The sequence below is a fragment of the Camarhynchus parvulus genome, chromosome 2 (genome assembly GCF_901933205.1).
Source record: "Camarhynchus parvulus chromosome 2, STF_HiC, whole genome shotgun sequence".
In the NCBI taxonomy this organism is placed as follows: Eukaryota; Metazoa; Chordata; class Aves; order Passeriformes; family Thraupidae; genus Camarhynchus; species Camarhynchus parvulus.
Genome location: NC_044572.1, coordinates 54,790,413 through 54,862,501, shown reverse-complemented (window position 1 = coordinate 54,862,501; position 72,089 = coordinate 54,790,413). Strand labels below are relative to the sequence as shown.

The 72,089-nt window shown below is 38.3% G+C and overlaps 1 protein-coding gene across 2 annotated transcripts; it reads right to left on the bottom strand.

The window, feature by feature from the left end:
• Positions 1 to 21,275: 21,275 nt before the first annotated feature.
• On the bottom strand, positions 21,276 to 67,831 carry RAMP3 (receptor activity modifying protein 3). 2 transcript variants are annotated; one of them, XM_030943346.1, is made up of 4 exons: positions 67,589 to 67,831; positions 51,144 to 51,173; positions 47,972 to 48,104; positions 21,276 to 27,434 (listed from the first exon to the last, which is right to left on the bottom strand). In XM_030943346.1, the coding sequence occupies exons 1-4, from the start codon at positions 67,638 to 67,640 to the stop codon at positions 27,179 to 27,181; spliced, it is 471 nt and encodes a 156-aa protein (XP_030799206.1). In that variant the 5' UTR covers positions 67,641 to 67,831; the 3' UTR covers positions 21,276 to 27,178. The 2 variants fall into 2 exon arrangements, with proteins under 2 accessions (XP_030799206.1, XP_030799207.1); XM_030943347.1 differs by lacking the exon at positions 51,144 to 51,173.
• Between the last annotated feature and the right edge of the window lie 4,258 nt (positions 67,832 to 72,089).

The following is a 72,089-nucleotide window of genomic DNA, read 5'->3' as shown; positions in this document are numbered from 1 at the left end:
GCTTTTTTCATAACAAGAGTCTTATTTTTGAATGCCACATGTTTATTTGCTGGGGGATGGAGGACAATTTTCAGCATTCACGCTTCAAATCTATGCAAGGTCTATGGATGGAACATCAAGATTATTACAAACTGTGGTTATCATTAACTTATTCTCAGTTGAGAATATGGAATAGAAACCAAAAGTTCAGAAATTAATGGCCAATATTTGCCATCTGAGAACAAGTAATTCTGTGAACTAAGTATCTGATATCCGAAGTAGGAAAACACCATGACTAATGAATGTACCTGATGAAGCTATGTTTAAAGTTATAAACATACCATATGTTTATAGCATAGCATATATAATATGCCACAAATTGGGACTGTCACACTAAGACGACATTAGTCCACATTGAACTGTTGATTCTTCCACTCTAATCCTCTTCTGATTCTAAAAGACATGCAGATGAAAAAGATGGAAGAAAACGAGTTCTTGCTGAAATTCATATGAAGGGCTACACAGAATCCACTAGTGTAGGAGGCAGGTAGGAGATAAGACAAACTGGGAGTGAGGGTCCGTAGTGACACAGGGTCCGTAGTGACACAGAGTCCCCAGGCAGGTGCAAAGGAGAGCTCCTTTATTGCAAAAACCAGGCTTTTGAAGCACTCAGGCCTTTATCGGTTACATAGCTTTAAATCATAACAAACATAATTCAACCAACCACCATACACTACGCTGTGAACATGCAATGGTTATAGAACTTGTTGATCTATCTCTAATTCAGCTGCCTCGCCTTCCCATAGTCCTTTTCTACTGAGACAAAGTAACGGGACTCAGCCGTGGTTTTACAAGGCCTTCCTTTTGTAAGGTATTACCCATATGCAACAGCAAACAATGAACTAAACCATCATAAATAGTAGATTGTTTTATAAAGGAGAAGCTGTGGAGCAGAATAACTGACACAAAACTGCTCAATGTATGAAAAAAATTAATTATCTCTTGGCATTGAGGAATATATCATCAGCAAGGTTTTATTCTTCCCCACAAGAAAAACACAGGAAAACTCTTTTGTAATCATCAGCTACTCATGTATGTGGCATAGCTATAATTTTTCAGGATTTATAATGTCTTAATTTAGTCATTAACCATTTAATAACTTTACTGTTGGTACTTACCAAAAAAAATAGTCATCAGATTTTTATCCTACGGAATTAAAAAACAACCTAATCCCACACTGAACCTATGCTGGCAATCAATAACCATGGTTATCAGCAAGTCTAAATTGCAGAAGTCTTTACCTAGTTACATAAATTTAAAAAATTAAATATAAATTAAATACAAATGCAAGTGTATTAATAACTTGTTCATGCCAAATGCCAACCCTCTCCATCCACTAAAAAAGTAACACAAATATTAGGAAAACTACATATCTGAAGGTTACAAAGTGTCAAAGAGCAGAAGAATTGTACCAAATATTGAAGTCCCAAAACGCAGATTGTACAGACCAGTGTATCACCAATAAATAGTTGTGCATGTAAACAGAGAATGCTATGAGAAAATGTTAATGAGAAAATACTAATGGTAACAAAGAAAGGGTACAATGTATATATGCTGGTTTTGTCAGTTGCTCTACAGGCTTGAAGAAAATGAAACTTAAAGAAATGACCAAAGGGGTAGAAGATTATGTTTCAAGAAATTTGTTACAAAACTGCAACAGCCACAACTTAATTTACTTATAAGAGTTCTGGCACATTTTAGGGGCCACTTACATGAGTGTCGCATGAAAGTAATTTCAAAAACATGGAGCACATTCATCCACAGACAAGATGGCATATGGATTGTATCTTAGAAAAATCTGAAGCCCAGATAGAGGAGCCATGGAATCACAGAATGATTTGGGTTGGAAGGGGCTTAAAGATCATCTCATTCCAACCTCCCTGCCATGGGCAGGGATACCAGGCACTAGACAAGGCTGCTCAGAGTCCCATCCAGCCTGGCCTGGGATGGGTCACCCGCAACTTCTCTGGGCAACCTGTGCCTCACCATCCTCCCACTTACAGTTTTTTCCTAATATCTGATCTCAACCTACTCTCTTTTAGCTTCAAGCCATACCTTTTTGTCCTGTCTACTACATAGTCTTGTAGTCTTTCTACATCTTTCTTGTTGGCTCCCTTTGGGTACTGGAAACTCACAGATTGTTTATCACTTCTGTCCTTTCTTTTCTAAAAGTACTAAATGTCAGAGGTTACCTAGTAGCTCAGTGAATCAGAGAGCAGCACAGAGTACAAACTGTTCTGAAGAGTTACATAATGGATATATTTGGTCTCCGTGTATTCACTTCAGTGATTAAAATATTATGTACCGCAGACAAGAAGAAAAAAAACTATGAGAAATTATAACTCCTGGTAAAGGGATGAACTGATGTACTTTGCATAGGTAATAAAGAGGTACATGCAAATACACTAGCTAAGTCGCCAGCTGTGGAACTTGTTCCTTTCTGTAAGCCTCTAGCAACTTGATTTTATCAGATACGGAAAGTCTCATCACATTGCAAGTCTGGATCAGAGGATCTAGTTTTTCAAATTCTGTTCAGTGGAAAAGGGACAGAGAGAGAGATCATTTCCCTCTTTTGCTATTTCAAAGTCAGTTTACTATATGCATAACTTTGAGTCAATATCATGTAAACACAGTCAGCTGAACAAAGAGAATCCTTCAAATTCCAAGCAGGCAACAAAATGGAAACAGATGAAATAGGAAAGGTGTAACATTGGAAAGGTACAAGACACTTGAGACCCACCAACACCCTCAATCCCTCATCATTAGCAAATTACTCCTTATGAACTTTGCAAACATTCCTGAGACTACATTACAGAGAAGAAAGAAGAGTTCCCATATATGTAAGCAACAGACAGCACAAAACCCCCAGGTTATTAATTTGTTAATCAGTTCAGCACTGATACTGTAATGCAGTGCTATTTCCTTAGCATATTTTCGATACATCCATTATTCACTTTTTAAGTATATAAGGTCCCATGTTAAACTGCTATTCTTTTTATAATAAGAATAATGAACAGTGAAAACTTTTTTGGAAAGGGTGTCCGACATTGATGAGGGAAAGTCTTACTTCTTAACTAACAGATATATAATGTTTCCTCCTCAGCGTGCTCCAAAACAATTCTGAAAAAGGCATCTCTACAAGGAGCAGTAGATATGAGGTAAAACATCATGCTTTGCTTTGGGATTTGCTAGGCTTCATATTTTTGAGCTTTTATTTTTATTGTTGTCTGAGAATTGCTTGGAAGGAAGCATGGATTGCAAGTGTTTTGAGTTACATAAAACCAAATATGTAAATACACAATTCTAATATAGCCTGAAGATTACGAAGATGTTCTCCAGTTTGGTCTCTCTTGTTATGACTGCAATCTCTTATACACCTAATTAACAAAAATTTTGTAAGAATATTTTTTAGCTTTTTATCTATCAAGGTAAAAAAATCTAAGACTTTCAGTGTTAGGTGGAAAAGCCACTATAATCTACTGTAGGCAATTCAGCACGCTCAGACAAAGCACTAGCCAAAACAAGGGGTGTTCAAAAGTCAGCATCACGATTTGGGACAGGTCATCAGCAGCTGTAAATCCTTGTAAATAATTTTAATCAGCTAAGATCTGCATTGGAAACATTGTCAGTTCATGCTTAAAACATTTCCCTCTGTCTTTGAGTTATGAAGCAAAGCACAAACTAAGCAGCAAAGCAAAATTATGATCAGCAAAGTACCTGTTCTTCACTTTATCAGCTACTGATATCAATGGCTTCCATTGGTTTTCATCCAGAAATAAAGCTCAGGATGTGTTCATATAAAACATATCCTCTCATTTGTCAGTCACAATTCCAATGCTCAGGACTACTAGGAATGAAAGGTACACAAGGTACACAGTCTATGGGCAGAAAACTGAGAATTTGCAAACAAGATGCATGTTGAAATTTTCATTTGGACATAGTTGTAGACTTAGAAATAAATTGCACTTTCTGAAAAAAGATTCTCTTCATAAGTTGCTTAATGTCTGTAGAACAATATGAGGTGATAAGACTGCAATTTTTGCAAAAAAATAAAAGCTCTTTCTATTTTCATCATTACTATGAACTTTCCTTCTGAGGCTATTTGTGTCCTTTAACTGTCTTTGTCTCTCACTGGTTTTGCCTACTTAAGATTGTAACATCTTCAAGACAGGAACCAGTACTTAACATTCTGCAGCATCATAGCTTAATACTCTGTGGTCCTAACAGCTACCTAGAATCTCAAAGGTTACAGATATTCTATGATGTCAAGATTAATTCTCCTAGTTTCTGTTTAAAATAGATGCAAACATTATTTTTCAGCTAATATAAAATACTTGCTGGTCTCAATCACAGATACAGAAACAAAATATTTTGCATTAATCTGTAATTGTAAAACAAATTTTATCTGATGAGTATAACTTACATTTGTCTCAGGGCTCATATTCAGGTAAATTGCTATTAAGTACAGCTAGAGAGACAGGTAACTTCTATATATGGTGGGGAAAATCGCAGTGTGGCTCTTCTGCTCATTTTGCCATTTACAAATCTCCAAAAGAATGTGCATATTTAAGAGAACAGGTACTTTGGACTTAAGTGCTTCCTACTCCAAGACAAGTGGTTACTTCTCCGCACCAAATTTTTCTCCCCATAGTAGTGAGAACATTGCATTCAGCTCTTCAGGACATTTGGACAGGTTTCGATTTCAGCTCTGGCCTTTCCCTTATGTGTATCACAGCACCCATGTCCCAGTCTCATAGTAATCCAACAGTCTTTGCTCTGAAATATTTGTCTTTGCTAGCACTGCAGACAAATTTTGGCCAGCCTTGCAACTCCTTAGTTTTCTTCCACTGCAGGGACTATGAGGTGCCTTTGAAATAGGTCTCCCCATCTTGAGGACTTGTTGACCATGACTGAACATGATTTTATGAGGACTCTAACTGTGAATACCTCCTGAAAGCATTAAAATTGAAATAATCTTTCCCTTTCATGTTTTGAAGTTTTACCTTTTGGCAGTTTAAGTATTTGAACCAAGCCAGATGTTAAATATTCTCAAAGGGAAATAACCACATTACCTTTGCATCTGGATTTTCTGAGAGAAAACATTTTACTGGACCAAGAGCATAAAGAGGGAGTTAAAGCTGAACTTCAAACATGAAATATGCAGTACAGATGCAAATGGTCCTCTAATTCTCAGACAGACTTTGTAACTGTATTAATGATTCAGCTGCATTCTTCTAACAAGACTGGTTCTGGGTTTGCAAGGCATATTTCACTCAATTCTAACACTTCCTAGATAAGAGAAAATTACAGAAATTCTGGTCTTTATTAAATTGTTCCTTGAATAACTTACATAGATGTGACTGAGGAGGAAGATATTAGTGAAAGGTCTTCTTACTAGAGGAAAGAAGGTAATTTCTACAAAGTAACAGAAGAGTCAAGCATCTGAAAAAAATTCTCAGATGTACAACATACCTATTTTAGAGGTAGGTAAAGGTATAATGTGACCGCACTACGCATGAACTAGTTTCATAGGTATTCTATACCAACACAAATTTCTTCAATTATATTTAAGAAGTTTAAGTTTTCTTTTCCTAAATAATCCTTCCTTCGTACATTGTTGATGATTTTTCTTTTTTGTAGCTCTATAAACAAAGCCTGAAGAAAGATAAAATTAACCAATTTATTTAATTCCAGATTTTTCCTAAAAAAATCCAATTAGGAGATAGCCACACCATTTTCATATATCTGAATTTAAGTGAAAGCTTACACTTAAAATGAGTAGAAGCAAAAAATCATCACCATGGTTGGAAGGTACCTCTGGATACTCTCTGGTCCAAACTTTTGGTTCAAAACTTGATCAACCCGTTACTGAGGACCAAGTACATAATCAGATTGTTTGATAACTGTTTAGTTGTAGTTACTTGAAAGTCTTGGTTAACAACAGAACAGAATTTACAGCTATAAAGCTGAGCTTTTTTAAAAAGTAAAATCCTGAAATTAAAACATGGACACTGAAAATAGGAATTTGTTTTACTTTTAATAGTCACCATAGCTCTTAAATGGAATACATGAATGTTCAAGAAGTACTAACTGGAAAGCACAAAGTAAATAGTCGAGATTCCTTGCATTTTAAAATTGCATTTCCATATTAAAAACAGCTTTTAATGTGGCTATGATTTTGTTTTACCAAACACATGAGCCAAGCTTCAAGCTGCAAACAGGAGAGAATCTGTATTTATTTTCATTGCCGGATTAGACTCATGCCCGTATATTTGCTGACAATCACAGTAACAGGTAATTCTCACCAGAGAGAATTAAGGCTAAATTAAGGCTAAATTAAGGCATCCATAGGCTAAATCAATCTATTAATTCACAACATATTGCTCTTTAATTGGATCCCATTTATACACATTTTCTATGTCAAAAGAAATGTCAAAAAATGTGTCATTAATACACATTTTCTATGTCAAAAAGAAAAAAACACATTTTATTGTGTTTTGTAACACATATACCCAGGCTATGACAATAGCAGGAGTGCTGTACTTGTGCACAGAGCTTCCAATAAGCACTCTTAATGCACTACTGAAAGAGTAAGCATTACTTACAGCAGCAGTTCAATACAGCCATGGAGGAGCAAGAAGACTGTTTCTAATTTTAAAGACGAAATTTGGAGCTATAAACAATAAATGCAACAAATCTAGCCAACTCCTTGATTAGGAGAGACTATGTAATTTAGACAGAACACACACTTGGATCAGTTGCTACTCAGGAAAAGAGGAGTCATCCTATTCCAATTTATTTCTGTACTAATCTTAAGTAATAACAGCCATCTAAGATCAGGATATATAATCTTCCATTCTCTCCAGTGAACAATGTATGTAGATTCTAAATAATAAGGCCTCAAAATAGCCTTGTTTTGAATGTGCTATATGTTTTGATACAAGGACCTGACACCATATACTGCTAAAAGAAGGCTAATCTGATTTCCAGCACAGCACAAAAGTTCTATCAGGTTGGAGCCACTACAGACTCTAATGATATTCTGGAACCTCCACATTTCCTGTAAAATCTGTTTTCACCTACAGCAAAATAATTTTATGCTGTCACAATTCTATTTGAAAAAGGAAAAAAACCATAAAGGACTGCAAGCGCAGCCATATTAAATCATGCTACTTAGGAAGAAACAGGATGGAAACCTCTAGAGATGTAGCTGGATGTGTAGGAGTTTGTACTGTAAGAAAGTGAATTGAATCTTCTTATACAGCCTGCTCTTCACCTAACTCAGAATAAGTCAGCTTGTTATGAGGGTCTGGACCAAATTATCAAAATGAAATTTGGTCTTTTGTATACTGTTCTTTGATGATCACCTCCTATATATAAAGTGATCAGCACTTTTCCTTCAGTAAAAAGAAAACACCCTCTTGCCTACAAGTATTTTCTTTCACTAGTTCTCCCATTCACATTTCACCTCCTGTTTTGCAAGGAGATTGTGTATTTAGAGAAAAAGAGAGACACATAATACATATGTGTGTGGCATTGCTTTGCTTCCAGCAGTAAAAGCAATAACCATAATTCTCTGTAACACATTACAACAGGAGTGTAGTCATTACATCATTACATTATTCCATATCCAGTGGTGTCTGATAAAGAATGATTTTATACAGTCTATGATTTAAATATTGATTTAGTTCAGAAGAATTTGTTCTTGTTTGCATGCTTGTTTAAACAGAAAAACAGCATGACAATTGTTTATCTTTGCAACATTTGTTCAGAAGAACAATGGTCTTGGAGGTACTGCACCCTCTATCTAACTTGGTTATACTGGAGGGACCACTAAAAAAGAAAGTAGTTGTTTGAGTCTGATGAAGGAGATAACATATTGATATAAAGTTTCTTTTGCTTCCTTACTTCCCTGCTAATTCAATTAGAATGTAAACCTTCCCTAGTAATAAACTAGCATTGGCTCCAGTGCCAACAGCAAGTCTGGCTTTTTGAAGATAGCCGGTTATCAGACATACAGAGGAACTGAGTATTTCAAACAGGGATTCAATCAAACAGGGTGTTGCTATCCTGATCTGTAAAACTAAAGATTCAATTTTGCTGAAGGTTTAATCCCTTTGGAATTAGTTTCATACTGAGATAGGGACCCTATTTCTTTTCTAACTTAGTGCTAAAAGAAAACACATAAGTTTGTTACTCGCCTAAGAAATATTGATTTTCTTCTCTTTTTTGAAAGGTTTCCTTACAACCATAAAGCTGTCCTTTCCATTTTAATAAAACCCATTGGAAATGTTATTGTTGCAATGCTGTTGTACCACTAAACATAAAAATTTTCCTGTGCTAGTGTTCTGCACCTCTGGGATTAATAGGTCAGTTATAAACATTTGTTGTTCAACCCCCACAGTCCCTAAAGTGGCTAAATAACTATAGGATACTGTCTGTTCGTATGCTGGAGCGCAGTGTATTCAGAAAGTCTGGAAGGTTGACAACGGACAAATGTATGAGCATGTCTCCTTTTGGGAACAAAACTAAACAACTCAAATAGACTCAGGTTCAGAGGGATAAGAGATCAACACTCTGTATTTACATAACCGGATCAACATCTTTATTATGCAGTAAATATAAAGTATTTTCATACAATCAAGTTCTTCAGTTATTTAAAAACACTTTTGTCCCTTAGATAAGGGAAATTTAAAGTAGAAACTGTCCTATTCGGGATTATTGTGAGACTTTTGTATAATCTGCCTGCAACCTACTGAGCCAATTCTAATTTTATTGACATTGTAAGCTTCTGTAAATTGCAATACTTCACCTTTCTTCTTTACTATATTGTTCCATTGTTTTTACATTGTTGCCATATGGTCTTATACTTCATAATGTGATGGCATGTACTGTGTCCTTTACTACCTCTATAATCCAATGGGTTTTATTTTGGTTTCTGTAGCTGTTTTTAACTTGGGCTGTTTCCACTGCTCTTCTTATATGGCAGTATTCTTTGAATGTGTATTAACTATGATGATTTCATCACTTATACCTATACATTTGCAATGCAACCAAACATTACCCATTCCTTTTATGTTGCTGAATTGTTTGATTTTGATTAGAAAAATTTATTCTAAAGCAGAGAGACAGGAATTCATGATATGTACATATAGGTATGTATGTCTGTGGCCTCTTCATCTGTTCTGTGGTTCAGGGAACCACAGAGGTAATCAGTTCTAGACTGACCTGCTGAAAGATTAATAGTCATGTAGTAATACAATGAGAAAGGAAAAAGACATTATTCTAGAACACCTAAGTATCACTCAAGTAAAAAAACTCAATTATTTTTATTGACTGATCCAGTCAGATGCATTTTAATCCTGCAATTGCTTGATACTAATGCTTTAGATCTTTTTCCCAACTTTATCCTGTAAAATGCTGTGCTTTAGTAGATGCCAGGTAGTAGAATGTTTTTCTAAAGTCAGATGAAGTTGAGATAACTCATTAGTTTACAGATCTAATCTTTAAGCCAGATCTTACCCTAAATTTATGATTCCTATATTCCACCTTTGACTGTGAATTTTAAAAAATGAAATATTTTCCTGTTTCTGGAAAACCAGGATGTGATTCATAAACAACGAAAGTGCAACATTTCCACTCCCCATGTGATGGCTAAGAGCTGCACTTGGGCTCTCCAGTTTCACATAAAATGAACAGAACCCAAACCCAAACATCATGCTTGGATCCATATACTCAGCAAGCCACTGAAAACCTTTCCAGAATGTAATGTTGTTGCTTGCAGACTCTATGACAAAATTAAAGTTGATCTATATAGCAGTTTTGCTATCCCCATGCAGCAGTTTAAGTACAGGATTTAAAGCTTATTTTACAGCTACTCCTGGCCAGCTATGAACTGAAAAAATAAAACCGCTGTTTTGTAGCATTTTCTAAAAGAGAATGGTTTCCAAAGCAAAGATACTGTAAACTCCCTGAGAACAGTGTGATATAGCCAAATTATATTTGGATCCAGCTTTTCCATTACAAATCCCATAAGAAACTATAGTTTGCAGATGGAAACTAAATGTTTCAATGAGATGTGATCTAAGTGGTCCAGAGAGGGTTTTTTTTATGAAAAGAACAAGTAAAAAAATAACAAAGTTATTATTGATTTTCTCTTCATTCCTGTTTCTCTCTTACACTCATTCAAAATCTTACTCTAATTCACAAAGCAGTCATTACTTTCCAGGGATGTTTTTATTACTATTTTACAAAAGAAATACAGTATTTTTTAATTAATGTGATATCCTTCAGACATACCAAATAATATGTTTCATTTAATAAACCAAAATCCAGATGTGGGATGAATCTTTTTCAAAGATTGCTGTACTGTTGACTTCACAGATTCAGAAAAATTCTATTTTGTTGTTGGAGAATTCATTGCACCAGTTACAGTAGTCAGCCAGGTCATGTGCTAAAATCCCAATTACGTTGTCAAGCACTTACATCAAAAATATATCAGGATTATTGTAAGCAGAAGACCTCAGATCTCTGCAAAGATCTGCTTTATTCAAAGTCCTTTAAATGCTTTTGCTCATGAATATCCAAACTTACTTCAGTTTGGTACCACCAGAGACAAGAGTGGCAATAACAGCTTCACTTTTCTTCACTATTCTCTTCAACTTCATAATTTCTCAAACCATAAGCTCACCTTTAATAAGAAATTGTTGTGATATATCTCCAAAGTTTCCAAACAAGGGCTCTTCTCTGCTAAATCAACATTTCAAGAAATGTATATATCACTGCCCTGTCTTTGTTCGTCACTTAGCTTTTCTTGATTATTGAAGCAATTTCTTGCAGACTAACTATGCACAGGAGAGTTACTGGTTTATTTACTTTGGGGGGCACAGAGCAAGTGCATGTTTTCCCATGCAATTACCCATGGTTATAATTCAAGCACCATCCTAGGTATGTAACAAAGATATTCATGAGCTTTCCAAGGGGAAAAAAAAAGATCAGGCAGATACAGATAAAGAATTAATCTCAGAAAGTGTTAGACATGACATGTCCTTATTATAGGAAGTCTGCTGCCTTGCTTTGGTGCAAGAGGAGGTAAAAACAAGCAATTCTGTAACACGGAGTAACCCATCAGTACACATAATACTATAGTCTCGGTCCCATACCCAGGGTTTATCTGATGCAAGAAAAAGTCACAGTTTGCATCAAGCCAAATAGATTTTTCCAAAGTCCAAATAAATTTTGGATTATATGTCTTTAGTGATGTAGAAGTTGATGATGTCTGTGTCCTTGTTAGGAAAAGGTTTGCAACCCAAAACTCTCCTCCCAGGGAAGACAAAATTCAGTTCTGCTGCAGACTGCAAACTGTGAATATCAGGATTATGCACCAAACACAAGTATAAAATGCCAAAGTATGGGTTTCTCAACAGGTAACTAAAATACTGGAAAGAATTGGAACATGAACAAACTTATAAAAATCTTCAGCATGCAACAGAAGGGGGCATATTGTAGCGTAAAGATTAATACAAGAACAGGATGTATATCCTGTAAGATTTACATTTTTAATTTTTGACACAAGACACTAATATTTTTCTTTGTACAGTTTGCAACATGAATGTGGATGTTATCAGTTCTATGTATAGCAATGGAAAATATCCATTGAATTGTCCATCCAAGTCATCATAACTGTTGTTATCTGTACACACCACTTGTCATTAATTATCTGGCACTATTAGCTTGTCTTAAGTCAGAAGACTACATTGGTGAGGTAAGACATATTACAGGGTTCTTCCTCATATATGCCTATGGCAAAGAAGACAATGTTTTGTTAAAACCATGAACACATTACTTTTTTTTTTTCTTTTAAAAATGTAGCACTGTTTGTTAATAGTCCGAGGGAATTTTTATGTTCCTTACATAACTAAACCCATACAGCTGACTAGTAAAGTACAGCTGTCCTCATTTGGGGGACCACCTCAGTAGAGAGGACTACAAAATGACAGCGTGCTCTTTGGGTAAGCAAAGCAGAAGCCAAAAGAGTGTTTCAGTTATTAGACACATAAAGTCAGCAAGAGTCAATTGTACTAAGTTTATTTGCAAAATAAAATTAGTTTTCCAATTCAAAACTAATTCACAAGAGGAAGCTGAATTAGAACATAAAAAACGCCTGCATCCAAGAGGGAATGAAAGCATTGGAAGTAGTACAACAGGGTAAAAATTTGCAGAGTTGAAAAATTAATTAGCATACACAATGAACAGCCAAGGGGAGATGCTCCAGGGGACAGGGCACTAAAACTAAGTTCAGAGGCTTTAGTCTACCATTAGCCTTAAAGGACACTGGTTTTAGGAAGTACTGAGTGTCCAGACTCTGAGAGGTTGGCCAGTTTAAGGTAGTAGTAAATCACAAACCACATCAGTTGATTCTGGAAGTTTCCTCTTTGCTTATGAGAACAAAGTATACCCAAGATATAGTTCTGAATTTATTAAAGTATAATACCTTCCCTAGCTCTGCTCCATGCACCTCTTTCCCAAGGGATCCTGAAAGATGCAGGAACATCAACAGCAGTACTGCAAAGCAAATCATTAACTGAACCATTCAACCCAACCCTCTACACTCTAATGCTTTTCTTTTAACTGCTGCCAGGTTTGCACCTTCTACATTCACAGAAAGCATGTTTCTCCACATAACAACTCTGTGAAGAGCAAATTTATTTACTATATAATTTTTATATTCAGAAAATTTTTTAAAAACCCAAACATAATTCATCACCACTAATCTTTATGTTGGAGTCGCTCAGTCAAATCAGTGGATTTACTGCATAATAAAACTGGCATATTGTGATGATGAATCAAACTCTTAGCCTTTGATAATTTCGGGTTATTTGTGGCCAGTGAAATGGCAACTGCTTACAAAATCACTGTAGCAATCAATTTTTGACCTTGATTTTCCCTATAATTTGCATCATGATTTAGAAGAAGAATCACAAGGAAATTTAGGCAGGTATTAATCTAATGGGAAATGAGGATCATGTAGATTAGGCTACGTAAGCAAGCCTGTGACCAGACAGCAAAGAAATAATCCTCACAATTCATGACCAAAAAAAAATCAGTTGCCTTACTGAAAAGTTTTGAAAATAGTAAATAAAAAGCTTAAAAGTAAAGTCAATACCTGATCCACAGTCCTACAGGGTTCGCACTCAAAAGTCCTAAGTATGTTACTTTTGTAAACATTGTTTCACATAACAGAGTATCAGCATAAATATCTAGGGGAATTTGGGAGTCTGTTTAAACCATTGCAGTCCAGGAACATAAATACAAAATCATCAAACTACTTGATTCACAAAAAAAAAAAAAACAAAAAAAAAAAAAAACCAAAAAAACAAAAAACAAAAAAATTAAGCCTGAAAAGACATAGAAACATAGAATCACAGGATGGTTTGGGTTGGAAGGGGTCATCAAAGATCATCTAGTCTCATTCCCCTGCCAGGTGAAGGACTATCTCATATCAAATCCAGTTGCTATCAGCCCCATCCAACTAGACATTGAAAACTTCCAATGATGGGGCATGCACACAATTCCTCTGGGCAACCTGTTCCAGGATTCCACCACCCTCACACAAAAAAATCTCTTCCTTATATTCAATCTAAACCAACTTGCCTTACATATAATTTCAAGTCCTCTCAAAGACCAAAACACATTTTGTTTGCAGAGAATGAAGGACATTGCTTAATGCAGAAAGTATTTCACATTTACAGATCTAGCTGAGCAGTAGCTACTGGACACCAGAGCCATCCCATTCCCATTCTAAGATTGCTGGCACATCACATACACTGCAAACATGTAAAATGTTTCTTGAAATTAGCTCACTTGTAGCCTGCTTGTTCTGTAAAAATAAGCATTAAATGTCTGGCAAAGCAGAGTTACCCTAAAATACCTCAGCAAGCTACTTCACAGTCACAAGCCAGACAAGGCTTGGAGTGTCCAGATTTTTTTTTTTTTTTTTTAACTGTCAGTAGCTTTTCTTTTGGAAAAGCAGGGGAATGTTTTAGGATCTATTTGTTAAGAACTCTTTTCCCCTTCCCTAATCCTTCCTTTCACCCTCACAGAAATCTGCTATGGCCAATGAGCTAAAAGAGCCCCTTTAGGGAAAATTTCACATCAGTTTCAGATACTTTTCTCTAGACTTAATGACAGTTTATTACTCTCTTCTCTGAGGTCACACTCAGGAAAGCTAGTACTTCTCCTTCTTAAATACCACCTCAATCTCCAGCAGTCAATATATTTATTTGACTAGGTAAAAGAACCTAAATATATTGTGTATTAAAGAGACCAAATGAAAGTTGAAATTTATACATGAATTACAAGAAGCATTCACACATTTGCTTTGACTTCAAAGTCACTCTCTGCATTATATATTTTTTTTTTTCAATTTTGAGGCAGAAACCTACTTGGACTTCAAAATTGCCAATATCTCCTGTATGCTTTGGTAACATTAATATTCCTGATTTCCATACAGTCAGACAATTTGGTTTTTGCCGCTGCTATCTATCTCGACAAGTTCCTGGGCCAATAAGTTCCACAGTTTAATCATATTTTGTGTGAAGAAGCCCACTGGATTTGAATTTTGTACCTATAAAACCTATTTAATATTTGCAGAGCCTATGTTACGTACCAGGGAAAAGGTGGTTAATCGAAAAAGCTAATTGGAAAACTGAAGACTCCTTGCAGCATCTACTGCATTTCATTCAAAATCTATGCTGTATTCTTTGACACCACTCTGTCATCAGTGGTTTAAAAAAACTTGGGCAGGAACATGAATGGAGATTTTTTTTCTACCAACAATATGAATATACTTCCTTCTAACTGAAAATAACTTCATTTTGAACAAAATCAAGCAAATTATGTGACTAAGTACTGCCAAATCTACTGTGTGCTTTTGATCCATTCAGCTAAGCTTACTGATCTGTGACATCCTCATAACTCATAAAGGCTAATTACCAAAGACTATGACTGTGTAATTCTCATCTTTTGATCAGCAATTAATATTCTCCAGGAAAAAACAAAACAAAACAAAACAAAACAAACAAACAAACAAACAAACAACTCCTCAAAAACAAAAGAAAAAAAAATTTTCTGTGTCTTTGTACTGTACCATGTCTGGTAATATTGCTTATGTATTTGGTAAGTTGCAAGTTACTTCTGTAGACTTTTATTTCAAAATAATTATCATAGGCACACAAATAATTAATTTATTATTTTAGGAGGTTTTGATGCATATTTTCATCCCCTCAGAGCTGTGTTTCATTATTGGATTTTCTTAGTTCATCTCAAAATTCTCCAGTATTCATAACTATGAGATTGTTGCACACACACACATATAGCACAGCAGGACTCTACTACTCTAATTTTTGGCCATGGTATGCAGCTAAATAATAGTAGTTCATGCTTTGCAGTAGCCATGCCAGTTTATACACATGACGTGAAAGCAGGTAAGCATGATTAATGTTCTGTGGCCACTTTTCTTTCCCTTATGTAAGTAATAATTTTGGAAGAGTATATAACCAGAGATACATAAAGTTTATATATATAACTGGTTATATATACAGTATATAACCAGTTATCTTCCCAGAGCATCCAAGAGAAATCTGTGTGGCTCTAATAAGATATGTACAGATGCAGGACTCCCACTGCCCAGACCTATATAAAGCCAATAGAAAAAGGTAGGCTCCTCTACTCTAATCATTTGCAATGGGTTTATAACCTGTGTGCCACCCCTCATGTCCTTGATACTGACTGCATTGACAGAGATCCAAAGCATGGTACCTTACAGAGAAAGGATCAAATCACTCCCCTGAACTCAATAGTTATATTACACACCTTAAAGGAAAATGGTTTTCAGGCACCACAGTGAATATAGGGTCAAGCATATCCACCAAGTTAATCTTCTGTCCGAGTCCACATGGACAAACTGATGCATGGGAAATCTGGAGAGTGCCTGGTTTGCACTCAAATATCATTGCAAAGAATCCACACCAAGGAAAGACACATTAAGTATTAGTGGAGTCTCTTATGCATGATATGGTCAGAGTGAACTTGCCTGGGATTCTTCTTCTTCTTTGGAACCTCCCCCAAAATACAAGCCAATTGAAATAAAATTTTCAATTTTCTTCTGAATTACATTATAAGCCAGCTGCAGTAAAAGTGACCCTATGCCATCATGTAAGCTTCTTATGAACTGCATTTTCCTTGTTAAATGCTTGACATCTTGTCAATCTAACCCCAGTCTCAAAGAAGGACTATAAATAGAGAGCAGTTACTGCACACTTCCAATCCACTGCAGCAGCCAGGAACCCTGCAGTTTCTTAAGAGAGAAACACAAAACACAAAGCTATAAATATTTCTATTTTCTTTTTTTCTCAGGCACTCTTTTCACCCCAGAGAATGGAAATAAAATTGAGGAAGCTGATCATATTACCCTGGGAGAACTGAAATGATTGCTCTGATATGAACAGCCTTTGGTAGGATCCTAAGGAACAGTATGCACTGGTGACATTATCAGCAGTCATTAACTTTTTGTCTTGATCATCAGTCCCAGGAAATCTGTGGCTTGCAACATACCTCATATTTACTGCTGCTGGTCTAATATATGGTTTACCATGACAAGCAATCTTCAGTTCTGGGAGGCCTGTGGTTGTCTCAGAAACATCATGTTTAGTGGGAGAATTTAACAAGAACTTGTATTCAGTTTTCAAAAAAATGGGAAACGTTTGACACAGATTTCTGTGATTTCAGGTGTATTTTCTGTAACATTCTGTAAAGCTGTAAGACAAGATATTGTAAGGGACAATACAGTTTCAGTTAATTTTTTCAGCCCTTTTTTTACTAATACTTTTAAATCTCATGTATTTTTTTCCTTTAAAACCAAAACTTTTTAACAGACTAATGTCTACATAATGACTACCAACACACAAACTAATAATTTCCACAGCAAATGATGACTAATGCAAGAAGAAGATATCTGGTTGAAAGTTCTTCTGTAGCTGGAAATGTTCCCTTGCTTTTTAATTCCCTTCAGTCACCAAAAAGGGCAAAATTTCCTCACAATATTTGGGGCTGAATTTGTGATGGCACTCAAAAGACCAAGTTGGGGTTATTTTGAATCAAAAATTCAACATCAGCCGAAGTCAAACCTTATTTTGTCAATACTCTTTCTCTTCCATCAGTTTCAGAGCTGGATCCAAATTTTGCTCTATACATGTCATAGTTCTGGCATGATCCAGCCAAAGGCAGGTCAGCAGACCAACTCAACAGACTTCACTGGTGCATGAGTAGATTCTGAAGTCATTTAAGACCAAGTCAGGAAAAAACCATGGAAATGTACAAGCTTACAAGCAACTGAATCCATCAAAGACACTAAAATTTGAGCAAAAATAAACAGCTTCCCAGATCAGGGATTATAGTCCACCCTAGGAGTACTGACTGGTGGATTGCATGTAATAGATTGCTCTTTCATGCAAGTTTGCCTTCTGGCTTCTGTTCAATTAAAACACTCCCAGGTTAACCAGGCAATTTAGGTCTACTACTCTTATTACCATTAACTTATAAACATTGTGACATTTGCCCTGGAGACTGCTCTTATGTTACATGCTGCGAATGCATTCTTTCACGCAGATTTGTAGGGGTTTATTTCATGGAATGGAAGGGGACAGAAGCATCTCACTGTTGTTGGTAATCACAAGCTTGTGAGAACGATGTCATGTCCTTTTGGGGCATGAAAGTGTGTACAATAAGTTAATCAGTGTTTCCCTGATGTCCAGATGTCAGGGAGCAAGGGCAAGGCAGTGCACCCTCATCCCTGTGGCACATAACGGGACGTGATGGCAGGGATTCACCAGGCTGCAGGGACATGCCTGGAATGTGACCTGGCTGGCAAACTATGGTGTCAGGGAAAATCTTCTAGAGAAAACTTTGCTCTTAATGTCATACTTGGTTTTTATCAAGGATATATATATTCTCTAGCCTGGCTATCACAGTGAAATGTGATACTTCCCAGAAGTCATACTTTATAAAACGACTTGGAAAACCTAGTGCATGAGTTACAAATGATAACCATCTACCCTAAGAAGCAGATTCATTCTCCATAAAGTGCATTGCACAAGAGCAAAACAGAGCCAACTTTTGTTGGTTGCTCATCACATTGTATTGTCTGGCCATTTTCAAATTCCACCAGACAGGCATCAATTCCCTTGCCTATATCCTTGAACACTGAAATAATGCTTCAAAACAGACACCACGAACTGTATTTTTCTTTTCTTTATTCCAAGACTTTTACTTTGGATAGTACTTTACACAAGGGTAATAAATGGTGCATTCCATTTATAACAAACATTAGGAAGAACAACAGCCACATTTTTCCTTTCAACTATGTATTCCCATGAGCAAGAATAGCATATATTCAAAACAGAGAATGATGCTCTATTTTTGTCTATGAGCTGGGTGGTCCAATTGGTTACTGCATTAGCCTTTCTTCTATGAACACTTTGATTTTAATAATAGCTTTGGGCACAACAGAATATGAGTATGACAAATTCATCCTACGTGTCCTGACTTGTTACAAAACCTCTGTACAATATACAATGTACTTTAATATACTAGAGAAATTTAGAAACAAGGGAAAACTGTCTGTAACTTCTGCATAAATTAATTTTACAAATACAATAAAAATTTAAATGAATAATTACATTGATTACATGATTTTTGACACCACACTTGTTACAGGAACTGTAAAATATATGTCAAGTTTTACATAATCTGGAAACTTTGTCATTTTTCACTCAAGACAATATGTCTGTTTCCTTTTACTTCTCCTTCTATACATCTTTCTAACCTACCTAGAAGCCAAGATAAAGGGGAATAGGTAATATTTTCCATTTGATAACATTTATAAATATCAGCAAGATTTTAAAGGAATCTTCAATGCTGCTTGGTGTATTTCTGAAGGGCAAAAAATTTAAAGACTCTGGAGACTGCACTAAGAATGAAAGAGAATTAAGACATGCAGTGGTGGAGATAATGCTTGACTGACATTTGTTTAAAGCCATTGAGTTAAAATGAAGGTTGACCTTATTAAAGGAGACTGTTAAGACAGGCACATGCTGTGGTCCAAAAGGAAAGTTCTTGTTCTTTGAATTCTCTTATCTTCAAAAGAATTTGAGCCTAACAGAAAGGATGCACTGCTGTACTTCTTACCACACTTCTCCCTGAAACTTCTCATCATGGCAATTGGAGTGATGCTAATTGCACAAAAAAGGACATCTACTGTCTCCAAACAGAGAGCTGACCCTTTTTGTTACTCCTCTGAGAGCAAGGGAATCTAACTCTGATTTACCATAAAGTACATTGGCAGAAAATTAGCATGTTCACAACACTCTATAAATACCATACAATTAGAGAATGTAAAATAGAGTTTGGACCCATAAAATTAACCCATCTCTAAGCAAGTGAAATCAATACTTTTATATTTGCAAGCCTAAAGCGATGAAAAAACTGATGAGCAATGTGGGTTTTTCAAGGTAGAATTGAATGCATTATGGTCTCTGGAATACACACATTACTTAAGTTGCACTGTTTTTTAAATTTTACTTGATTAGCTTTGTTTCTTCTCTTAATGTTCTTAAAACTTCTGGAACCCAGAACAACTAAGCATAGCAATCCATAGCAAAAACATCTGACAGACTCAAATCAAACACTGTTTAAATTTGGGAAACTTTAGTAGCTGACGCAGATCTAGGTCTTTGCTTTTCCAAGCATTCATCTAACTGTATTCCTGCTCATTACTAGGGTTTGGGTTTCATTTTTTAATGAAAGCCTCAACTAACATCATAAACTATTGTATTGGACCCTTCATGTAAGCAAATACTATAATGTTGATTTTTCCTCAGCAAAATCCTCCTGCTTAATTAGTACACTTCTGCAGTATTAGAAATATTTGTGACCTATTGCTGCTCTTGATTTGTATTTCTAAACGGTTGCCCTAGAGTATACATTGACAATACTGCATATTACACAAAACAGCATTTCTTTCAGTCTTATAATCTACCAAAGTATGCAGACAGAGTCAGAAGCATTTTCCTTCACGTTTAAATAAAATCATCTCATAATTATTTCAGATTATATATAGCATGCAGATGGAGAGGATCCAGTGATCAATTACCACATCATAAGTCCTGAAATTATGCTTAATGGTTTCTTTTCTTGAAAGGAACATAAGAAAATCAAAGTGTATGTAGTAGATTTATGAGAGTATTTTGTATTGAGTATTAAGGCTTTAGTTATTAGAAAGGACTACTAGTTCTGCTACTCTGCTAAAGAAAGTACTCCTAAATCATGTTATTTTTGCTAGCAAAACCAAATCATTGAAAGACAGAAAAAAAACCAGGCAGCCTGCAGATATTCTGCCAATGTGATTGTCAAATACTGGTGTTTCTCCAAATGTTTTAAAAAGTAGTTTTAATGCCTAGATTAATTCCTAAAAAGGGTAAAATTTACTGGCAGAGCTCTTCACTTTAAAATAAACTGGGACAAATTAGGCATCCAAGAGAACTGGGATTCACTCCCTGCTGGCAGGAAAATTCATTGCAACCACCTCATAAATGCTATACTCTAAGCAAATATCTCTCCTTAGAGACTGAAACTCATGGGAATGCACTTATTCAAAATCCCAGCATGGGGATCCCAGTGCACAGGTCTCTAAGATGCTGATCCTATAAAGTATCCATAAACTCTAACCTCAATTACTAATAGTTGTCCTTAAAAATTATTCCCTTTATCAAAAGACAGCAAACTCAAGTCTTTCCAAGTGGGGCTTTTCAGTCTGCAGAGTGTCTCCAGATAGCCCCAAGGAGCACTCTACTACAGTGCCCCACTAGGGTTAAGAAGGTTTCCTTTATAATCTGACTTGGCTATTTTCCTTTAGGTCTGCTGGATAAGATGTGACCCTGACAGTATTTTCATCAAAAATAAAACAGAAAGAAAGGCAACAGTTGTCTGTATTAATACCTCAATGTCTTTGAAAAAGTATCCATGCTGACCTTGAAGAAAGTAATGCACTTTTATACAAAGTCAAAATTGCAAACTAAACCAGAGCAATAAAAACAAATAATTTATTTAAATAAATTAGCAAAATTCTTTATACCTCATAAAAATTTTTGGTTATTTTTTTAACTTACTCTTCTCTCTTCATTCAGGTTAAAATTAATGCAAAGGACAGAGACCAACTTAAAAATCAAAGTGCAACTTTGCATGCATTTTATCTATAAGTGAATATTTAGTTTAATTAGCTAAACATTAAGGCTCACTCAAATCCAAGCTTCATTACAGTAATTTGAAATAAGAATGACTGAATGTGCAATTGCTTTCAAATTTAGTTCCTATCCAAGTTCCTAACAAAACAACCTGCTTGTTCAATTCTCATAAAATATGCATCTTTGCTTTTACAACAATTGGCCACTATTGTCTATCAAAATCTGAATATTTTGGTGTTACAGGAATCTGATCAGACACAGGTATGCTCCAAGGCTTATATCAGTTAGTCTCCCCAAGTGTCTTGGTTCTAATGAAGCTTGGCACTGTGCTTATATCTGCCTCCAACGGTTTCTCACGAACATAAACCAGTGGGATCTCCTCTTTACAAGACAGCACCGATATAACATTTTCTGGTTTATAGAGAACTTCTTTATGCATCAAATGTTGAGCAGATACACAACTCACAGTCTCCATAATGTCAACAATATGGTGATTGATCACTGGATCCTCTCCATCTGCATGCTGTGTATAAATATAGCTGGAAAATAGGAGCACATTTCCCTTGCAGTTATGTTACAGTCCTGTTGAAGAGTATGGAGAAATAAGGTACATATTTACATATATAATTAGGTTTTCCCCAGTTGTTTTTGAATTACAAACTAAGGTCGTTTTTATGAGGTGAGCAATAAAATGTATCATAATTTCCTAGGATTTAAAGTGATTTTTGTTAGTGGAATTATCTGTGCTCCCACTCACTCTCTCTGCACCTATGCAGCTCCCTGGTGGGCTCTCCAAGAATAGTTCAGCTAGTTTCCAAGTCACTCAACATATTTCTCTTTTAAGCAGATATGTGCTAAAAAGCTTCCACTGTTGTCATTCTGAATCTTTAATGGTATTGAAACTGTCAGGCAAAAATTGCATTCTCCTGCTGTTCTGAGCAGCAGGAGAATGAAGATGACAGAAGAGCCATGTTAATGTTAATCAGAGATGAGAAATAAAATGGCATTTTTCAGGAACTTAGGGCTCTGCTTTAACAGGCACAGGCTCCTTATTTCCCCCTTCTAGCCCATTAATTTTAAAAAAGAAAAACTACAAATAAAAAATTATAACCAAGAAAAACAATTAGCCAAATTGACTCAATCACGAAAATTCTCCCTGCCTGTATTTCCTAATGGTTTTCTAATTGCTGTCATTTTGAATCATTAGATTGTTGTAAGTAGGTTCTACAACTCAATAATCTTTGAGCAACTTGTGATCATTCACCATCTTATGCTCATAGCATCCTTCAGAAATTATTCCCTACTCAGATGGGGCACTGAAGAACAGAGGTCTAAGGTACCTGGGAGCATGATTAACATCCTCTATAATTTAGATGTCTACCACATTATAGCTGAAGCTACAGTGAAACTGTCACTAGGATCCATTTAATGGTTCATTGAGAGCATTTCTGACCATTAATCTCATGAAAACCAAGAGTCTCCCTTAGAGTATGATGAAAACAAAGTATGAGACCCTGTTGTCATGCAGATATCTACACCCTAGATATAAAAACTAGTAAAGAAAAAATACCCCACCATGAAGGATTTAGACAGAACTCAACTTATATCAGAATGCCAAACCTTATGGAATAATTCCAACTATGCTGCTGCCATCCCTGCAAGTTCCAAAAAAAATCCTAGTACCCTGGAAATCTTGTCTGTATATGCACACTTCCAGGAAACTCTATGAAGGCACATCTTCTATAAACTCATTTGAAGCTGTCTCCACTCCAGCAGCCAGGCCATCACGTTAGGGATGGTTTCTGCATAAGGCAAAGAAGGCACATCCCTCAAAGCCGAGTACAGCACTGCGTTCATGTGTCTCCAGACAATTCCAAGCAGAGTCGGTTCCCACAGCCAGCTATAAGCAGGGCAGCATCTCTGTACTGTCTGTGACCACCTGGCTCTGCCTCCACTGCCTGAGTGCTTTGGCACAGTTGGTGTTGACAGATTATGCCCATTGTTCACTATTATTATTTGTATCCTTTCAAAATGTTCTGCTGAGAGTTCAAAGACAAGGTACTAGCCTCAATGCTCCCCAGATTTCCCACTGTGCAGAAAATTTCCTTTTCTTATCAAATCCACAGAGCTATTTGAGGATCTCAGTTTCTTATTTCAAAATTCTATTAGAATAGCAGAAACACAGACTCTTTAACTAAAATTCAATAGCTTTGTCTATGTCCACTTCTAAGTATTAAGACACCACTGCATGTATTTCTGTCAAAGCACATAGAGAGCTCCATAATTCTTGTATTCAGAAGCAATGACAGTCACTAATTGTCCTTATCCTTCCAAACCACCCATGAGTTAAAAAAAATACAAAGTTTTCTTTTCCTCCTATGGAACTCAGACTTTGGAAATACAGCTCAGGACCTTTCATTTTCTGAAATACCCTCATACTTTTGATGATCAAGGCTTAAGCAAAATAATGTCCAGCACTGCTGCATTACATCTTGCTGCCTTGCTAAATTCATACTTTGCTTCAGCTTCCAAAAGAGCCAATGTATTGGAACAGGTGGACATCAGCTGCCAGGATGCACAAATGACATTTAGGCATGAAGAGATACCACCTACACCAGTCAATAAAGGGGCACACCTGCTGAGCATTCCTGTAAATTCATGTGGAAGCCCAGTCCCTGTAGAAGGGAATTTACAACATATACATTCATTTAATTGTGGGGATGCCAGAAATGAGAGGCTGTTGATTCCCTCCGCATGAACACTGGACAGATGCAGACAGCATGCAGGATTTCCTCACCATTCCATACCAATGCCCCAAGAGACATTTGCTACTAACCTGCATATGGTGAGGTCATATCCTGGAAGAAAATACCACATTTTTTTGTGTACTTGAGCATTTTTGTCCTTGCCCTGAAGGAACTCTGTTCCTCCTTTGGCCTCCTGCTATTTTTCTTGAAAGAGATGACAGCCCTCTCTGCCTTTGCCTTGGTCCTGCTAGTCATCATCTTCTTCTGTTAACTCTTTGCTGAAGCTCTTATACCCCATGGAAATACACACTTCCACAGCTGCTACTAAATGCAAAAAATCCCATAACTCACAGCAATTAGCAATGTCAGCTAGCTGGCACTTCTCTTTTGGCCTAATATTGCCAACCACAGTTCCAGTTCTAGGAAGGATTCTGAACGAGTTATTTCTTTTTAAATATTATTATTCCTGAGACTCTGTTGTGATATCAAATTAATTTGCAATTAATAAATGAGCCATATTCTTGGTACCAGATGTGATTTTCTTGCCAATGGAAATAGGCTTGGGGAAGACATAAAAAGGTCCTAAAATGCACTAACTCTCATCAACACATAGTACAACCTATGTCAAAAGATTCAACAATTATCATTCTGGGTCTCTATTAATGTACACAACTGTTAAGAACTAACTACTGCAGCTGCATTTTTCTTAAAAACGCTATAAACATTTCTCAGATTTAAAACACTGAGACTACACTGAATAATTGGTGTTGTTTCCCATGCACTGTTTCAACTTCCCTGCCCTTCTGCAGCCATATAAAAAGTAATAGAAGATCACACTTGGATAAGGAAGACATACAACAATGATTAAATTTTCACCTCCAAAGCACAGACTAGTGTCAGCATCCTCCACCCCTACTCTACAGCACATGAATTAAAATCTACTATTTCTGTTCCTTTGAATCTTATATTTTAAAAGACTCTTTGAACTAGAGATTTTAAACATGGCATTCTTTTAAAGACCACAGTACACATCTGGTGGTATGAATTCATCGTGCTTTCTTCCTCACTTAGTACCCAGGCCAATCCATTTTATAATTAGGCTTATGAATTAAGCTGACTGATATCTCTCAGCCGACCTGTTCATTAGGTGAACATGATTTTAAATGAGTCAGAAACTGTCCAGAATTTGCCCCAAACATGACAATTAGGTTGAAATTAATGTGGTTTTTTAAAAGTCAAAATTTTTGCTATGTGGTTTCCAAAGCCAAGTTTTGAAACTTGCCTTGAAGCTTGCTGAAGTTTAAGTAAATGTGAATTAAAATGAAACTCCATGCAGAATATAAAATTGCTTGGTTTGGCCACACAAAATGCTAAACCAAACAATATTTTGGATAAAATTAATGGGTTGGGTGTCTTAACTGACCACTAGTTTTGGTGGTCCAATGCATTTTAATACAGAAAATAAAAGCTCAACAGAAAATAAAACAGAATTGCTCAATACATTATTTCATTCTTCTATTTTACAAAGAGCAACTTCTGCTAGCATCTAGAGAATGATGAAGAGTCTTTGGAAAAACACACAGGAAACACTTTCAAAATTGAATCATTCCAATATCAGAGTAATGAATAAACAAGTTGGTGCCTTCAACCCTTGTGAACAGATGTGAAAACAAACCAGTACAGCTTATAAGGGTTATTTATTTATCTGTACACAATGTATGTAGATAAATAATCTAGTAAATTGAGCACTTCTAATTTGATTCAAGCATGGAAATGCTTTTCATAATCACAGACCTAAGTCTCAAACATGGACCCAGAACCTTAAGGAGAAAATCTAACTATAAAATACATAAAACACAATTACTCGGCCATTCAACTGTATTTTATTTGTGTGCATAAGGTATGGAAAAATGAAAAGTCACTTGTCACAGACATTGCACAGTCATAGAAGAGCATTGAACTGAAAGGCATGTTGTGAAAAGAAGGTTTGCAACACAGAGAAGTTCTTTTGTTTTGAGCACATCATCTTTATTTCAACTATTACAAAACTTTATAGAATAAGATTTCTGAGTTGAATTTTTCTCTTTTCTCCTACTACTATTCCAAGTTTTGATGTTCATACTTTAGTTCCCACACTCTTCAGAGGACAAAGAATTATTTACGTACAATACTCTGAAAGGCACCTCAATCAACATGCCATCCTTATATTTATTTGTAGTATAACACTTGCACAAATTGGAGTGAGAGTGGGGACTACACAGTGAACACAAGTCATCAAGAATAATAATTATAAAAGAGGAAAAATAAAATGTCTGGTGTATGAAAAGTCTGGTGTTTCTTCATTACTCCTTACTGTATTTATAATCAACCAATTTCCTTTCACATTTTCCGGCTCTGTAAAGTAGGACTGACATATCCTCCCAAAGCTTGTTTGTATGACATACGATTCCAAGCAGCCATGCTTAAAGGAATTTTCTGAACTATTTGATAACGTGGCAGGATAATTTCCCTGTGCAGATAGTCACTGGACACAGAAGTTATTTCTTTGCCAGAACAATACTTCCCAGTTTTGATAATGATGATTATGACTAGCTTCTATGAAAAGCTGCCACCTTGTTATATCCAGAATCAGTTCCTGTGCCAGGGATCTCTCCAAGCTACAGGTTCACAGATGAAAACCTTGAGTGTTCTGCACGAAACTTCAAGAGATATCACTTCCCCCGCAGTAAGTATTACACACATACAGCTTTGCAAAATTTTACCAGCCACCTTTGCCCACAGGAAAGTAATTTTACTCCTTTTGCAGACAAGGGGTCCATTTGCCTGGAAACCCTGCTGTTTCTGGGAGCTGCCTGTGAATTCCATGCTGATGAGGCTTGATGGAAGTAGAGCTTTCCACCAGCAAATATTCATGGTCAAGACAGAAGCAGTGATGCAGCAGCAGGCAGCTCTTCATTCACAGGAGCATCTCAGTATCTCACTGGTTCTGTTTCAGCAGATCTGAAATCTTTATGCCATGTTCCTCTCTCCGTCCTCCTTTCTTAGTGTTTAGGGAAGAAAGAAATGAAGAAAAAGAAAGCCCAGATGAAGAACTTACACTAAGATATCACTTCTTTTGCTGCACCATACTACCAGTGTTATCATGGCACATGTCAACAAGACCGGGATCAAGATCAATGTTATGAGAATTTCATCCGGTGGATCTTCCCAGTGAACCTTTTCTGACGTACAATTTGAAAAGAATTGTTTATGAATTCCAGTGATAAAGCCTTCTGCAAGGGGGTTTGGCCAAAAGCAACTTGCATTGTTGGCTTCACGTTCTGTGCACTGGGTAAAGTTGTCATAATACCTGGGAGTAGAAGAAAAATAAGAGAAATTGAAATAGAATGTATATGCATATTACACTTCGAGAAAGCTACAGAGGGCAGCATAAGAAATCTCTAAGAGTGTGTCTATCATGTAGATTTTCTGCTGAAGGACCTCCAATGGAAGCTGTACCACTGCGAGGCAGAAGGAGAACTGACTCACATGTACTAATGCAACTGAGAGATTTCATGTGAAGTTCTGAGATCCCAGATGGACAATAATCAAACCCCGACTGCAGCCAGGACCACTTAAGTACAAATAGAACTCCCTCACTAGAGATATCTACAGATTCTTTAAAAAACATGCACACAAATGTGCCAAGAATAGGACATGTTGAACAAAGTACGGATATTTCATGCCTCAACTGCCACTAGACATGATGTTGTCATGAAAATTACGATGTGGTACTAGGACTGAACCACAACATGCAGTGGTGTAAAAATTTTGGTTCTGTTGCACGCTGATGTAAGAAAATAATAGGAAAATAAACACACAAAGTTAGCTTTTGACAAAATTCCTCTTCTTTTCAACTCCAGCAAATGCCCAGCAGGGAATAAATAAAGAAATAAATTCTAATTACATGTTTGCTTAAGAAAGGCTGGGAATTCCTTGTAATACCTAACATGTGATTTCAATGCTGCATGTGCTAAAATTTACCAGTCCAGGAATAACTTATATTTATGAGAATTGGCTACCCCTCAGGAAAAAAAAGGCAAAAATAAGCCTAAATGAGTTTTGTGGTGTTATTATAGGCCAAAGAAATTCAGGAAGTGAATGGATATGGGGGAGGAGATCGGAAATTATGAACAGTGTCTGGTCAGTGCATGAATAGGGCAAGAAATAAGGAAGCTGAATTATTGTCTGTTGCATTTATTTTAGTCCTGTGTGACTCAATAAACTAATTTCAAAGGGGAAGTAGAAATAGAAAGGAGAGAGCAAAAACCCACATGACACCTCCAGGGACAGCATCCTATTATAGCATCTGAAGACCCTACTCTCCCTTATGTCCATATAAATATGGACTCCTGATGATTGACTTGTTCTGACATTAAGTCCTATAGGAGACTCATGTTGACTCAATGCTTTGCTGTAAACTAAAGGAGAAGAGACATTCAGCGTTTGGGCCAAGACTGAAGTCTACTGTCTACTGTATGTCTGTCAGAGGAAATGTCTGCCTGCTGTGCTACAGCCACACAGGTAGGGAACACAGTCTGCTGAACATCTAAATTCTCAGGGCTGTGTTCACAGAAGAGGAAAAAGCATCACAGAAAGAGCCTTCTGCAACTTCCTTGTAGTTCTCATTCTCATGGAGATTGAGCCAATATTGCTTCAATCATAAGCAATGATTGAACACTGGACAATCTAACACCAAGCTCCGGCATGAAGATGCATATATGCACAATGTACGTGTATTTTAAGCAAAGTGACTAGAAAGGAAGCTTTTGTGACATCACCAACCACAGGAAAACAACAGGAAATAAGCTAAAAATAAAATACAAATATCAGCTGTTTGCTATTTTAATAGTGTCATTTTTCTGTGTGACCTGGTAGCATCCATTCTTTACATCCTTGGACTAAATTAGGAGCTGGAGATGTCTAGTTGAATGTGGGAGATGCAGTCCCAGAGGACCTGAAGAGCAACAGGTCTGAAGGCAAGGCTACAAGGTTCAGCAGGGTACAATGCAGAGATGGAGGAGCATCCATCTGCCCAGACAGGTCAGTGCTCCACCTGGCACGGACACTCCAGAATGCTGGATTCTGCTCCAGCCTGCTCTGGGCCATGCTCTCATGGGCACCTTTGTGCCATCAATGGCTGCTGTTACAGCCACCTCAATAAGAAAATCAACAATAAATCCAGGTGACTTCAGCATAGAAGTACCCTAAGCTCAAAGATGTGTTGATGTAATTTTTTTTCCTCCATGTGTAAAATCCTATAGAAAATTCAGTGTTCTACAAAGAATTCTGTAGATTTTTTTCTTAAATGTTAGATGGTGTAAACAAAAATAGTTCCACTGATTTTTGATTGTAAATACAACATAGCTAGAAAAAGTTGGTTAAGTGTTGCCAAAAGGCCAGATAAAAATAACTTGGGAGATAAATTGTATTCAAAATACTGAATCCCTAAAGGCCAAGGTAGAATAAAATGTTATTGTAATAGTTGGAATACCTTACAATTTTTCCTTAAAACCTTCTCGCATGAATAAAAAAGGGGGGAAAAAAAACTACCTGCACTATAACTCTTAGTTCACACAACTATGAGAATGTAGATAAAGGAAAATCTCAGCTACTGGGAAATTGCCTGTCTGCCAGTAAAGCTGAAATCACTTAAATATTTATGTAGTTTTGTAATTTAGAGTTTATGCACTGCAACAGAAAGTTCATACAAAAAAAAAAAAAAATCCTCTCTGCATAGCTCTGCATAGCACTGTGGAACAGCTGCCTCAGAAGGGAGCACCTGCATCCTCATTACTACAGCATGGATGTTTTCATAGTTGATCAATTGGTTTGCAAGTTGGGATTTTTTAAGAGGGAGATGGGGGTTAATAGATATTTAATTTCAGTTCAACTCTCCTATGCCTAATCCTTTCATGTCTTACGTAATTCTCTGCATTCAAATTGTAAAGGCTGGAATAGGAAACCTTTCCATTCTGTAAAATAAAATGGCTATGACAAAACATGTCCTGGCCTCTGGAGATACTTCAAGGAGAAGTACATTAAAGGTCCACAACTTGTGAAAGGAAGGAACAAGAAATTATAGTTTCTACTTATTCCCCAAAGAAATAACTGGAGAGCATACTGGAGCTCAAGCTCCTTCACTTTTCAGATTATAAGAGGGTGTGGGAACATTCTTTGTGCTGAGACACATTTTCATCTCTTTCAGGCTAGCTACAAGGGACCTAGGTAGTACTCAGGAAAGGAATATTCACAGGGAGCCAGGTCACAAGTTTTGTGACAAATGAGCCAAAAAATTATATGACTTTCAACTCAGCTAAGTAGTCCAATACAAAAACCCCAAAATCTAAGCACAGTCTGAGCAGCAAAATTCACATAAAGATGTGCTTTGCCCTCATATGCTCAGGACAACTGTAGGTTCTGTTGAGGAACCAACTCCTTCGTCAATCTGCACATTATTGAAAATACTTTCAGAGAACACAAAAAATAATTCCTTTCAGAGCAATCTCTGAACTATAACACATTTGTCATGAAAGATAATTTTCAATATTCTAAAACAATACCTCATTTCAGAGCACAGAAACTTTTTCTCCTGTTCCTTAGGTTTTCACTAAACCAGATACTAACAACCGTGTCACTGAGGTTTTTTTGTTTAAACTGTGCAGTACTTTATTTTGTACTTTATCCATGAGAAAATATAATTTTACATATTACCTATAACTAAGAACCTGGACAGGAGGAAGTTATTATGAGGAATGGTAGTGGACACATTTACCTTAATGGGACAGTGTTTCATGGAGTGTTCACTGAAACTATTTAAACAGAGAGCTAGGTTTATTACATCTCATCAATCTTAGGGTACACAGTTGCCTCTCACTTAGGGCACTTCTCAGTCTAAGTGGGGCTTGCCTCTCATCTGTAGTTTCCCTCATTTCCAGGGAGGAACGTGGTAAATTCTTGCTCTTTCTTCCTCAATACCCCTGCACAGGAAAACTGCAGAGATGAATGGTTTACAAAAACACAAGTCCCACAATCCCCTCCACATTTTTGTGAGACTAAGAAAACAGATTGTTTAACTAAGAGTTTTAACAAATAAGCATTTTCCAATGGAAAACTGTTATTTCAAAGAATCACAAACAATTATCAAAAAGCTGAATGCAATATATATATTACTTAAGACAAACATTTGAGGGCATTTTCTGGCTGCAGCCAGTAGACCCACTGTCAGTTCCAATAGAAGAATCTTTCTACCTCTCCAGCATTTATGGACAGACCACCACAGAGACACTCAGCACAGTTGCTTAATGAGGAGGGTCAAGGATTAAAAAGCAAAACACCACACTTCCACTACCCCATTTTAAATAACTTCATTTCATCCTTCCTGATATGATTATAGAAGGGTAGTACAAGATATATATAATACATTGTGAGTAATTTTTTGTTATTTTGAGTCCACTAAGTACTCAGAATACAGTGAAAAATCTCTCAGCCATAACTGAGTCTTGATGCAAACCAGGTAACAGATACACCAGGGACACTCACTCCTGCTACTCTACAATCCCAGACAGCAATCTAGAGGCACTGTTCCACAACATTACAAGTTGTGTGGTGCATTTTAATAAAGATGCTTTAAAACTATTTGTGCTCTCCTAGATTATTCAGCCAAAAACTTCTTTATACACAATCACATATTAAATTGAATTATCATCCTTGCAACCTCCACCCAGACTGGAATACAAAATCTGAAATGTAAAAATATTAACAAGAAATATCATGTGATGAGAAAGGCTTTTCTTGCAGCATTTCCAGACGAAGGGGAGGTAGGAAGTAGCAAAAAACCTCATGAAAATAAAAAGTCTATTCTTCTGTGAGACGCAGCCAGACTGTACAGAACTTCAGGGCAGAGCAGCCTGGATGAACTTCAATTAAGGGTCCAAACCTTAAGATGATTATTTCCTGAGGTTTCACCACCATGTTAGAAGGACATCTTTAATTTTATAGAGAGTTTGGAACCTGTAAATATGGTGGAATATTTCCAAGATTTTCTCAATCAACATCTCTCCAAACAATTTGTGTCTGTGTCTCACCATTCCTTTAATCATGTATCTTCTGCCAAGATGAGTATCCCCACAGTCACATTTTTACCTCCCTAATCAGATCAGAGCTACTGTTGTGCAGTTCCAATACAGAATTCAGCCTCAAGAAAATGATGTGCTACAAAAACACAAGGAAGGAAATTAATGGGGGTGGGAAAAAACTGGTTTAATGAAAAAATTATAAAGTACAGTTTACTCTTATGCCACTAAATAATGGGCATTGTGACAGATTTACTCACTTGGGTTGAAAATAATAAACATATTCTGGTATTCTTTGAAGTAATTACAGATCTCCACCCTTAGTTTCACATCAACAGCTGTCTGGAAAATTCAAAATAAACCAAACTAAAACCCCAGAAATGCACAACTATTACTGAATTGTTGTTAATTCCCTAAAGATAAAGCCAGAAAATGTAAAGAGCAACTACAGATGCAAGCAGCTACTTTATACACCTAAAAGCCATTTCTAATGAGCAGCAGTGTCCTGGTTCAGGGCAAATTTTGGAGAGAACCCTCAAAGAGGCTCCTCTAGGAAAACAGATTCAATCAGCCCCTCCCCCTGACCAGTCCAGAAAATATCTCCTTGGAGAAAAGTGGAAAAAAGCTGTTTATTAAACAATAAAACCTAAACAGTATTAAACAATAAAACCCCTTGCTGCTCCAAAAGAGATGACAAACTCAGAAAGTCCCCTCCCTGGGTTGCAGCTGAGCTCACTCAGTCTCTGATCAGTCCGTCCAGCGCTGGAAATGCTGCAGGCCAGGCCTGGCCCGGTGGGCCACAGGTGTGAGCTGCTGGTGCTCCTCTGGTGTTCAGTCCAGAGCAGGTTTCAAGAGGTCCAAAGAAAAAGAAAAACACCACAGTACACGGAACTTCTTTGCCTCAGCTAGCTAAAACTAACTAAAAGTAAAAGAGAGCTCTGTCCCACTGTCTGTCCATCCACAGACAACACAGTCAGGAGCAGGAATGTGTAGGAGGAGTGCAGTGTATGAAAAAAACCTGCTGCTTCTTCTCTCCTCCCTTTCACTCTCTGGAACATGTCTTAAAAGTGCAAAACTTATTCTTCAATATAAACAGAACAAGACGATTGAGGATAAAAGCATCATATAGTCAACCTAGGACAAGCAGAAACTACTATATTAAGCAAATGTAGAACAAGGAGGTAAATGTGGCCTGATATATGGTACTGCATTATTCAGATCAAATATTTAGTAGCACCAGAATTTTACCAAGCCAAAAACTTCAACTGGCAAGCAGGCTTTACTTTCCACCACTCCTGACTAGATTTTAATGATTACTTAATTGTACACTCAGTCCATTTTTGGAGAACACCCAGTAAGAGGAGAAGTAGTCTCTGAAGCCATCACTTTATCATGTCTTCAGAAGCCAATCCCATAACTCCCTTGAGTTAGACAAAAATCAAAAGAGTAAGTGAAGGGAAATCCTAGTCTCACAAACACTCAAACATACATATCCAACTTCTTATAAGCACAGTATCTCATAAGTAGGCATCATTGGTGATATGTGGAAGATGTCCTTAATAGCATGAATATAATCATTACATATCTACTCCTTACAGTCAAACACATCAGGCTTGTGATTCTGTCAGGGAAATGCAAATTTTAAAACCTCTTATTTATGGATCAAGTTTCAAAGTTTTTGTTAAGTTGGTCAACGAGTGAAAGCCTTCATTTTTTGGGGGCTTCTCACCAAAGGAGACAGCATGTTTCTGGGGGCAAGCACTGTTTTGTGTACATCAATATTTACAGTTAAAATTTTAAACCTTGTACTAGAACATGTGAATGGAAGCAGAAAGCATTCCAAAGTTCAGATCCAAATTATAAAACCATCTTCTGATCTCCAGTAAACACTCCTCAGCACTGAAAATGGCAGATGCACAATCTCTGCTACCTCATCTGCTTTCTTTCTATTATAGTCCGTTTTTTCTCTATTTAATTCAAATTACTTCACAATGACAGGGCAAAGGCAATACCTGACTAAGATCGGGATTTTTTCTTTCCTATCAACTATGCATCTCCCCTCAGTGTCATTAGGAAAACCATTAGCATTTTCTGGCACATATCCTCATTCAAAGGCCAAGCATGACAGAGATGAGAGCCCTGAAAAGCCAATAACACAATTTGAAGGCACATTCCATATTGTATATGTACAATAGTAGGAATGTCATGTACAATTTCAAATCAAACTTCTGCATACTTCAAAACTATGTTGCCTTTACAGTCGGTCAAAGACTGGAATAATTGTAGGGCATGATGCACAATACAGCTTCTTTGAAGCTTCCCCTGCCAAGGAAGGGAGCCCAGGACAACTAGTACTTTGGACAGATGAGTCCCACACCTGTTGTGTCTAGCAAAAAAAAAGCCTCACTAAAAATAAAAAGCATCTACTAGAGAATTACACTCAAATCTGCCACTGTAGTGATGGAGAGACATGCAAGCAGCGTGCTATCTTTGTATCCATCTTGCTCAACTCCTTCCCAAAAGCATTTCCACCTGAGTCACCACAGATTGGCACAATCCTCATTCCAGTCAGCGTGAATGCAAGTGCTCCCGGTGCAAGCAGGTGTTTGGGTCAGCCGCTGACACAGCCACATCCTGAGGTGCTTCTGCTTTCTCCCAAATACATCAGTCACTTTGTTCATTCACGTTGGAAAGTTTGCTGCAATTAACAACTTATTTGTCTCCACTCTTCTCAGAATGTTCCAACTGCATGATAAAACCATCATTCCAGCACTGCTTCCAAAATTATATGCTCAGCCAGCTTCAATGCAATCATCCAACACCTGGGGAGGAGCCAGAGTCAGGAGGGAAGTTGCTAGCCCAAAACCTCTCTGAGCTCATGCCACATTTCAGGAGCTCAAGGCTCTTCTTTCCATCTAGATGAACCAAAGTGACAGTGAGCAGAGAAAATGTGGCTTGAATTCAGACTTGTGCTCCACAGTTGAGCGTCCAGACAGCCACTCAAAACAAGCAACCATGAAGATAATTTTTCTGACCAACAGACAAAAACTCACAGAGAAAGAAATAACAGAAGGGCCCTTCTTTTTCATTCCAGCTTATATCTACAAACAACTGCTTCATATTCCATTTTTATGAGGATATTAAAAAGTATTAAAGTGTCACCTGCTGAGTGGAAGCTGTTATTAGATTCCACTTAGTCCAAAGTAGCACAAGCCTTTTGTAATACCACAGCACTATTTTTTCCAGTGGAAAGAGGGGAGAGAAATATCTGGTAATATGCAGCTGTGAAACAGAAATCATCAGTCAATCAGGCTTACATTTTGAGGAACACCAACTGTACGATCTCCACAGATGAAAATTTTCTTTTTAATTAAAAAAAAAAACCAACAAATAATCTGTTGCTAAGTTGAACTTTTCATCATCATTTTCACAGCCCGCCTCACATAATTTTTATGAGCATGTAAAGAATGTACACTTCTCCTGATTATTTATGGAAAATGGGTTTTATATAAACTTTTAAAAATTCCTGTAATGAAAAAGCCACTTGCTTTGGGAGGAGAGTGACTGTTGTGTTCTGCTCCAAGCAGAGCACAAATAATGGGAGTTAGAAATCAGTCGACTAATTACAGATCTTAAGCTTCAGATTATGTCAGCTACTGGACTAGTTAAAGAATAAATCCTTTTTGCAGTCTTACATAATAAATGAATTATGTGAAATTGCAATCTAGGCATGAACAACTCACAAACGAGACCAAAACTGATGTAAAAGTAACCATAAAATCAGAGGAATGGTAAGAACATTAGAAAGTGATTTAAAATTAAGCATAAAGACTGTTAGGGAAGAAGCCTAATATAGAAAGTTCTGCTTATCTACTATTCAAATACATCATTATGTTTTAGCATGACTTTGACAGCACAGCATGTTCACCATTGAATGTGGGTTTTTTCCATTCTTATGTCCTCCCCTCTTACTTGTGGTGGAAAAGACACTCTCCTTATGTAACTACTTCTTGTGCCTTGTGGCTTCCCAAGACTGTTCCAACATCTCATATACACAACAGAAGCAAATGGTGGACCCAAAGGGCCTTACTCCTTATCCACAACTGGGTATGAAAGATTTGAGTGTTGCAACATTCCCTGGAGCTGCTTAAGGGTAAGCCAGCAACCTCCTAAGCAGCTGCAAAAAACATTATGTCAGAGGATTTTGGACAATGTCCACCCAGACTGTTGGTAGATTAGAAGCAGAGGCGCCCAGCATCTCGAGACTGTCACCTGGGAAAGGTAGCCGTTTTGTAGCTCCTGGATCTGCTAAGTTTATTTAACTTCATCTTGGGCCCAGCTAACTCTACTTCAGTTTGAGGAAGAACAATGTAACATGGCACACATCACCAGTGAAATGTTACAAACCCTTGAGGTAAGAAAGCTGTTATGGGGTCTGAAAATATTTAAGCACTGTGAGCAACCAAGTAGTAGGGTATTTTCTGAGGCTTTATCCAATTCCTCTTAGGCTGATGAAAACAATGACTTATTTTTATAGTGATGGTTAAAAACCAATCTGTTTTCCTGCACAGAAACAGCCAACACCAGAAAGAACCTTTCATTTTTGCACCTACTTTTTATAAGTAGTAATACTAATACCTTACCCCTGCACACTATGAATCAGCCTAGATATATATCAGATATACTCCCCAGTAACAGGAAGCAAAAGTCCATTATAGATTACAGTGCAACATGGTAAGTTATACATAATATAGAACCAACTTAAGATCATTGTGCTTCTTAAGCCATCTTCCTGCAGATAAAAATTGGACTCAGGACCTCACTGATAACTCTCAGTCCCACAAGCAGACATAGAACCCACTTCCAGATGCCAGAACTCTCATTTGAATATTTCTATGTTTATTTTATAATGACACCTTAATATGAAATGGTACATTTTAGCAGTGAAATGTATGAAAGATATTTGTATATTTGAGAGAAATGCAAAACATCAATTTTTTGAGAGCTGCAAAGAGCTGTGCTCATAGTTGTTCATCAATTCACTATTGCCTTGAAAACCTTTGATTTCCACTCCTTCTATACTCAGCACATATCTTAGAGAAAAATTTTAATTTTACAAAGCTGCCATATCTCTATTATTTTTATAAGCACCACAGGCATCTCATACATTGCCTTCAAGTTTGTCAATGCAGCCAGCAACATATGTCTGCCTTTTGTAGATTACACTACAGGCTGAAGAAAGTGACTTAATCTTTTTAAGAGTGCACAAGACTGCACTTCATGTCTTGAAACTACTTTCCAATACATAATTACTACTATTCTGTACAGATAAATAGAAATGCCAGAGTGTTGGCAATTAACCATGTAAAATACATTTTTTAAAGTATTGTTACATAATAAACTTCTGTAACTGAAACAAGACTCTGAATAAAAAACATAGTAGTATAAATTCATTCCTATTGTGTTGTCAACAGTTAACCACATGACTAATACCACATGTAGCCTGGAGCAAGAAAATATATTTCTTTTGTCTCTTTGTCTCTGCTGAGTTAATCTCCATTATTGTATTTTCATCGTTGATGCATTTAGAAAACAAGAATGTTGAAATTGTTTTGTAAATCAGAAGTACCAGAAAAGTTTGCATTAACTTTTCCTTTTCATAATATATTTATATATTCATTTTAACTGCCTCTAAAAATATACTGTCCAATATATTTTCTCTAAAAATATGCTGTGCATAATACAAAATACTCAGTCTATCAAGTTATACCATACTATTTTACCACCAAGCAATTTTACACAGAAATCTTATGCAATGTTTTTTATTAAATACAGCCCTTAATAATAAGCTCCATGAAGACTGGTTTTGATTACTGAATTTACCACAATAAAATTCAAAAGGTCATGAAAGGTATTGAAAGGCATATCAGCTGACAGTCCTGAGATTTAACAGCAGAACTGCTTTCTAACATCACCTCTAAGTTACTTACATTATTTTTTCCAAGTGACTTAGAATTATTATATTCTCATATCTTGAACTATTTATCAGTTGACTTGGAAATATCAGCAGTGACATGCTGATGCCACCTTGTGAGTGTAAGCTACCACCATTAGTACAAGGCATCTGCTGAAATACACATCAATTTGACCCACAGCACCCTTGCTAAAATATTGTTACTGGGGTCTTCAGGTGACATTGACTTCAATGTTGAAAACTCTTTCAGAACTTCAAGAAAATACTGATATTTATATCACTGACCTCTTGGAAAATGCTAGATTTCACTCCCTTGTTGAAAAAAAATACTCAGGACAAATAAATGTAACAGGTGTTAAAACTTGCTGAAAAAAGCTCTTGAAAAACTGAAATCTGACATTAAAAACTGAAAAGTTTTCAGCTCTTGATAATGCTTCCTACTTAGCAGCAGGCTTAGAAGATCCTTCTCTTTTTTCATACCAACAGAACTTCCACAAAGATTTGCAAAATTATTGATAAATTGAAGAACAGAAAGATTTGAGCCCTTAAAAACCTTGAAAATATGGATAATGTGCTGAAAAAGCACATTATTCTGGCATGATACGGTCATTATATGTTTTTTAATGGAAGACCCAATGTCTCCCGTGGTTTAACAAAGAAAGAAACAGTTATCCCTGATGAATAAGAAATTCCAGTTGTTTTCTCTCCTCCCCATTCCATTCCACTGGTATCCTTGAATGGTGGCTTTTGTAGACTGTGATTACAACATGTATTGTGGTATAAATAACAATTATATAGTTTTACTTCATCAAATCTGAGTTCTTGGTATTGAGTGTATTTAATTCAGCAGCCTCCCAAAATATTGGCAAATTTCTCTTTATCCTCTACAATAAACCCATTTACTGGTTTCAAGTGAGCTCTGCAAAGCAAGGTTTTGTTTGCAAAAAGCAAGATTTTTCAGTGTCTAAAATGAAAACCCAAGAAATCTCATCAGATAAAAACTGATAAGGCTTTGCTAGTTTGTAGCATAGCTATGTCTATAACGTGCTGCAGAACAAAATCATGGCTTGGAATTTATAAACAAAGTGGTCTGCAGGTCATCACAGAATTTAGAAATGTCAGTGTTCTTAATATAGCATTAAAATTCAGAAGTCAGAGTAATTCACTAAAACATTCAACATTCATTAATGTTTTTCACCACCCTTCTGCATCATGTAAGACAGACACAGAAAACACAGTGTTAGAAAAGCATTGCTGTAATTCTCCACTAAAGAGAGAAAAAGTATTAGAAATGAGTATTCAAAGCCCTTCCAATACCTTACCTGGAATTATCAAATACAGACTTTATTTTCACAGCCATGTATTATATAAAATGACTGTGCCTCTCCTTTATAGCAAAGGTGAAAACTATAATGCACTAAAGAACCTATTTCAGCCTCTGCATCTATCAGGACGAAAGCAGTTATATGGGAATGACGTATTCCTGTCTCATGTCGAGCCCTGATGTCTGAATTCAAACTAACCACTTTATTTCTATTCATCAGGACATAATCTTATCTATACAATACAAAATAAAGCAAATACATTTCACATGAAAGTATGATCTGAAATCGAGATTCTATGGAAGATATTTTTTTATAGCCCCATTAAGGTACCCAACGTGTCTTTGCATTAACCTCACAGCAGCTAGGATGGCTGATCCCAAAACAGCACATGATTGTACACATTCTCAGCACAGTCCTGTACCTGAGATTTTATAAACTTTAGGTTTCTTTCATTCCTAATGTTTTAAATAATAGATGGCAAGCATTATTATTTCTGCAATGAAAAATTGCTATTGTCAGCTACCAGCATGATGGCAACACAAGTGCTCAAATACGATGTTCTTCTCCATTGTTTTACTTCCTCACACCTAACTGATTTATTAGCTGCTTTGCTTTTGTTTTGAAAAGAAAGGCATGAGTCACAGAAGAAAAATAAGACGTTCTTGGGATAACAATTACCAGCCTGGTTTTGCCATTGCTGCCATGAGTTTTCAGATGGCTTTTTTAGTACAAAACTACTGTAAGTTTTGATAGGTAAAGAGGTGAAAGAAATACACAGGTAAAAAATATTAAATATCAGTATCATCTTCATTTCAGCGAGAGTTTAAAAAAAGCAGCAACTGTATCTGTATGAGAAGCTCAAAGGAAGACAATCCTACTAAAGAAGACCAAATGCTGGCATCTACCACACCAGTCCTTTTCCTATACCCAACTGAACACTAAATACTAAACCAGCTACACTGACATGAGGCCACACAAAGTGCAGGTTTACTCAACCTACCATCACAGAGACGCTGAGATGACAAATTGTATTTTCTTCTACAAATCTGGACTAACAAATCTGGGAGGACTTGCAGCTGGCTAAATAAGGGATTTTGGTCCCCCTTCTCAGTTAGATCTTCAAGGGTAAAGAAAATATTACTCTTCAGATACATACAGAACTTTAGGCAAAAAAATTGCAGGAAATTATCCAGACACCAGGCAATACAATGGCCTTTTGTTGTGCAAGCACATTTGTTATTTGCAGCATTTTCATCATGACTTTGCTCAAGGTAAACCATAACCAATGTACTTGTCTGTCTACAGGCATATGAATCCCAACAAAAATACAGAGCGCCCCCTCCTAACATGACACAAATGAGGAAGTGGGACTTCCTTTAATCAGTACTGTTCTGGATCTAAAATTATATGTGCTAGTCACTCAAACATCCAGTTTCCAGCAGCCCCAGGTTGCCTTTCATGTGAGAAAATCACATGCAAAAATACAGATTCAAGACTTTTCTGATAATATTTAAAAGAATGAACCAAAGGTGTTGGCTTTCTAATTGTGAGACCAATACCACGGGAACATATTGTTCACACGAATCACTGGCTCACCTCAGCTGCAAAACAAACCCAGTGGTTTGTCTGAAATTTTTACTAGGGATTTATACTGAGATTTGATATAAGGGAATATGCCAAGCCTACCTGGAAGGAAATAGAAGAGGAAGTTAGCCAGGAAATGAGAAGGCTGAGGTACTCTAATGACCCTTTTGCCTTGGTCTTCACTGACAAATGCTCCAGTCACTTGCAGAGGGCAAGGCAGGAATTTGGAGAATGAAGAACTACCCACAGTAGGAGAAGATCAGGTTCAAAAATATGTAAGGAACCTGAAGGTCCACAGGACCTGATGAGAGGCATTTGAAGGTCCTGAATGAACTGGCAGAGGAAGCAGCGAAGTCATTATCCATCACATTTGAGAAGTCACAGCAGTTTGGTGAAGTTCCAATTGGAAAAGAGGAAGCAACCCTCATTTTTAAAAAGGAAAATTAAAAGGAACACCTCTCCTCTGAAGACAGGCTAAGATATTTAGGGTTGTTAAGCCTGTAGAAGAGGCTTTGTGAAGACCTTACAGCACCTTGCAGTACCTAGAGGGGACTAAAGAGAGGCGAGAGGGACAGTAGTGACAGAACAAGGGCAATAGCTTTAAACAGAAAGAGAGTAGGTTTGGATTAGATATTAGAAAGAGACTCGTTATTGTCTAAAACAGCTTGCCCAGAAAAGCTGTGGATGCTTGTCCTAGGTTGACTATATGATGCTTTTATCCCCAATTGTCTTGTTCTGTTTATGCTGAATAATGAGTTTTGCACCTTTAAGACTGGTTCTGAGAATGAAGCGGGGAGAGAAGAAGTGTGCAGTTTGTTTTCAGACACTGCACTCACTCCTCCACATTCCTGCTCCTAGACTGTGTTGTCTGCGGATGAACAGACAGTGGGACAGAGCCCTCCTTTGTTTTAGTTAGTCTTAGCTAGCTGAGGCAAAGAAGTTTCCTGGACTGTGGGGTTTTTTTCTGTTTTTTCCCTTTTCTTTGGACCTGTTTAAACCTGCTCTGTGATTACAACATGGGCTGAAAACCCAGAAGAGCACCAGCAGCTCACACCTGTGGCCCTGGGCCACAGCATTTCCAGCACCAGAAGGACTGATAAGAGCCTGAGTGAGCTGAACTGCAACCTGGGGAGGGGACTTTCTGAGTTTGTCATCTCTTTTGGAGCAGCAAGGGGTTTTATTGTTTAACACCGTTTAGGTTTTTTTGGTTAATAAACAGGTTTTTTCCACTTCTCTCTAAGGAGGTATTTTCTCCCGGACTGGTTGTGGGGGGAGGGGCTGATTGAATCTGTTTTCCTAGAGGAGCCTCTTTGAGGGTTCTCTCCAAAATTTCCCCTGAACCAGGACAATACTCCATCTCTGGAAGTGTTCAGGGACAGGTTGGATGAGGCTTTGAGCAATATGGTGTGGTGGAAGATGTCCCTGTCCACAGCTTGGAACCAATGATCTTTAAGGTCCCTTCCAATCCAAACCATTCAGCAATTCTATGGTTTTCACAGTACATTCCTCTTCTGCAGAAGTTTTGTCATTAGCAGCTGGATGCAATTGCTGATTGGTGTCTAGATCAGGCTTCATGCAGCAGTCAGTGGGGAAGATGAAAAAACTTACTTAACCAACCAAGAAAATTACTCAGTTTGGAGGGTTCTTACATACACAGCAGAGGTTCTTAGCTCTGAGCTTTAGGAAGTCTGGGCCTGTCATTTCATTTTGGGCTGCACATGTTTCTTACAGAGTTTGCCTTTCCATTGATCTTAATGTGATCTGGCTTTCTTTCATGTAATATTTTACTAAGTTTCTTTGAAAACCAGGCACTTTTACAGCTAGCTTAGTTGGGCCAAATTGTAACAGGCAAAACTCTCACTGACTTAAAAATTGCGCAACAGAGTTAGTTTTCCAAATTACATCAAATGTAGTCATGCAGATTTTTTTCCTTAATTCTTTTTTCAAATCCTTGGCGTCTGTATAGAACATGGGTCAACTCCCTCATCATCTTCAATGGGACTGAAACTGTTTATAGAATTAACATTCCATGTGAAGTGTTGTGGGAAAACTACACCAAGGCTGTACAGAAAAAGGAATAGTTATTTACAGTAGGCACAGACCTTGGACCATGCACAGAGTAAAGCAGAGAATTTCATCACGTACACACACACCTGCAACAAATCTGCTTCAGACGTACAGTTAAAGAAAAAATCTGCCCTATTCTGCTATGAACTGAAATTTAAAACATCAGAAAAATGAGACTTTTAACGTCTTCCAGGTACTGTAAAGCAATGTCACAGAGCCACTGTCTCACAGCAAATCAGGGACTTCTAGAGCTGTGAAAAGAAATGCAGAGATTGGAGGAAGAAGTTTGTTACAATCCATTCTTTTTCTCAAACAGAACATCCAGATCTGACCTGTGTTACATGCACTACTTTGATAGAACTCTCTTCCAAAACACAAATTGCTATTTCACCCTTCGACTCTAAACCCAATGGCTGGTAAACACAGAATGACTGACTGGGAGCTCCCAAAATAGCAGGTATGCAACCCTAGCAACCTGTGGGATGAGTGCTGCAATAAGAGTATTGGCTTGAAATAAGAGAATGTCTCACTTCTAACAGATGACACAATCTGTTTATAGATGTAACGGACAAATAGTATTCTTTTAAATGAAGAGTTGATGCCTTTCCATAGTATACTCACTCTTACAGGGCTTAGAATACTGATTATTGGGCAGATTGTGCGGCCTGTATTATGCAACAGTGCAGACATGGCCACAGCCATCTCTCTGGCCTCAAAATTACTGAAATGCTGGTAACCACACTCAGAAGTATTTGGAAAATGGTGATGCAGAAGAGAGAAAACTGGTACTTGGGAGCAGGCCAAAAGCTTAACAAGCCGCTGAAAATCTTCTTTAGTACATTTTGGTCTCACATTTCCATAGGGGTTAGGCCTAGGAGACACATACAGATTTGTTTAGAGACTGTTTGTTCTAGGTAAATTGTTTCCAGGATCCAGTCAGAAGCATTTGAAAAACTGTTTCATGAGTTAAGAATAGAAAGTAATCTAAGCAATTACAATAAGGAACATTTTTTCAGGTTCATGTAAGACAGCTCTGGGTACTTCTGTCTTCATCTGGCCACTTGCTTCAGGAATTAGTCATACCTGGCCTCTCAACTGTAGTCCTACACCAGGATTTATCACAGCACACAAAAAAAAGGTATGACTGTTAATAATGAATTTTGGCATGTGGACAGTAGTTGATTTTACATATTCAGCTGTAATTGCTAAATATTAAGAAGACAATAAGGAAATACAATACATACTTATATGTAATGCAGCACTATTGACATAGATGTTACTATAAGTAGGCATAACAGAAATACTACACGTGAAAAATAAAAACCTTCCTTCAATTTCCAGTCTTCTGGCAAATTAAAAGTATATTTGGTTTTGTTAATTCCTTATATAGCTTTCACCCACACTTTAGTCTCTGCTTATTCACCTCCCATAATTTTGAGTCTTTTAAACAACCTTGTTGTATTTTCATCTTCAGAGCTCTCTCTCAGTAATCTAAAGGCCTCAGCAAAACTGCAACTAGGCAAACTCCTTCTCTTCTGTCAATGAACACCTCTGGCTGTGTACTGAAGGTTTTACCTTTTTTGTAAGCTGTTTGTGGTTAGCCTTCATATTCTGATGTCCAAGCTAGAAACACTGAAATCCACCACATCTAAATGACTTAAAATATGTTAAAATCTCACTGTGATCCCTCATCATATTTAAGCTTTCAAATACTTTTGGACAATTTGACCCAGACTACTTGTATCCTAACTAACTGAGAATCCTCACAGAAATACGCAAAAATTAATAGGGAAACTTTCATCTAACAGTGCTTCTGTAAAACTTTACCTGAGAATTTACTGTCTATATGCGATCATCTTACATTTCCAGCAAGATCAATATCAGCTGTGGAGGCTAAAACTCTCATATTGGTTTGCAGTACCAGCTGCCACACACAGAAGCCTCATCTGTTCAAAATCAGTGAAAAGGCTGCTTTTTAAAGAGCACACGTTTGTTAAGAATGTCAGAGATGTCAGAAAATCTTACAGGTTAATTAGGTTACAGCAAATTGGAGTCACTGCAAATTCTCTCACAAATGTTTAGCCAAATGGTGAAGCACTACAGATAATTGCTATTTACAATCCCATAACCAAAGGACAGCCATTTACACTGAAGACCTAAAACTCCTCCACAAAACAAGGAATTTAGAAAATTAGCAGATTTCCATTAACTGTTACATTTTAATATAAGTTACAAAGATTTATTTCAAAGTGAAAAGTGCCATGTAGAAATTACTGCATGAAGAAACAGTTTCTTTTACATAAAACTCACAGTTTTAACCCACTATCTGATCCAGACTGATTGTTACGGCTGGAGGCTAGATATAAAATCAGCACAAACTAATATTACCATGTTTAAATATCTGAATTTTAAGTGCCCATGGATAGACATATAAGTTTTTTATTAATTTGTCAGATTACTCCAAAGAAAGAAGTCCTTCTGTCCCATCTCTCAGGGTTTTTCCAGTGAGCTGGAATAAATTAACTTCTATGTGTCCCTGCTCACAGCAGAGGTGTTGGAACAAGAGGATCTTTACAGTCACTTCAAACCCAGGCCATTCTGTGATCATATATACTTCTTATAGAATGTATGACACCAAACAACAATGTCTATTCTCAAAAGAGTAAAAATCTTAAAGGTAGATGCACATTTCCTGCCTCTTCAGTGCAATGAACCCTTATGATAAGTTAGTAATCAGACTTCTAATGCTTGATTAATGGTTGATTCAAGAGATAAATTTGAAAACAAATTCCTCCTGCTACTCTCTTCTAAAGTAGAACTTGAAACATCTCAAAAAAGGTTTTTTTAGACAATATATATTATGTTAAAAATGTAAAAGATTTTTCTTCTTTAAGAGCCTTAAATTCTTCTGGTACTGCTTTTGAGGAAAAATGAGCAAAGCCTCAGACTGAACAACTTCTTCAGAAAAATTTTCTTGTACAGGGAATGGAAACGACACCAAACAGTGAGCACAACTGGAAAGGATAAAATCAAGGTGAATTCTTAACTCTAATTAAAAGTCAGGAAAACTCAGAGACTTCAGTCACCTCCAAACCTTGAAAAATTCTTGCACATAATATGTAAAATCTTGAATAAATTTTAGCAGAAGTCTCTCAAAAAGCTGCCTGTTTTTTCACCTGCATTAATACAGGTACAGTCTAGTATTTTGGCTCCTATAGGTACTTTTCACTGCTGCAAGTAATCCCATTAGTTGAGGTCACTTATTGATTCAAGTAACGTATCATAAAAGAAATCTTGTTTTTCTAAACAATTATAATGAAGATAAAGTGGAGCAAAATTATAAATAAAAAATAAATATAAGTAAATAAAACATCTTGTATACACACACTTCTCTGTCAGATTTGACTGCAATTTCTGCAAGCTGGTTTAGAAGAGCTAACCTTCTCTTACTCTTCCCCACAGCTGGAGAGAGCTGCATAAGTGCATCTTTCACTCCAGCGCCATAAGATTTAAGAATCTACCTTTTAACAGATTGCAAGATTTTAAAGTCATCAAGGTGTGTGAATAAATGTTCTAAATTGATAATATGATGTCAGATTATGAAACATTATTAACAGGTGGGGCATTTCAACACAGGTGCTGGTGCTAAGGGAGTCATGGGGAACTGATGCAACACAGCACTGCAGTCCAACATTTCATTGTCTGTCCAGTCTGTTGGTGATCAGCTAGTTAAAGTCTGCATCACATGACACGACACTAAACAGGACACAAGACCAATGATCCTACCAGAACACATCTGGGGCTCAATGACACTGTAATAGGTGTGGTGACAGCTGGCTTGGGGCTACTCTGCCTCCACAGTAGACTCCAGAAACAACATCAGCACAGCTTCAAATGCAGGAAGTGTTCTGCTTCAGGCTGGCTCATACCATACCAGGTCTAGTTCACTTGAGGCTTGTTTTCTGAAGTGCTGAACACCTGCAGCTTCTTCTAATTTCAGTTGGTGTAGAGGGTACTCAGCATTTCCAATAACCAGGCATTATGCATGAGTGGACATGGTCTTAAGAAGCAGATGCTCCACAAAGCTAAAAATGCCACCAATTTCACAAACCCTGTGAGCTTTTTCCAGATCAAAATTTGAAGTGTGCATCTTTATAGAGAGATGTTTAAATACCTCCCACAACTATGGAACAGAAAAAAGAGATTAGAGAATAATACTGCCACCCTCACTACTGTCAGTCTTGCAGTATTTTAGACATCCAAACAGAATGGGTGGTGCTTACTCTCTCCATGCTAGCTGGTAGGCAGAGAAGTATATGATAGCAGGTTCAATAGGACAAATCACTTTAAATTTGGATAATTTCACATGAGGTGAATTACTGAAACAATGTCATCTTACTGAAGAAAAGGAAATCAGAAGAGGAACTGCATTCCTGTCAAGAAACAGCATGATTCTAAAAGCATTATTGCTTTAGTGGTTTCACAGAAAAGAGATTAGTTACAGAACATTTGCTTAAAAGGCACAGAAACATAGATTAAATGTAAACACAACTGTCTGAGGTAATGCAATAGCAGCTAGTATTAAATAGCCCATTGGTTAGTTTTGATTAAAGTAGACTATTTTGCACACTGTTTAAGAGCCATGTGTGCACACTGTTTGAGTTAAGAGCCATGTGTGCACATGGCCTCACTGAAGGGTTTAAAGAGTGACAGCTTAGCCCGCTGCAAGGGGCAACAAAATACAGAAGGTTTTCTATATTCTGGAACATAAATATTTTATATGCATTAGGGGAGAAACATTAAAACCAAAACTAACTCTTACATGATAAATTCTGTAAGGTTGCACCACTTTTTTGAGTCCACTTTCTTCATCATCTCTTCAAAGGATTTTCCACAGGCAGGCAACTTTTCTAACATGAGAGATTCATTGCAGAGCTCACTCTGTTGACGTGCACCTAGGAAACACCAGATGCACCTTTAATCACAAACACTGAAATAGAAGCACAAGCACATCACTCAAATTTGTTCACACAGTCCAATATGCCACTTACATTCTCATAGGCTTAACATTTAATTTTCTAAGCACTTTTAGAAAATAAATAAAGCACGTATTTACATAAATATGTTAAAAACATAACTTTGTACAAAAAACTAAAGGTTACCATATATAGTACTGCCTTTTAAATCTAGCATAGAGGAACCTACCTAATCACTTTTCTAATCTTACTTAGCTACTACTCATATTAACTCATTACCATCCATTTGCATTTTTAGTTAAAAGCTAACTGGATCTCCCAATCCCACATTTCAGTGTAGAAAGCACTTTTCAAGCTTACACATATGCATCACATTCAACTACCTATATTACTGTGAAATTACTTTAACATTGGAAATATTTGTATGTCTTACCAGCAAAAGGGCGTGAATTTCCACAATCAAAGCTTTTTCTTTAGTATAGACACTAAAGGAATTGTCTAGAGATCAAGTCCTGTGAAGAGCAGCTGGGGGATCTTGGGATTGTTAAGTGTGGAGAAAAGGAGGCTCAGGGCAGACCTGATTGCTCTCTACAGCTTCTGGAAAGGAGGCTGTAGCCAGGCAGGGTTTGGTCTCTTCTGCCAAGTAACAAGCATTAGATCAGCTCAAAGTGCCAATGGAGGTTTAGATTAGATATTAGGAAAAATTTCTTCACCAAAAGGGGTGGAACAGGCTACCCAGGGAGGTGGTTGAGCCACCACCCGTGGAGGTATTTAAAGGATGTGTAGATGCAGAACTTAGGGACAAATTTTAGTGGTGGAGTTGGCAGTGTTGGAGTAACAGCTGGACTCAATGACCATAGAGGCCTTTTCCAACATAAACAATTCTATAATTCTAAGAATAATCTGCAATTATCAAATGCTAAAATTGCAGCATATAGCTACTTGCAAAGAAAGAGTTAACCTTGACTTGAGCAAGCCTGTAACTTTTTCAACCTATAATGGCAACTCCAGTATATTTAATCAGTCAAATGTTTTTCTCACCCAGCACATGCCTGCACTGGAGTACAAAGATAAAATTTTAATATTTGTTATAAAATTGAAATTTTGAAAAAATTATCTTCAGACTAATGTGTTAAATTTTGATAAGGCTGAAACATTTTGTTTTGATCAAGCCATTAAACGTCTTGCTTTACTTCTAGAGATGCCACCATTTTGACCGTGTATAAAAAAATGCATTAACATTGAAAATTACCTGTAAATATATGTATATTGACATCTTTAATACAAATGCCTAAATTAAATTAGTCAGAAATTTTTTTTTTCCCTTCACAGCAGCTCCAATTCAAGAAATGTGTTTACCTGAACAAAACTGCAACCCTAAAACAAACTGGTATATCAGGGAATCGTCCTGAGAATTCTGGAGGAACAGCTTTTTTTAAGAATACAGCCAAGGAGAACAGACCATTTACTCCTAAAAAAAAATTCACTGACAACATGTTTACACCAGGGAGAAGAGGTATTTCTTTTGCTTCTATTAGTTACTTTGAAAGCAGGATCCTATCATTGCTGAAAAGAGCTGGTGGTTCTAATTTTGTGTGGTAACAGCCAAACACATTGCCTGAAGCCAACTGAGGTCAAAATCAGGCAGGACTTTGCTTGGTAAGAACAGAAGTCCTCATGGACCCATTCATTACCATCTAGTAAAGAAAACCTCAACCTCTAAGGCAAGATGACTGGTCTCAAGCTTCACATCACAACCCAGCCATCAGATACTCAGAAGCTTGAGTATCTCCATTAGAGTGAAACAGGCTTGAGTGAACATCATTTCACACAGGAAGGAGCTGGCTACTTTGGAACCTGGGCAGGAGCACCTTGCAATTTCACTCCAGGTATCACAGTTGACTCCTTAGGTAGTGGTCACTCTCTCTGTGATGCTGTATGACAAACCTCATCTGGCCAAATAAACATCTTGCTTTCACATACTTGCCAAGAGCAGCTGGCCCATAACAGGACAGCTTGCGCTGCACCTGAAACCATAAGTCTACAACTTCCTACAGACCGCACACCTCTCCAGGTGTACGGCTCACTCATTGGGACCTAATCCTTGCTCCTTCATCATATCTGTCAGTGCTCTTAAAGCTGCCATGAAGCCTTTATCCATGTTGGCAAAAAGTCAGAACTACAATTACTCACCAGTGATAAAAATGGTGAAAATTACCACACAAGGGCAGCATAATTTTATCCATGAGAAGTTAACATGGTAACATGGATCATGCCTACTTAAGCGCTCACGTCGATTCATCGGGCAGCTGCAGCAGTTACCTGTTACACTTTCCACAGACAGACTTGCAGATGAATGCTAAAGCTGTGCAGAATTCAAAACCACATAGGAAAATTGCACAGCTCACAACTTAAATCCTGCACTGATGCTTTGACAAACATTACGCAAAGCTGCTTTTTCTGGCAGGGTATTCTAAACAGCCAGCTATCATATGATTTATAACCAAATCCAACACAGCACAATTTTTTCTTCCACTATGTCACGTGTGCTGACAATTTACTCCAGCCCCTTCCCAGAAGGATGTTTAAATGGATTTTCTATGCCATTGGTATTTCTGCTTGTCTGTATTTAAAATTTCAATATTTTGCAGGGTCATAGAAAAAAAACCACTCCATCAGTCATTTGAGCCCAATCTGATGACACAAGAGCTTCTGTCTCAATCCATGACCAAAAGAGGTCAAAATCATGGATAATTCTGCAAATTAATCATCACTGTAAGGCTGCACCTTAAAACAAACACGTTTTAAGAACAATTCTGAAAATATTGTGTAAATATATTGAGAATGACCTTTACAAAACACTACAACACCCTCTTGCATACAGCCAATGAATAAGACCAGTTGTAAAAAAATGCATGACAATTGACTAATTGAGATGAGATAGGATGGAAGTGTTTCTCAAAGGTCAACCATTAGCAAAACAGAAACAAAAGCTTGAATTTTTGAGGTAAGACTCACCTGCGAATCCGAGCGTCATTAGACCATTAACTAGGAAGGGGAAAAAAAAAAGAGATGAGTTACATACCTCCACACTCTTCTATAAAAGGATTGGTGCAATTAAAGCCAAGTAGAGGATAACTACATTATAATAACAGAATATTCAAAATGCCTATTCAAACGTTAGTTTGTTTTCTTAAAGAATATGTCTGAAAGAAATAATCAACCTTTAGAGAACATTATGTTTTTAAATTCCTTTTATCTATCCTTTAAATGGCTGAGTCAGACTTGTTATGGGTCTCTGTATACCACTCCTTCCTCTAGTTTCTAATATTAAGGATTAGGGACAGGGCAGTTTTTACTTCAACCTTCTTAAGAAGCTTGGGTGAAAAAGTTCAAGAAGATAACACACGCACTCAAAATATAGGTGTACTGCACATTCTAACATGTAGAGAAAAACAAATCCTTTCATTGTTGAGCAAACATAACCATAATTGTGTACTCTCCTCCTTAAAAGCATGTTGATGTGTTTAAGTCTCCAGCTTTTGCACAGTGAAGTCACACATTTTGAAAAACATTACAATCAAAACCTATAAGCTTCTTATGCAGAAGTTAGACTAAAACAGGTATATTGGAAGAGAAACCAAATGGAAAGAGACTATACCAACAGAAGAAGCATTCTGATTAGTGATTTTCAGTATATCCAGATAGATTAAATTAACAGAAGGCCGCTGTGTTTGCACAGCTCCAGCACACCCAGGATTTTGTAATAGCTAAGAGGAACATGGCTTTAATTATTTTTGATGTCCCACTGAAAAATAAAATTGCTGACAAATCTTTATAGTGTTAACCTCACATCAGAAATTAAATTAATGATTTCACACAGATGGGTGCCTCCCTGTTTATACAACACATGGCACCCCAGTAAAACAAATCAAGATATACGTAAGCAGAGTATCAGTACCAATCATTAATCTGGACCATGGTCACTGGGATGTGCCAAGTTGTCAACTGAGTTAACTGAAAATTATTTTGTACATGCATTAGAGAAGAATTTAGATCCTTCTAAGGAACATATTTTTCTTCCAGAAAAGCATTAATCTCTGTCTTAGTTACTAATGAGCCAGAATGTACTGTGAAGAGCAGGAATCCACACATCGGAAAATTGTCATGCGTCCAAACACACAGGGATGAAACTCCATAATACACCCTGATGACTGTATCTCTTTCACAAATAGAACAATTTCTTTCCAGGGTATTAGCAGATGGACTAATAAATAGACTTGATTCCCTGTTTTTCTTGAATCTTGATTTGAAAATGTGCCTTACTGACCGCAGAAGAGTGAAGATCACATTAAAAGTACATGTTTTACAATTAATCTGAACCCACCCATTCTAGGTAAACAGTGTAGGGCGCTCATAGATACCTCAGGTACTCCCCTGGCAGATCACAGACTGCACCCCCAATTCTTATTCTATCAATTTGTATCACTGTGCTCTAGATCTTTTATGATTATGGCTGCAGTAATCCTTACAAGACCACAGCAATACAAGAGAGGGTTTACAACTAGAAAGAACCAGACTGCCCCAAGCATCAGTCAGGAAAGCTGTGAAAAACCAAATACTGAATAAAGACTTACAGTTCAGTGCTCACAAATCCTCCTGCCCCCCAAAAAATGTGCTTTTTGCATTTTTTGATCTGGTCGTAACAAAGTAACACAGGATGTTTTTCACCTATTCTCAACCAAAAGAGTCCAGATACCTTCAGAGAAGGGTAAAACAGCCATTCAGATTACCACACACCACTCCTCTATTTTCTTTGCTCTGAGATATTCAACAAAGATTTAATCAGGAGACTACGGCATGCTGGCCTTGATAGTTTGCACAGAAACTTTCCAGTAGCTCTTTTAAGATGGGGCAAGCTCAGCTTTTTTCTTGAAAGGCTGATGGCATGACGTCTCTCATTAGAAGATTCATAGAAGGAGCAAAATGGGTCAGTGTTGAAAGGTGTTACCAAGACCCCAAAATAAAACAGTTGGCATACACTCCCACCAAAACTAACATTTAGGAAGATAAAAGGAGGTTCAGTTTAACTGTAGTAGCTGCCTGAAGCCGTGCTTACTTTTTTTCTCCGTACGTGGTAGCAGCATTTGTGATCATCCCTAGCATCAGCTGAATCAGATGAGAAGGCAACAACCAGGTTAGAGCCAGAGCAAAAGGTGAAGCAAGTATAATCAAATGAAGGATGAGGAAAAGTAGGTTTGAAAGGCTTTTGGAAAGAACATGAGAAGATAAACAAAGTAGGAGAGACTAATGGAAAATAAGAAAACTGAGGAAAAAACCCCAATTTTTTAAAAACACAACTTTCTTCAAGATATTATATATGAAAAATCTCATCCTAGACCTTCACTAGAACCTCTTATTATCTACTCTACTCTCTTTTTACAGCTCTCCTTTTTGTAAAATGAGAGTAGAGAGCAGATAATAAGAGGTTCTAGTGAAGACCTAGGATGAGATTTTTCTCCTTTTTTGTCATTCTGAAGGTAAAAAAGGGGTTCAAATTAGATTTATAGCCATACATAAATTCACAACATGAATAGGGATACATGAGAGGGTAACTGTCCTGTAATTTTGTCAAGTATATAAGCTTTTTCTGTGAAATGGAAAAATATTGCTCAATGTTTATTTTTCTTTTATACTGTTACTATTCATTGGTGTTTTTCCCAGAGGCTTAGAAGAAGCACTGAATGTCTGTCTTGCAACTACTTCAATAAATCTGAAGCAGCATATGAATTGCTATGCGTTCGCCCTACTCCACCTTTCTCCAAACATGTTTCAAGAACAATTCTGAAAATCTTGTGTAAATATATGAGTGAAATGTTACAATATTCCCGTGTCTGAATGTTTCTTCAAGATGCTGTTACTGACAGCATATAGTAAGATATTTTGAGTGGCTCCCATACTTTCTCAGAATAATTCTTATTTTAACAGACAAAACTACTCTATGTGCCTTTTAACCAGCAATTACAACAGTGTAATATTGTGCATATTTTTCAAAATTTGTGATGTTTATTCAAAACCTCATTTTTCTCAATCATAATTTTCATAAGCAAAAAAAAATGTATAAGGACTTCAAGTCCTTATTATACATTATTATTATTTTTATATTATTATTATACATTATACCTCATGTCAAGAGCTTACCTCTGTATCTCTTTTTAAAGACAATCCTGCCAATTACCACCATCTAATATTTATCTACATCAGGATAGATCGCCATTGGAAGTTATGTACTAACCAAACAGCTGCCTCCCTGCAGATCTTGAAGTTTCACTGATAGCAGCACATAACTGTGTAAGAACTGCCCTGACATACAGGTCACAAAAGCAAGTAAAACCAGAGTTTGAGATAGGAATTGTTGCTCTGCAATCACACACATATGATCTGTTGGAAACATAAGTGAGAGATGATTACTCTAGTATTAATATTTTATATATATCTTTATATATATTTCTCACACTGATAAAATCTCAATTTGTCATACTGATAAAATCTCAATACTCACATTTTCTTATAAACCTGATTTGAAATAATGAATAAGCCAATCTTACAGCAGCCTAATGTTTCTCCAGGTGTTTTAACATTGAATAAAGCTACCTGTTGCACAGGTATGACCAAAGATCATGTTAAATTCAACAATCTTTTATGCAAATCCCAAGCCATACCATTACAGGTGCTCTAGCAGGAATGCAGACACTTCAGTGTATCTGATGCAAAAGAAATTACCCATGGAAATTACTTCTCCTGCGCTCTCACATAATGTCAAGAGGCATTCTACTACATTAAAAAAAATCGGTTACAATTGGCATAGGTTTTCTTTATTATCTGTTTCCTGGATATTCATAATTTTAAGAGATTCATTTCACTAGGGTCTGTCTGAATGAAGAAGGATAAGATGAGCTAACACAAGCATCACATGGTAGCTTTCCAAAGCCTTTTCTAAAACTCGTCTATTGGGGTCAAGTCAAATGGATATGGCCAAAACACGACACACTCTGCAAAGGCTAAGAAATCCTACAATTTGATGGGAAAGCCCAGAGGCCACTATAAAAGTGGAAGGAAAGGAAAAATAATGGTATTGGTACAAAAACTAAATCACCTGTCACTCTTTAAATAACTTTCTGCACAATATACAAGGCTCAGAAGGTCACCTTGTGTTCTCAGCTACCAACTGTCCTTTTGACACTTCATAAGAGGAATGGGATGGGGAGAGGTGAACAGGACACAAGAACAACATCACATAGCTTGAAAGCAACCAAGGAAGTGAGGCAACTGAAGTTTACAAAGACAGGCAATGACAGGAACGCAACACAAAGGAAGGATGCCAGGAATAAACAGAAGCTTGCAATAAATATAGTACTTGAAAGAAGTGTTACACTTGCATTCAAAATTGGCAAAATTGGCAGAAAAAAATGTGTCTCAGTGTATGGAGTGGCAGGAGCAAGGTAAATCAGTTGGCAGGGTGCACTGATCTGTCTCCGTGTTCAAGTAGTTTTCTTGAGAGCTAGCATAACATGGAACTCAGCTTTGCATTATCTCCAGCTTTGATGCTGAAGCTCTTTTTAATGCTCATTTTATCCCCTTGTGTCAATGGTACGGAAGATGCATATATAGCCATAGAAATATAACATACAAAATGAAAAGGGCAGCTCAATCCTTACTTTATCACAGTTTGAGGCACTACATTATTGTTTTTAAATTGCAAAGGTAATTTCAGACTGTTAACTATTTTGAACATTAGAGTCTTCATCCTGCAGAGCAAGAAAAGCATGAGAGGAAGCAAATGAAGCCTTTTCATCCCTAGAAATCAACAGGGAATGCATCAGAGGGTATCAACTGTTCCGACCCATGCTGGTACAGAGTTCCTCAGGTTTCCTGTGACTGCAAGGCAATGTGACCATTATCCTGAACTCATGCTTCAACTGAAAATCTTTCAGAGTAGCAATACAAATTAATGTCCTTTACATTGTTTTTTGAAGTTCTTAAATCACTGCTGGCACTATATTAAGAATGAGGCACAATTTCTGAACAGTCTGTCTGCTTCCAGAAGTGTTGGATGGGTTTTCTACTACTTTGAAACTGGTATGGTCTATTTAAATAAATATATAACCAGTATTTTAATAAAATATTTTTCTTTATTAATAATTAATAATTTATCAAATAAATAATTAAATTAAACATACCATTTCAACAACTAACTTGTGAAGGGATTTCTCAGCTGTACACTAAGATCTGTATTGTGCTGGAAATCGCATGCCTCAACCTGAAACGTAACGTTTTCTTCAAGCCTTTTCTGTCCCATTACGTTTTTAATGAAACAGTATGTAACTGAAATGTAAAATACTTTTTTTATAGCCACCAACTTTCAGACAGTGAATACACTAAATACTACAAGAGCAGAAGCAATTGCTTGAAGTAAACTTCTTTCACACTTTTCCAAAAGCGGAATACGCAAATGTGATCCTTGACTCAAGATCCATCCTTCCAGAAAGCAAAACTGAGAAAGGGTAAGGGGAGTACATTTGTTTTTGGACTAAAAAGAAATCTGTGGCATTAGAAACAGTTTAAAGATGACATTTAGCAACAAGCACAGCATCATCAGCCAGTCCTGGGGGTGATTGTCCCACTCTACTCTGTGTTGCTGTGGCCTCACCTCAAGTCCTGTGTGTAGCTTTGGGCACCGCAACATAAAAAATACATTAAGCTATTAGAAAGCATCCAAAGGAGGGCTGAAAAGATCACAGAATCAGCTAGATTGGAAAAGATCTCCGAGATTATTGAGTCCAACCTATGACCTCATCAACTACACCAGAGCAGTAAGTGCCACATCCAGTCTTTCCCTAAACTGTTCCAGGGACAGTGACACACCCTGAGCAGCCCGTTCCAATATCAAATCACCCTTTCTGTGAAAAAATTCTTCCTAACATCCAGAAATTCTAACCTAAACCTCCCTGGCGCAGCTGAAGACTGTGTCCTCTCGTCCTGTCACTGGTTGCCTGGGAGAAGAGACCAACCCCCTCTGGCTACACCCTCCTTTCAGGCAGTTGTAGAGAGTGATAAGGTCTCCCCCAAGCCTCCCTTTCTCCAGACTAAACACTCCAGCTCCTTCAGCCATTCCTCGCAGGAGTCCTCTATACCCTTCATCAGCTCGACTGCCGTTCCCTGGACTCATTCTAGCACTTCAATGTCCTTCTTGAAGTGAGAGGCCCAAAACTCACACAGCACTCAAGGTGTGGCCTCAACAGCGCTGAATACAAGGAGAGAATCAATTCCCTACCCCTGCTGGCCACACTACTTCCAATATAGGCCAGGATTCCACTGGCCCTCTCGGACATCCTGGCTCATGTCCAGCTGCTGACCAGCATCCCCAGGTCCTTTTCCGCCAGGTAGGTTTCCAACCACTCTGCCCCCATCCTGGAGCACTGCATGAGATTGTTGTGGCCAAAGTGTAGGACCTGGCACTTGGCCTTGTTGAACCTCAGACCTATTGATCCAGCCTGTCCAGATACCTCTGCAGAGCCTTTCTATCCTCCAGAAGATTGACATTTGCATCCAACTCAGTGTCATCCATAAATTCACTAAGTGTAGAGTTGATCCCCTCACCCAGATCATCAATAAAGATATTAAACTGGGTGCAACACTGATCCCTGGGGAATCCCACTAGAGCCAGACACCAACTGGCTGCAACACCATTCATCACATCTCTCTTGGCCCAGCCATCCAGCCAGTTCTTAACCCAGCAAAGACTGCACCTGTCCAAGCTGTGGGCTACCAGCTTCTCCAGGAGCATGCTGTAGGAGTCAGTGTGAAAGGATTCGCTGAAGTCCAGATGGTGAAAGGGGGAAGCCATACAAGGAGCTGCTTAGGTCACTTGGCTTGTTCAGCGTGGAGGAGACTGAGGAGAGACCTCATTCTGGTCTACAACTTCTCCATGAGTGGATGGGGAAGGCCTGGCACTGATCTCTTTTCTGAGGTGCCCAGTGACAGGACCTGAGGGAATGGCCTGAAGCTGTGTTAGGGAAGGTTTAGGTTGGTTATTAGGAAAAGGTTCTTTACCTAGAGGATGCGCACTGAAACAGGCTCCTCCAGGAAGGGGTCACAGCACCAAGCCTAAAGGAGTTCAAAAAGCTATTTTGACAGTACCTTCAGGTACATGGTGTGATTCTTAGGGCTGTCTTCTGCAAGGCCAGGAGTTGGGCTTCAATGATTCTTGTGAGTCCCTTCCAACTCAGGTTATTCTATGATATAAGGTGGAAGGAAGAGAGCTCCAAATGATTACACACATCAGGAGGTGCCTACAGCCAGCAGAGGCAAGCACAACATTCCAAACAAACTCAAATCCACTGAATTAACTTCTGTGTGTGTCACCTAGGACGTAAGGCAAAGACTGTTATTCACCATGTATCTATGGGCCTGCCAAAGGCTTTGTGCTCCTGGTTTCATCTAACTTCTGCTGGCAAGACCTGGTCTTCTAAGCCTCAGCATACAGTTATGTTACCACATAAGCGTGTAACATCTAGAACAATGAGACCATAGCTCTTCATGATTTATGACTACAGGTAAATACACTTCTCACAAATGGAAGTGGAAAATCTTTTTTTCACCCCCTAAACATCTCTACTTCTTCAGGTTAACTACAGCTTTGTGAGGTACTGAGGTCTCCATTTTACATGAACTGTGGAAATAATGACAGAACTAGTAAGAAGTCTGTCTAAGGTCACAAGCAGAAACCAGCATCAGTCATAACTACAGTGTGAGCCAGCAGCAGTCTGGTGCCAGTACCCACTTCACCACTATCTCCTCTCAGAAAATGTGACCAAAGCAACTGAAGAACGTCATCTCTCTGTGACAGCCCCTGAAGTTGGCCATCTGCATCCAGGAACACAGCTTGACACTGTATCACGTGATCACCTGGATGCACATATTTGATCTAATGGCTGCTCATTATTGCAATCCAGTTGCCTATCATTAGTCAAAAAGGCAGGAAAACACAGAAGAAAATGTGATGTGATGTAAGGTTTCCCTATAATAAGGAAAAAAAGTCAGCACAATATAGACTTTATTCCATACCTAACCACCTGTGAAAGAGCGTGAAACACCAGTCCCTCAAGGCCAATAGAGACTTCAGTTTGCTCCAGTGAGGTAGCCTGAAAGAGAAGTCCACTTTTTTGGTTTTTTTTTTTAATAACTTTGGGAAGAAAGTTATTTAAAGAAAGAAGCAACCTTTTTTTTTTTTTTTAAATAACTGTGGGAAGGGGAAATGACCCATGAAGATTTCACAGACAAGGGTCACTGCACACTCCCTCCTGAGGAAGTGTTTAAAACCATGGGATACTTGAAGACATTTAAAGTTCCTTTTTCCCTTGACAGGCAGAATATTTAAATCAAGATACTACAATCATAGAAGGCCTGAGAAAATTATTTTTTCCTTTTCTGACCAGATGACAAAAATTCCCACCCTGCACATCCCCCTTCTCTTGATGCCGCATGTACTCCTCTCACAGATTCCTAATGCTGTTACATGTTACCATGTTGAGGCATTACATCCAACATGATTCCAGTGAAGTCACGTTTTCTTTCAATTCTATGCCAACTATGAAAAATTAAGTTGGCCTAACCACCCAAATGTGGGCTATTTCTCTTCAGCAGTCTAGCTTGACTACCAGGGGTCCAGAGCCCTGGATACTCACCTACATGATCACAGAATCCTTAAATTACATGCTGCCATAAAGAACTCATAAGAAAAATGAAATACTAACAAAATTTCTGAGCTTCACATGTCTACTTATACTGCTGTACATGTACCTGCTCATAGTAGGTGTGAGTGGCTTTTCACAACAAAACCCTCGCTCCAAGGAATAAACACTGAAAACAGATCCTTGCATGGCAGCATGATCCCTCTACACCGTAATTTTTCATAGGTGTATACAGGTATATAGGAAAATTCAAAGCAGCGGATTCTGGCATAGGAAATTACTTAGGCCAGTCTACTGGAGTAAATCATTCCACCGGCTGCCTATCAAGCCACTCTATTACAGCCCTCCTCAGCTGGACAGGAGGAGACAAAATATAATTAAATGCTCATGGGTCAAGGACAGGAAGAAATCATTTAACAGCTACCATCATGGGCAAGAGACCCAACAGGGTAAAATAAATTTAATTTATTGCCAATTAAAATCAGAGTATGTTAATGAGAAACAAAAATCAATTCTTGAAATACCTTCCCCCTACCTCTCTCTTTTTCCCAAGCTTCATTTCACTTCTAATTTCTCTACCTCCTCCTCCTCCTGGAGCAGTGCAGGGGGACGGGGAATGCGGGCAGCAGCCAGTTCATCAAGCATTGTCTCTGTCACTCCTCCCTCCTCAGGACGACTCTTTCCCTTCTCCAGTGCTGTATCCCTTCCACAGGAGACAATCCTCCACAAACTTCTCCAACATGAGTCGTCCCAACAGGCTGCAGTTCTTAATGAACTGCTCCAGCGTGGGTCCTTCTACTGGGTCTCAGGTCCTGCCAGGAGCCTGCAAACTTCCCACAAGGTCACAGACTCCTTTGGAAATGGGGCCCTCCAGGTTGTAGGTGGATCTCTGCTACCGTGTGATCCTCCATGGGCTGCAGGGGCACAGCTGCCTGGCCCTGGTCTTCAGCACAGGGGGACTTCAGCTCTGGCTCCTGCAATACCTCCTCCCGCTCCTTTTGCACTCCCCAGAGTTGCTTCTCTCACATGTTCTCACTCCAAGCTTTTATCTGCTGTTCTGCAGCAGTTTTTTTCCCCATCACAACTATGTAATCCCAGAAGTGTTCCCACTGCCACTGATGGGCTCGGCCTTGGCCAAAAGCAGATTCAACTAAACAATATTGGTTATTCTCTATATTCACCTATAGATCAGGGTTTGCTTAGCTCTGACACTATCAGCAGGCCCATGAAACAGTTTACTTAAACCTGCCTACCTTCACAGTCTTAGAGATGTTCTAAGGTTGAGATTTTCTGTGGCTTTGCTCCCATATGACAGACAAACTTTTTCACCTAAAGCCTGAGGGAAATCCTCCTAAGGATTTTGAAATCATGCAAGAAATAACTAGAAAGGAGAATACATGAGTACTCCCTTCCCTCTAGTTTTGCAAATGTGTCAACAATACTTTTACTCATGAAGCTACAAAGAGCTTAATTTATTTATACAGCTGTGGAGTGGTACACTCTGGCACCAGAAGGAATCCCTCACGTCTTCCAGATCTTTTGTAGAACAAGGTGAAGAAGGTCTTACAATAATTTATAGACTAAGCCTAGAACATCTGCTTCAAGGCAGATACTCTTCTCTTGAAAACACAAGCTTAATGCTTTATCAGTGTTAGTTTACACTACACAGTGTATCAGTGTTAGTTTACAATACACATGGCTAAATACATTTAAAGAAACCTCTTCTAATATTAAATTGGACTAGTTATGCTCTTGGTACATGGAGATCTTTGAGGAGTAAAGCTGGAACAGCTCATGAACTCAAGAGACATGGAGAGAGAGCATTACACTTGCAGTTCCTTGCCAAAAACAAGGATAAAGAGAAAATCTGTTCCACAGCCCCCTGTGGCTACCAGACCGCAAAACTCTGACGTGAAGGCTGAGATCCCCTTCAAGCAAAGGCCACCTCCACGCCAAAGCTGCAGAATGTGTGTCTGGGTAGCCCGGAGACAGCCACAGCTCCTCAGACAACACCAACTGCAAGCGGCCGTGTGGCCTTCACGCGGCCACATCAGGTGAACAGCCCTGAGGACACTCTCCAGACACAGACCGTGAACAAGAGGGAAGATTACAGATCAAAGCTTAAGTCCAAGTGCTGAAGTCTCAGAAGAAACCTGAGCTTTATATCCTATCAATGACCACTTGAATGAGTTCTATAAGGCTCCATTTCCTGTTCCAGTATCGCCCCATCTCTTCACAATATTTTACAGCTGTGAAATTTCTTCCCCCTTCAGCTGAAGACAGGAGGGCCACCTGAAAAAAGGCTGCACACCCTGTCAAACCTCAAACTATGTATTTTGACACAATAACAACAATGAAATAATATTTTATAACTATTAGAGTCTCTAGGATGAATCTCTCTGGACACAAAAGGATGCAAAAGTGATCTGTCACTTGTGACATTTGGAAACAAAATTATTTCACACAGTAAGTGACAGTCATTATAAGGCAATGTTAATTACACTACTTATTCTGACACTGACCACAGATAATGCTCTGCAAAATAAAGGTAAATTAGTCATATTTATTAGAGTGTGAAAATCTTAAGACAGATGCTTTATCGAAGGGCCCAGTGCTTCAGCACAGTCCTTTGCTCACCCAGCTTAAACTGGTTGGATGCAAACAAGATGTGCTTTCATCAGCCTGGTGCTCAGCTATGGTCTCAGCAGCACCTAGCACATCTTCCTCTTCCAGTGAGAGTCCCTCTGGCTCAGATCATAGGGGAGCAAGTGACACCCCATCTGCAGAAGGCCATCAATCTGTCCCATACAGGCAAAATTCTGTATTCCTGGAGACAAACTGAGGCCAAGAGCTGTTATGCAGGCATGCCACTCATCCAAGACAATATGGTAGATCATGTTAAGCTGCTTTGAAGAGAACAAGGAATCCTCTCCACCCTTTGAACCATTTCTAACAGTGCCACTGCATTTTCTTTTGAGGTTTTAGCAAGGAAAAAAGCTGTCTCCTCTTTTCAGACTGGTTTCAAGGAAGCCAACACATGAAGGGAGATTAAGACTAAAAACTTCTGAAAGGGCACCTTTCCCCTATTCCACTTTGCTACTCCTTTCTTTCCTACTACTTGCACATTTTCACAAAAGACTCCTTCAAGCAGCTTTCAGGTTGCTCTACATATATATTCATATTAAAATAATGTGATTTTTTTCCATTGATATTTTCCAGTTTATTTCAATGAAAGCCTGGCTGTGAAGAGATTTTTATTTTAGAAAAAATACAGGCTGTTTCCATAAAACACAAAATAATACACTTCTAAATTTCTGTTCCGAAATAAAATGGTTCATGTAACAGCTTTCACTAAACTAAAAGGGTGTGAATTAAAACAGGTTTCATTATACTTGTGAAAATTAATCTCTCTGAGCCCCAAATGAAAGCACAGTTTGCTTTCTTCAAGCATCTCTCAAGTAGTAATTTCAACAGCCAAGACACAGATGGTAGCAAATGGTGTTTTGTAAGAGACCACTCATTGCATTTTTTGCCTTGGTAAGGCAAACTGGAAACTGATTCATCTGCAACTCAAGCCATGAATCATCTCAGTGACCAGTAGACAGGTGGGAGAAACTGAAACACAAATGGTACAAAAAAACTACTGGTGGTGCAATACTTAAACACAACTCAATTGGCAAAACCTCCCATAGATCCCCTTGAGCTCAGCTCGAGACCCTTTCCTTCAAATCATGCAGTTTGTGTGTATCTGCACCTATAGCAGTACCTGCCTATCTCAGTGTAGAAGTCAATCTCCACTTCATAGTCTCTTGTGATTTGCCTCATAGGCAAAACAAACCTACAGGCAAAGTCCTGAGACAACAAAGGTATTTAAAACCTTAATGAGGATGTACATAGCAAGATCTTACTAACTTAGGAGCAAGAGTTTACATTAGCTAAATGGTCTCCAGGATTGGATCTCATTGCAGTAAATCAGAGTTTAAAAGCCTGGAGTTACCTTCAAAAATTGAGTGCCATTCCTCCTGAGGCCTGGGACCAAGCTGGAGCTGGAGATAGCATTCAATGCTCTGTGCTACCACCTGCAGTCCATTTGACATTACAGGGACAGTCCTGCCATTCACTCTCTCAAGGAAAGTGGTGTGAACCTGTCCCTTGTTGCACATGTAGATCTTAGGAAAGAATCAACACCTTCCCAAATAAAAGAATTAGGAGACACAAACAGGGCGAAGGATGGTGGGAAGAATGCCTGGATCCAACAGCAAATTGGAACACAGGCTGCATTTACACCAGATGCTTTGCTTTCAAGATGGATGTTGGTGGGGTCTGCTGCCTGTCTTCCTGCTTGCCTAGTGTGGAAAATCACATCTTTAGAATATGAAGCATCATTTTGGTAGAGAAGTGTTTTAGTTAGAACTCTGTAGTTGGTCTCAGAATAAGACACTCCGTTTTGCAAAGGTTTATTTGTTTTACCCACACACACTTGCCTCAGTCTATTAAATTCAGAACTCTACGACGGTATTCCCTTTCTGTGTTCCACCCTTTGCAGCTGCAGAACAGCATGATATTCATAAGAAAACAATGGGAAAAAAACCCTTGATTGGTTTTCAAACTTTAACCTGCTAAAATTGTTTCCTGTTGGATATTTTTTCCCATCATTGGAATCCAAACTCTTCAGGACTTACATATGCCATGTTTCACACAAGGGGAGCTCAGGACCTTAGAGAATTTGGACTTTTATACACAGACTTTTTATTATTGTTTGCAGATGAGGTCTTTAAAACAGAAAGTAAAAATGTAATTGGGACCAGGCTGTTTCCAACTGTTCAGCTGCTCACCTGTGACCAAAGCACCAAGGTTGGCTAACCTCTGTGAAAACAGCATTATGAAATGCAAAAACCTATTGACTGTCTTTGAAATCTGCATACAAGAACTGCTCCAGATAAGGATCACACCATCTCTCTTGATATGGGTTTATACAAATACATTGAGAAAGATTACTCTAGAATTTAAAAAATACCCATCTTTACTCTGGTAGCATCTTTTAACTCAAATACTGTGACAGCAGCTCTCTGGCCTCAGAGAGCAACAGACTTCCCCAGGCATTTTCCTGGGGAAGGCTGTGAGAAGATCAGAGAAAAGAATGAGAAACAATTCATACCTGCACGTGCTGCACCTGTTGTGCACATGTAAAATGTGTTATGGAGATTTGTTTACCAAAGGGTGATTTCTTAATCGGCCACTGATAGACCAAGTAGGTCAAAGCTGTATCAGACTGTCTGCAAGGGTTATGAGTTTCTTAATAAGTATAGTATTGTATAAGATGATATAGTATGATACAGTAGAATAAAATGATTGATCAGCCTTCTCGAATCATGGAGCCAATGCTAATTATTACCCAGCTGAAGGCCTGCGGCAACAAAATACAAATAGTACTACTGAAATGCAGGTTTTACATAAAGAATGAAGGAGAAACGTTTGGGCAGGGATTCCAAAACAATGACCTATGTAAAAAAACCACTTTGCTAAAAGTCCTGGTCAAGCCCTTACGTTTCTTCTTACCTAGTTTCCATACTTAGAAGTATAGTAAGAGAATTAGGTATGACGGTAAATACAACACTATTTCTTAGATTATTTCTTACGTTAGTAGGTGTCTTCTAAGTATCTACAGCTCTGCTGAGCAAATCAGAGATTTCACCTGACAGCTGGTGTTTCCAGCTCTGCCCCATTCTGGATGCCATTGCACTTCATAGAACTGATGGCATGCCTGTGTACCAAGTACCTCAGCTGATGCATTGTTTCCCCTCCACACTCAGCAAATCCAACTTCTCCTACAATCACTGCACTTTTTGCCATCCTCACTAAGGATGGACAACACCACAAGTAGTTATGCATAGAGACAATGTGTCAAGAATCCTAGGTAGAAAGATACAGAAAGTAGTCGCCTGAGGTTACAGAACAGTCCTACACCCCACCCAGACAGGCTTCCCACTGCCTTCAGTGAGCTCAACACTGAGGAATGGTGGTTTCACCTAAATGGCAGAGGTCACAGCTCTCTCCTTAATCAAAAGAAGCCATTATAAATGATCATTCAATTAAAGTAAAAATTCTTCCAAAATAACTAGTTTTAAAACTGTATTTGTATCCCCAAAAAAGACATTTAGTTTTCTACCACTTTAGGCTTTTCTTATTAAAACCCCTTGATTTCACATCCTAGAACTCTTAAGGTTTTTCCACTAGGAAATCAGTCTCATTTCATTAGTCCTTGATTATATCTACCCTTCCAATTCCAAGCAAAATAATGTATTATCAGTTAACAGATATTCTTAAAATCTTTTGTGTGTGTGTTATTCTATTAGGAATGGAACTAGCATAGTTAAAAAAATCTAGCACAATTGATTTATCTGTGACTCTCTGGTGAAAAATGTCCTTCTGTAGCTTCCTGAGCCACAGGGACACTGTCCTTCACTCTAGTAAATCTCTGAAAATATATCTCCAGTGGGTAATTCTGCTTTGCAAAAAACACCATAACATCAAAAAGTCTCCCCATACAAAACGATTACTGCCTAGTTCCCTAAGTTCAAGATTTTATACATCTTTCACATATCAAGACAAGTGTTGGCCATCTCTTTATTCCTTTTCAGCTGAGGAGTAACAGAAATCTGAGCAACTAAGATAAGATTTTAGAAGTCCTCAAGCCACAGAGAATCAGAAACTTGTGCATGTAACATGTCATTCTTTTGGCAGACCAGCTAAGGATGATGCTACTGAACACTGTCAATACTGTCTATTTGTTTGTGATTTTTATCATAGAAATACATGCAGTGTTTACCAGTTTTGTATTTTGGAAGGGGTCTAAAATAGCAAACAAAGTCCTGAAGTCCTCAAATACATCTTCTAAAGGTACCAGGCCTGAATTTTTGTCCCTTAAGTGTGACTCACAGGGAATCAACTGTATCTCTTAGTTTAGTGTTGAGTGAAGATGATCAGAGCCAACTTCTGGCAACTTTAGATGACTGCAAGACATTAAATCTGAGAGCCCCAAAACAATCTACCTGACAAGGAGCAATAAAATGGTTTTTCTAGCAGCCGAGGCACTCTAAGAGAAAGATCTGAAGGATACCTGCACTTGATAACTACGTGCTTGGAACTCAACTACTTTAACAGAACGAGTCCTTCAGTCTGCAAGAAAAAACCTTCCCCAACAGCCAAACACACCTCCCCAAAACCCAAGTGGGATCCAAGACGGAAAGCCTGACTAAGGCGAGAAGTTTGAGATCGTTTTCCCTGCGGCCTGGACGCCCTGTTCGAGGGCTCCCCTCGGCGATGTCGGCGCGATGCTGAAGGGGACCAGCGGCCCTGACGCTGCGCCCGGCCCCGCTGCGCGCCCGGAATGCTCCGACTGCGAAGCCGCCGCTATGCTCGCAAGGAGAGCCCCGGAGGGAAAGCGATCCTCGCTGCATCCCGACACGCCGGCAAGGGACGCCTGGAGACCCCCATCCAAAGCGATGCTCTAGCCACAGCGGGGGCGCTCCCACCTTCCCCGAACTTCAGGCCCACGCCCCGGCTTGAAGCACTGCCCTCAGGGACCGCGCACACGCGAGGATACCCAGCCGGTCCCGCGGCAGCAGTCCCAGGGCGGTAGCGGCGAGCCCCACCGCACGCTGCCGGGACGCTGCCGCACGCCCCCGGCCAGCCCCGACAGCCACTTACCCCAGAGCAGCAGGACGGGGAGATGCCGCCGGCGGCTGCCCTGTGCCTCCATCCCGGCGCGGGCGGCAGCGGCAGCGAGCGACCGCGGAGGACGGAGCCCGCATGGGGCGGCCGGTCCGCAGTCGCAGAGGGCCCAAACCCGCGTCAGCCCGCCCGCCCGGGAGGTTCCTGTTCATGCCTCGGCGTCCAGCCCCGGGCGGCGGCGGCGGCGGGGGCGGGCGCGCAGGGGAGCAGCTCCTCCGCCCCCGGGTGCTCCCAGCGCCGGCGGGGCGGACCCGGCAGCCGGGCCGAGCGAGGGCAGGCACGTGTGAGTGTGGTCTGTGTGTGGCCTCAGGAGCGCGGCCGTGCCTCCCGCTCCTCCAACAGCAACGGCAGGAGCCATGCCGCTGCCAACCCATCGGTCTGTGTGGCTGCCTAGGGGAAAGGCACCTACCCTGCACGGGAAGGTTCTGGTCGTAAGTGTCCGAGGGATTCAGGAACTCTTCACCTCTTGCCTGGGAGCCAGAGCAGCTTCTCTCCTCTTATCACAACATCCTGGCGGTGGGGGTGAAGGCATGAGGAGCTGGAGGGCCACTTGTGTTAGTCCACTTGCAGCCCTTGCATGGCACCGACGTGTTGGCGTGCTCAGTATTTACAGCTGAACATGGGCAGTGAACTGGCCTGACCCCACACAGACCCAAAGCAGCCTGGGGTTCTAAGATGCTAAGTGTATTTTTATGTTGAATTTCATCTTTGCCTGTCTCTTTTCAGAGATGGTACATCTCCTGATTTTCATCAATATTTAAAGGCTGTGTTCCTGGAGCTCTCTCTCTAGGAAATCAGCATCTCCGTCAAGAAACACCGGACTGGGAAGCTGCTAAAGGCAACTTTTCTTACCTGAAAATAGTAGTATTGCTCAGTAACAAAAACCCAGACTGTTCCTCTGGGTACATGGACACTCCACCTCAATAATGGCCTTTTAGTAGAACGTTAAATCACTGCCATTATTAAAGGTCAAATGTACCATAAAATTTCCAATTTGAAAAGATATTTTCAAGCCAGGTACAAGAACGAAGGGTACTTTTAGGTATCAGTCAGGTTGTTAACTTTGTGTGCTTGCCTAGCACAGTGCTCCAAACACTATTGGAGAGTGGGACCCCAACACAGGAGCAGAATTATGCAACATGTGCCTTTGTAACCACTGTTTTCAATACACAACCTTTGTCTGATTTATGCTGAAGGAAATTGAAAACTTTGAAAACCACAGAGAAGGCTCAGAATCCAATGCTGAAACAGCTTTACAAACATTTAAGTGTGTCACTTAGAATGAACCTCCTATCAGTTGTGTGCCCCTTCTTCCACTTGGCTGGAAGCAAATCTTGTAAAATACCATAAACCATAAATAAACCATAGCTCAGGGAGATCATCCTTCAGCAGAGGGCCTGCCATTTCTGTTTAGTAATGAGTGTTTGCAAGCTGCCCCTGCCAGAAGGAGCTGCAGCAAAGTGACAAGCGTGAAGGCGCATACACCACAGACTTGTTATACCATCTATAGCATCCTTTCTAACAGCAAGATTTTGATTTCCATCACAAAATGCCATTTCTTGCAAATCTGAAAATACAGTTAGTATTTTCAATAATTTAGACTGATTTCCAGGAGGTTAAGCATAATGCTTTATATGCAATATTATATGTTTAAAATGTTTAAAAAATACAGTATATTATACAGTATAAAGGCAGTATTTTTTGTAACACACATGGAGATAATACTGACAGGTATTTTTATCAATTGCATTTGTTTTCTTCGCCTGTTTCAGATGAAAAACTGGCAAAGTGAGTGTTGCTTCTTCCAACTCTCAAGATTCAGCTAGTACTTCCCATTTTGTGCTTGCAGCACATAGTTTGAAGCTGCAAACAGTACCTCTGAGGTAGAAAAAATAGATAGAATTTATAGGTAAATGCACTAATGCAGCATGTTTCATTGGATCACAAGCCAGCTGTGCTAGGTGATATCTGCAGCATTGTGGTTTAAAATGAGTAAGTCTGATTCACACTTGAACAAAACAGTGACAGCGTTAGAAAGGTCAGCAAGATGGTTCAAAAATCTTTGGCAGTTTGCAGTTTTTCAGTAAGACTGCCTACTCCCCCCAGCCCCATTGTATTGCAGTAATGTGAACAGATTCACTTCAGAATGACTGCGAACAACCTTTTTTGCTCTGCAAATCTGCCTCAGTAGCATCATGTACCTACATCAGTAGCAGAAATCCAATTCACCTTCAAACAAGAAATTCTGTAAATGCCCTTTGCTGTACAGAGCTCTAAATCCCATCCCTGACCAGACACTAACAGTGAGCTCAGAACCATAGTCTGTTTTAATTTCCAGAGATACAGCCTTCAGAGATCACACTGACACTTTCTTAGGTATCCTGAAGACAGTGCTGCAATCACATTACTTCACGTATTTTCTAAAACACTTAAATCTGCTGACAAGACACTGAGTAAAAGAAAATATAGCAATAGATATGTCGGTAGTTGTTTCAGTATGGCAAATTCCTGGGGAGTCCATGGTGAGAAGAGATGGAAGAAGTCAAGCTGCTCAGGACAGGTATTATTGCCAGCACTACAGGGTTCAGAATGGTGCAGGATGAGGTAATAAACCTTCTTGCTCCAGAATTTAACTGATTCAACAGAAACTGAAAAAAATAATTAGGAAAAAGCTGAAGACATTACACTACAGAAAACAACATTGCCTTTCCTTGTCACCTTGCAAATGGCCCATAGAGAGGGGCTGCTTGCCCATATGGAGGGACTTTGCCCAGTGTCAGATGAAAGCTTTCTTCACCTTGATCTAGCACAGCAATTTTGTATAAAAGGCACATTAAGATTTCAAGACCATGTTTTAATGGGATTGCTTGCTGGATTGAGGTTTGAAAAAGTAGGTTCAGTTTGCCTGTGGTTTTAAACAAAAGTAGGTCATCCTTCCTATTTAGTGCTCCTAGAAGCATGCCATTCCTGCTCCAGAAATTAAAAAAAAAAAAAAAGGATCTGCAGGTTATTAAAATAATTCCTCTATTTTTACCATCAATATAGAAATGTATAAACATGATAAAACACACCCCCCAGTTAAAAAACAACTTCTTCCTGTGAGTCAAAGGCCTCACTGTGGTATATTGACTGCACATAATACCCAAATTTAGTTTACATCAGTCAGATCCAATAAGCTGAAATTCTTTACGCCAATGTTACCTGAAGTGAAGCAGGAGAAAAAAGAACAATTTTTTAGTGTAAAGATCTGAGCTGAGACTTTTTTAACATAAGAGCAGTCATCATGGAATACAGAAGTACACAAATATTTTGCCAGCCTTCTAAAGCTTAAATTTTAAGCCATGTATGGTTGTGCTCTGTGATTTCAGCAGGGTTTCTATGTTCAGAGCGTCTAGGGAGTGTTCACATATTTCAGACTGCACTCTATTTCAAAAGTGCTGAGCTGTGAATATTTAGCACCTCTAGGACCTCTAAGCACCTCTTATTTTATATACCTAGCTCTGACATGACAGCCTTCCCATGGCACAGCATGTGGGCTTTGTTTGAAGGAAGTGGAATATGCAATTACATTCTATTTACTCTGTTTCCATTCTAGTTTCTAGTACAGTAAATTGCTTGAGTTAAAAAAAACAAATAAACAAAAAAAGCAAACAAACAAAAAACATGGAAAACAAGGTACTTCTGTACCCTATGCCATCAACACCAACATCTACCAAATAAAAATTCTACAGGTGTCATGATGCAGGTCAAGGGAAAGCAGACAAGTTTTATGGAATGATGGCAAATGTCTCTTCCCTCTCTCTGGAGAGAATCTCCACAGTCAAGGATCCTCCACTGAGGCACCCACCCCTTGTTTTACAGCCAGCAGGGCAAAACCCAAGCGCAAATATCTAGGAACTGGGATGTCTTGCTCATTCCTATTTGTTGTTCTTTTACCAAAAAGAGTATCCCAAGACCACTGGTGACTGTATGTTATGCACATCGTAATTGTCTCTTCCTGTTGTACACAGGTATTCTTTTTCAACACCAGCCAGAAGCTTTGTTATAACAGAAAATCTTTGTAATTTGATTCAGGGATGGGAAGCAAATTATGCCTTCATTTTAATGCAAATACAAGCTTAAGCAAAAGGCACACAATGCTCTATTCCTTCTAGACTAAGTAAAGCCAAAAGTAATTTTAAAGGTTTTAAACCTTTGAAACTGTCAGTTATGTTCTAGAGGCCCTGACTTTCTACTCAGAAATTAGTTTTGTTTTTCACGACAGGCTCGCTGAGCAGTTTGGAAAATGCTGGGACAGAAAATATATATATATATATATATATATATATATATATAACCATGTATCCCATACACGGTTGTGTCTGAGAAATAACTCAGAAAATCAAGGAGAAAGATACAAGAAGCTAAGTGGAAGAAACACTGTTGAGTTGGGTTTTCTTTTCCTTTTAGAAATATTAACACTGTTAGAGTTTATTTT

Coding starts and splice junctions, on each gene's coding strand:
- RAMP3 (XM_030943346.1), bottom strand. CDS start 67,640: ATGGAGGCACAGGGCAGCCGCCGGCGGCATCTCCCCGTCCTGCTGCTC. Junction 48,105..51,143: donor AATGACGCTCGGATTCGCAG/GTGAGTCTTACC, acceptor GGTGTTTCCTAG/GTGCACGTCAACAGAGTGAG. Junction 27,435..47,971: donor AACCTTACAGAATTTATCAT/GTAAGAGTTAGT, acceptor TTCTACTCCCAG/GTATTATGACAACTTTACCC.